The sequence below is a fragment of the Dermacentor variabilis genome, chromosome 8 (assembly GCF_050947875.1).
Source record: "Dermacentor variabilis isolate Ectoservices chromosome 8, ASM5094787v1, whole genome shotgun sequence".
Taxonomy (NCBI): domain Eukaryota; kingdom Metazoa; phylum Arthropoda; class Arachnida; order Ixodida; family Ixodidae; genus Dermacentor; species Dermacentor variabilis.
This window is the reverse complement of record NC_134575.1, coordinates 87,997,811-88,069,899: the sequence shown is the minus strand read 5'-3', so window position 1 is coordinate 88,069,899 and position 72,089 is coordinate 87,997,811. Positions and strand designations below refer to the sequence as shown.

At 45.5% G+C, this 72,089-nt stretch overlaps 1 protein-coding gene across 1 annotated transcript; it reads left to right on the top strand.

Moving 5' to 3' along the window:
* The first annotated feature begins 20,895 nt into the window (after window positions 1-20,895).
* Window positions 20,896-52,247, top strand: LOC142591474 (uncharacterized). The gene is made up of 4 exons (XM_075703802.1): window positions 20,896-21,182; window positions 38,147-38,369; window positions 49,374-49,536; window positions 52,131-52,247. Exons 1-4 carry the CDS (start codon window positions 20,936-20,938, stop codon window positions 52,245-52,247), a joined length of 750 nt encoding a protein of 249 aa, XP_075559917.1. The 5' UTR covers window positions 20,896-20,935.
* Window positions 52,248-72,089: the final 19,842 nt, after the last annotated feature.

The following is a 72,089-nucleotide window of genomic DNA, read 5'->3' as shown; positions in this document are numbered from 1 at the left end:
TCCCGCAAGAAGGTGCTGCTGCGCTTGTTTTTGCACGCATGTTGCTCCCAGCCCTTGCGTTCAAGGGCTATGGTGAGATTCTCATGCTACTGTTGCACACACAGTTGATGTATAATTGCTTTTTAATGTAACGTGTTGTAATCGCACCAATCACTAGTCACTGTGATTGTGTTAATACTTACCCATTTTGCGCCCATCACAGCGTTAACCTTTAGGCGTTTTTACAGTCACGTTACAACTGCCATTCACAAATAGATTTTTACATTGGCAACTCATCACCTTTTGCATAGTGCTATTTCCATATGTGGCCCCTTGCGCTAATATAATCCGTGAATCATCATCAATATTTTGTTGCCTGTAGCAGTGGATCTATACGAAGTAGCCTTCTTGCGCTGTTTCTGGCCGTTTATTGATAATTACTGGATATTATTGTTCACCATACTATGTCTCCTGCATAGAAAACAGAACCTTACCATATTCTCGAGTACATATAGTACCAGCCAATTCTGTTGATAGTAGTTACCTGTTCCAGCAAAATTGCACCGTATGACTTTTCAATGTGTTCGCACAGTAAGACTTACTTTAAGGTATCATGTTTATGTTAAAATATAAGTACCGGGTGGCATCAAATGTAGCCATTCTGAGACCTACTTTGCGAGAACGAAAATAAACAGGAGAATAAGCGCTTTTTGTGTTGAAGTGTTTCATGCTACCAAAAGTTATCAGTTATCTGTGCTTGGTCCAACAGATTTTGTCGCAGTCATGTCGCTTAAACACGCGGTAACGATTGTGGTATTATCATATGCATATTATTATGCCTATTAGCATAAATAAACAGGAAATAACCCGTATGTAAGTCTTTCTTGCGTATCAAGAAGAGTCGTTGTGTCGTGGCTTCAACCCAACATCTTCATAGGGCATACATCTATTGCGCGCTCATGTAATAGAGAGCCAATTATAAAACATATTATTCGGCGCCCACACGTTTAATACTCAACTCTCTTTCGAATTCTCGTTTTCAGAAATAAGGCAGAGGTAAGGATTTATGGGGCGAGTTCACACGGAATTTGCATATCAAGTGAAGTGAAATGTTCTCTTTTAAATGCGAAGCATTATTTTTCTCCTACGGCGAGCCAGAGTCAAACGCGCAGTCGCGCAAGGTCACATAGTGTGTCGCCAATGCGCGCTCTCCAATGTGCCCGCTCGCACGCCGTTACTGGTTTCGAGCGTCCTCTCCTTGGAACACGCGCCGGTGTGGGAGTGCCGTGCACACCAAATGGTTAAAAAAATACCGTTCCTCCCTCTTCACAACACCAACACACACACACACACACACACACACACACACACACACACACACACACACACACACACACACACACACACACACACACATATATATATATATATATATATATATATATATATATATGTGTGTGTATGTATATATGTATAGGCTGATGATGATATATATATATATATATATATATATATATATCATCATCAGCCTGGTTACGCCCACTGCAGGGCAAAGGCCTCTCCCATACTTCTCCAACAACCACGGTCATGTACTAATTGTGGCCATGCCGTCCCTGCAAAGTTTATATATATATATATATATATATATATATATATATATATATATATATATATATATATATATATATATGTATATATATAGCCAAACAGTTTCGTACTATGAGATCTGGAGGGAAATCTGGAGTCACCGTCTATGGGAGTTTCCTAATAGGCGCTGCACTGTCATGCGAATGATGGTATATGTGTCTACGAAGCTTCTGTGGGCAGGTGTTGCACAAGGCTTCGTGTAAAATGTGGATATGGAGCCCTATAACGTAAAACTATTCCAGTATGTTTTATTGCAATCTCCTGACGTCAAACTTGCGTAACCGCCGACGCAAGCATAGGGCGGTCTCCCGCAGGGTTCTCTGAACAGGCCAATAACACGCTGTGCTCATCCATAGTAGGTCACTTTTGTTTGCTTAAAAAATGAATAAGATTGCCTACGCTGAGCGGCTTGTCTTATGTAGTTGGCTGACAAGAGGTGAGCAGCACGCTAAAGTGGAGAGGGATTCCACGGGGCCGAGCCACTGCACTGAATATAGATAACCGGATGAAAATGGTGGTGCTGCCACCTTTGGTTGGTCCGCTTTCCCTTACTTATCTTGCGGTGGCTAGTCGAAAATCGCGGCGGTTTGCAACAGAAGCTTAAGGATTATGCTAAAACGGATTCTCAGCAATGGAGAGTTCGCAGAACGATGTCGTAAACGTGCCGAAAGTGCTCAAAAATGTTAAACGGCAGGTGTGAGTGGCCAGTGCCTCAGCAAACGGTGGCAGCCATCTTTTATTCCTTTCGGAACGGGGCAGCCTGCGGCTATTCACAAGAAAATTGAGTCTTGTTCGGCATATTAATGCATCTTTAATGCGTACACGTCACTTTGACGAGGGGAGTTTTGCGGTACAGACAGTTGAAGAGGGTGCAGCTCAAAAACATTTGACCAGTAGCCGAGGGCCAATGGCGCAAAGGCGTCGAATGAGAAGTAACTATTTTTCTTTTGTTTGGTCAAATCATGCATAATCTGTGTGTACAAGTCATATAAGATGGGGAGCTATCGCGGCTTTCGTGACGTCGCGTGACAGACTTGTGAAGTCGGGGTGGTCCAAAAAAGCTTCTGACCAGTAGCGGAGGGCTGATTGCAGAATTGGTGTACAGAAGTTTGGAATAGTTTTACGCTATAGCGGCCATGGCTGCCCAAATAACACGTTCATCAAGTAAAATCTTCACAAAAGGCTTTCATTGACGCATAATACGTCTTCCACTGGAGTAACCTACAATGCATAATCATGCGAAGAAAAGCAAGAACATACGAGAAACTGTTCAATGGCAAGCTCGAATCTCGTAGCCGCTCCTCCTATGTTAGCAGCGCGCTGATATTTTTTTACGTTTCATATAATTTTACATACAATGACAAGCTCTGGTAATTAACGAAAACATGTTTTTGTGTAACGATAAAGCTTAAACAGCTTTTCACGCGCTGTTTTAGTAGAAAATTAATCATTGTGATAGATAGAACAGTGCCAGCCAAGCGCATCTTCAAGGTGTGCTGGCTCGCCGAGAACAATCCGAAGTCACAGTATAACGGCAATCCCATGCATTTAACAGCGCAGCAGAGCCAGATTTCCCTCTAGGTAATATAGGTATAAACTCAATTGCCACAGCAATGGACCCTCGAAAGTATCAAGTGAAAGAGAAGCGGAGAAGGGAGCAGTCTCTCCGGAGACACGATGTTTGCGAAAACACTTTGTCTAACATAAATTTGGCGCAACGTATAGCCTCTGCGGCCGCCTGTGGTTCCGATCATAGGTCCGTCAGCATGTCGTGTCTCTAGCATGTGACGGTACTCAAGCGAGCATTTCGTCGGGAGGACTTGAGTTTGTCCGGGCTTTGTGCCACGTGGAAATAAAAAAAATGATTAACTCGCATAATCATTGAGGATGGTTTATGCAGTACATTATTAAGACGAAGTCCTTCTGTCGAGGTACAATCACTTTTAGTTATCGGATATTTTTCAAGTCGTTTACTTGGGCCGGTCCCGGGGATAGTACAGCCTAACTACGTTCGTCCATATTTGTTGCTGTTTGTGGGCTCCTGGGACCACTTGTTACCATGACGTCTCAGATATATATGTGTATGTAAATATACTTATAATAGGGCCATAAATAAACATAAAGAAAGTACCCACCGGCGGAATTGAAGCACAGTACTGCTTGCACAATATTGCACGGCCCTAACCGTTACGCCACAGAGTCGTGTCGCCTAATATAATACGTAGCCATTTCTCGCATAGAATGCAGTGCGTAGAGACGCTTGACGCTTTCATCAAATACCATAGTTCTCACCTCGTGCACTGTCGAAGTGCGATGAGTGCAATTTTACTCGCGCCACTGATAACGTCAGCGTTTCAAATTTATTTACATATTTCTTGCATATATGAAGAACGCATTTGTGACGGTACAGGAGGAGGTACCAGAACACAGGGCTTTACGGGGACCTTCTCTCATGTAGCTATACCAAAAATAAGTGAAACACAGAAATGTTCTTCACCAAGAAAAAGAACACGTTTCAAATAGTTATCACAGGAAATAACAAAACTAGAAACGTAACGCGAAGGCAGAAAATATAGTATAAAGCAGATCACCGATCGCATGGTGAAGTGCGAAGTATTAAATTTTGATCAGAAAAGATTGTAGTTATTTTTGTTATGAGACGTCTCGTAGCTGACAGGCCGCTCCTACTTCAATCCAGGAGGAGTCGCCTGAACAGTTGAGTCGCACCGAGATAAAGCACTCACACATACTTAGAACACCGTCTGAGGAGCCCGTGCACAATGCTCAACACTGCAATCTGTGTTATTGGTTCCTACTAATTTTAGCATTCAAGACCACAGAAATCATTCACAACTAAACAGGTCATCATACGGGAAAATGTGGGTCGATCCCTAAAATTGTGCAGTGTAATATTTAAAGTGATTCCAGACATAGCGCTCCTAAAATGTGCGAATCCTGAGGATAGTGGTGTCAAAAATTTAAGAGCCAAACGTCATCGTCCTCACGTAATAAGTTACGTGATAGGGTGCCTGTGCAATATGTCCGCCCCTAGCTTAAAGCCAATCTGCTCGGGAACACTGGGTTTTCACGGAGTTGAAGCGGACGTAGAATTAAATTACAACCTTTTTATTTATTACGTACAGCTACATTTCGCAAGAAAGGCTAAATGGTCAGTTAAAGAAAATACGTAAACTCAATATAGCATAGCACATCATTAATTGAACTTGTTAGGTTGAATTTATGTCGGAAAATTTGAAACATAGCGCTATATAAATAGTCATGGCTTGATATCGAGGTTTATGGTTGGCGTAAATCAATGAGTTATAGAATCATCAATCTATTGCATATGTTTATGCTAGCAGGTAAAGGAGAAGGGTGCGAAGGTTAAAAACAACACTGCATTCTTACCTCCTACAAAATGCTGCTATAGCATTCTTCCTCAATCTAGTCATTTTTGAGGCGTGTAACACCACATTTGAGGCCGCATGGACAATTTGCCTATGATTTGTATTCAAACGCCAGCAATTGGGCAACATAAATAAGAAAAAGAAAATTTGCCTCCTATAAACTTCCGTACGTCATCAGTGCTTCAAAGCGCTCGTAATATCGACGCAGCCCTCCAAGAGAAAAAACAATTTTTATTTAGTGTTGTTGTGGCTTTACTTCGACTGTCTGTCAAGTATTCTTACGTCTTGAAGACTTAAGATGTTGACGCACCTGTTCTGTACGTGTGTAAATAATTTTACTGGACCAGCAGGTGGGTTGATTCAGCTAATGGCTCATATTTTCATTGGTTTTTTGTATACCAGAAAAAAATATTCTTTTCATTTATTTATTATTGGCTTATTATTTATGCATTGATTCACTTAACGAAAATATTTCCTCTACAACCGACACTCACGACCAGCATTTTACCGATGACCTCTAAAAGAAAACTAGGCACCCAGTGCTTTCTACCAGTAATAAACCAATCGGTTCAAACTTCGATTACAAAGAACTTCCGTAATCAACGAAGTACCTCACCGCGAGCGATGTAGCTCAAGAATCATAAGAGCAACGCTATAGACAGTAATATGACGGTGTTGCTCGATAGGACTTTAACGAATGCTAGGGGCAAAGCAAATAACAAGTGGTGGACTTGATTGAGGCAATAGGCAGTAAGCGAAAAATGAACACCATAAACGACGGCGAAAGGTGTAACTCTGTAATGCGATGAGGAAACGCATCGGCTGCCGCACAGTATGTGTAAATGGAGGTAGTTGAAGTGGTCTTCTTTCTATAGTATATTCGAAACAGGAGTGTGATGAATCGAAATAAAAGAAGGAAGCAAAACGAGCCTAACAGGTTGTGCGTACTTCTAGAGCCAATATTCCAGCTTCGCGCGTAACTTTTTAACTTCGAAACAGAGGCAGTGTTTTCCTGCTGAGCACATGGACGAGTGTTTGACTCCTCAGCAGCGGCAGCCAGGGCTCAGTTTTGGGGCAAAAATAATGCTCGTTTGCCGTGGTGCGAACCCGTGCGAAGTAAACATGCGGCCTTAGCAAGTGTCCAGCGCTCCGCTACAATATTTCAAACACACTGTGTTAATTTGATGTTAAACGCCACAGATTATATAAAGAGGCAACAGCGCTACAGACTTCTCTTTAACGGGAGCATATGAAATAGTACTTAGCACTGGTTATAGACAAATACCTAAGTTCTTTAAATATAGGCACGTTCAAATGACATAGGCCACACTGTTGAGTATACAAAGGAGGTTTCACTTTCTTGTTCCGTAGTGCAAAGCCACCTCAGTCCGAAACTTGCCTAGTTTCTCAAATTTTACCCGAGACCTTCTTGCACAGCTGGAAAAAAGTCACTACGTTCTGCAAGCTCGAAAAATTTGTTCGAGAAAGTTCGCCTTGGTAGGTATGCGAGTAGTCCCCACGCGGGATTAAACTCATATGGTTTTTCATAGCTATGATACTGGACTGTGAGGCTGGCACTTGCACTGCGAGCATGAGCGCATAACGGAAGCTTAAGATGAGGTGACGAGTGGGGAATTTCAAGGCCTGACCTTAATTGTAGAGCTTAACTGTGTTTGAACAAGAAATGTCGCACGAGACAAAATTGCGACAAGGTGACTTGGCCTGACAACTGCCTTTATTGAAATATTTACACCAACGTCCTTTGCATCACGTCAAGCGTCCATCTCACTGAGATCTTCTATCTTGTTTATATTCTATATAGACTGGTTGAACTTTACGCTAAGGACATCAGGATATCGCAATAATGAGGGGGGGATCATATGAATCGTGACTCAAATACGCCAAGGAAACCTTGCTTTGTGGCCCTATGTTACCAACCAAGCCCATATTTAGCCGTACGAAATACCGCCTGCATCAGTCCTAGAGGCTTTACGTATCGCCTTAGCCGTAGCATCCTTCAGACTACCTGTTCATCTGACAACGTTCGAACTTCGCGTGGGGATTGATAGGGTACCTGGTCAGCTGGTGTGTTATGTCCCCTGCACAAGGGCGCACAGTATCCTCGACTGCCAAGGAAACTGCTAGCGCTTACCTGGAATATATAACATGATTGTAGCCACACGGTCAAGGTTGCCTGCTTTCATTTTCCCTTGTCTTGTGCTGAACAAATGTTTAAATCGTCATCACTGAATTTCATCTCACGCAGAGGGTGAAGTATTAGGAACTTTTCTTAGGTATTATTGAGATTACCACTTTACCTTCACGCTGCAAGGAGGTTACAGAGAGGACATGTACATGACCAGTGAAAGATATTTGCTGTTCATCCGTCAGATGGCGCCAAAACATTAACTTGCCGGATGCGCTTACGATGTTTTGCGTTCTGAAAGTCTATTCCACGCATCTAAGCCACGGGGACATTAATTTATTATTACGCCGTAGCGTGGTAAGGAATGAAGGTGCATCTCAATGTTGATCTCCGGTCATGTCTACCATGGTATCTCTGTGAACTTGCGCATGTGGCCCTAGCTTAACGTATAACGTATCGTGTAAAGCTAAACCGCTTTATTTGTGCATTCTTCCTCACAGTTATACCCGTTCTGATTTCTTGAACCACGTGAGAACTCGGACGGACGCTTTTATTAATCTTTTCATTTGTTCCCTCCAAGCAGCACGCCATGCTTTGGATTGTGTGTAGATCTACAAATGCTTGCGTTTTGAGCAAGGACACTCTTACCGTACTTTACCCACGTAGCTGCAAGCACGCGAGGTGTGCGATATTCTTTTTGGCATCAACGGCCTCCGCAACAGCAAAGTAACATATTTTTGAATGTAATAACAGCAATAAATGAACAAAGCGAAGCAGAAGCCCGTGTTCTGTGTCATACCTTTATAATTACTTTTTCGCTGGTACTGGCAGGGTAGAAAAAACAAAAATGTTATGGAATAGGCATTTCAGTCCAATCCGTAACCTAAATTCAAGTTCACAACATAGAAGCACGTCGCGCCGCATATAATAACTTATACTTGTATCGACTTTCCTCAGGTGCACCGAAAAAAGTTTTTGCAAGAAAATCGCCGTTAGGAAATGAATGACCGAGTTAATGTGTTAAAGTTGCGTGGACCTATTTATGCAGAACACCACATAGAAAACGTAGCGAGATGCTCTGCAGGGGAAGCCGCACCAGTGCTGGTGCATATGAAACCTTGTTTGGATTTGGTTTAGTGCTTCCCTTGCACGGGAACTTTCGTATTTCACAAATACTAACATAAAAAGAACATCCGGTTAGTGTCACATTTAATCTGCAATTCACAGAGCAAGAGCGTCAGCTGACAAGTCAGACGCATCGTAACTAGCCCTCATTCTCTTTTCTGATTGTAGATTAGATAAACGCAAAGTTGATCTATGTTTAATTACAATTATTTCACCAAAAATAACAAGGCAACTACTACCATGTTCAACTGCATTTTCCATTAGTGAAGCCACGCTTGAATTATCACAATGAATTGATTGTTTGCCCCAGTATATTTCTTTAACTTTTAAGTATGGCTAGCGAAAATGAAACGTTGGGCTAGATGATTCAACGGAATATGCAAGAGTAAACCTGCTACACCGAGAGCAACAGTAGCATTTACATATGTACACGAATGACCTGTCAGCTTAGTAGACGGGACCTGTTTTCAGAGAGAGTCGTATGATTGATAGCAATGGAAGCAGACGACTCTTTAACTCGCAATATTTGCACACAGCTTCACTATAATGTGCGCGTCTCTGATAATGTGGATCTTGCCAACGAAAAGATTAATTCATTTTTCAGTTCGGCAATATTTGATTCGTCGCGTGTGTGCACCGTTCGGTGCACTTGCTGTCCGTGCAGCATTGTTACGACATCGTCCTGTAGTGGTTTCGAGCATTCCAAAACAGCTTTCAGAAGGCTTGAAAATTTAGCTTGTCGGTACGGTTTCTAAATTGGGAACAGCGCCAAACGACGGGCGTTGAGAGAGATCGTGAGCATTCAGGCTAACCGTTTACGCATCTGTTTTACTTTTTCAGGCAAAGCTTCTTAGTTTGCGCCAAGCTGTTGCCTTTCTTGTCGCATGGTTTAGCGCTTTTGCTTGGTTAGCAACACTGTCAACAGTCGGGTCCTGCTTTCATGGTCGAAAAGGCCGTTCTTGCTCCATTAGGTCGGTCCGTGCCAATCGCACGACTGCTTATTCGAAACTCCAGACGCGCTCTCATTACCGTCGTTAGATCAGCTGAAAAATCTGATCGCGTGCCCGTCACCTGACGCCACCCGTTCTTTTGGCCGTGCTAGGGAAGGGAGGCTCTTGCTTCGTTTTCAGCGACGACGATTATCACCCAGTTGCTCTCTCATCCCTGCTTTATTTGAGAAATGAGCCCAGCTATTATGTCCCCGACGGTGGCGGTCTGGCCGAGTTATCGGATGATCCCTTAATATTTGGTTTGTTGACTATAACTTCTGTGAAAAGCAGCCGGCTGTAGGTGTGCCGGAAAATATATCCCAGTCTAAGGGTGAGTACTCACGGAATCAGCTTGATCGGATTCAGAAAATCACGACGACCACCCGAACATGACATTAGTGTATTTATGTCGAGGAAGTGGCAGGAAGATATCGCGGAACGTTGAAACGTCAGGTGAAATGCAGTCATTGGCACTTAATGGGAGGTGGCTGGAGCTGAGACTGGTGTTCAAGTCTTATGAAACCCGCAATGAGACGCAATGATGGCAATTTTCGAACTTTCGGCAGCCACCTTTGAAGTCTCAGGAATAGCCGCCGCAAAAGAGGCGCGTCGATTAATTAACCGAGGAATGATAAACACTCACCACTGGCCTTGCAAGGGGTCCGCGAGGGTTTAGCATAACCCAGAAAAAAAAATGCTGTACCCTGCATCCGGAGCCCCGGCTTCGTGCAATGTGATAACATCCGTTTTTCATTTCAAGCTGTGTACAAGACGTTTCAGTGGCGCAGCAGAAGCGCGCCATGTGGGAGTTTCCGAGATTGGAAAGGTGGTGACAGGAACTCACACCCAAATTCAGCTAATACAAATACCTGGATGCGTAGCTGAAGCAAGAAAAGAACCTACACAGACATGCACCAAAATCTTTTAAGCATGAAAGTAAAGCGCAGTAGTGCTGCAGTGAGGCATACAGCCCATTGGGGCTGCATTAATTATGGGTACGTGCAAGCAATCTTTTAACGTAATAATGCTGTCAAAGACAACGTTCGCAAAAGTCAGTCTGTGCCTAATATTACCTGTCTTGACAGGTTTTTAGGGTTAACAATTGTCGGTGGGCAGACTAACATTCGAAGCAGATGGTAAAACCACAATTCAGGTAGTGTGCATGGACTGACATACGTTGTGAGTCTTGTGAAAAAGAAAGTACACAGTAAATTTTGATTTGTAGAAATGCCCATGCGCATGAACTTCGGCGCCAAATGAAACAAGAGGGCTGTAAAGCTGGCAACGAAGCACCTCCTTATTGAAAGTAGTTGGAGAGGTACAAATATGGCAAGAAAGAAATCAGCAGAAATAAATCTGTACAATAACGCAAAATCCAGTCAGTACCAGCATATTTGAGGCCGAGCTGGCTGCCCAAGTACAGGAACATACCGAAACAAATATACGTAACAGGATTAGGCATGAGCCGGCTTAAGCAAATATCCGGGGATGACTCAGGGAATGCTGGAGAGATCCAAGATACTCGCCGAGCAAGAACTGTGGGGAACGCCCACTTTTCAGAAGTGCAGAAAAGCGTTTCTGGAAGCATTGTCTGGTCAGCGGTTGCGATAAGGGAGAGCCGTTTACAGTATGTTCGAAAAAAAGGGAATATCTCAATATATTTACATGCATCATCATCATCATCATCATCATCATCAGCAGCAGCAGCAGCAGCAGCAGCCCAGTTACGCCCACTGCAGGGCAAAGGCCTCTCCCATACTTCTCCAACTACCCCGGTCATGTACTAATTGTGGCCATGTTGTCCCTGCAAACGTCTTAAATGTCATCCGCCCACCTAACTTTCTGCCGCCCCCTGCTACGCATCCCTTCCCTTGGAATCCAGTCCGTAACCCTTAGTGACCATCGGTTATCTTCCCTCCTCATTACATGTCCGGCCCATGCCCATTTCTTTTTCTTGATTTCAACTAAGATGTCGTTTACCCGCGTTTGTTGCCTCACCCAATCTGCTCTTTTCTTATCCCTTAACGTTACACCCATCATTCTTCTTTCCATAGCTCGTTGCGTCGTCGTCAATTTCAGCAGAACCCTTTTCGTAAGCCTTCAGGTTTCTGCCCCATGTGTGAGTACTGGTAACACACAGCTGTTATACACTTTCCTTTTGAGGGATAGTGGCAACCTGCTGTTCATGATTTGAGAATGCCTGCCAAACACACCCCAGCCCATTCTTATTCTTCTGCTTATTTCAGCCTCATGATCCGGATCCGTGGTCACTACCTGCCCTAAGTAGATGTATTCCCTTACCCCTTCCAGTGCTTCGCTACCTATCGTAAACTGCTGTTCTCTTCCGAGCCTGTCAAACAATACTTTAGTTTTCTGCAGATTAATTTTCAGACCTACCCTTCTGCTTTGCCTCTCCAGGTCAGTGAGCATGCATTGCAATTGGTCTCCTGAGTTACTAAGCAAGGCAATATCATCAGCGAATCGCAAGTTGCTAAGGTATTCTCCATCAACTTTTATCCCCAATTCTTCCCACTCCAGGCCTCTGAATACCTCCTGTAAACATGCTGTGAATAGCATTGGAGATATCGTATCTCCCTGTCTGACGCCTTTCTTTATAGGGATTTTGTTGCTTTCTTTGTGGAGGACTACGGTGGCTGTGGAGCCGCTATAGATATCTTCCAGTATCTTTACATATGGCTCATCTACACCCTGATTCCGTAATGCCTCCATGACTGCTGAGGTTTCGACTGAATCAAACGCTTTCTCGTAATCAATGAAAGCTATATATAAGGGTTGGTTATATTCTGCACATTTCTCTATCACTTGATTGATAGTGTGAATATGGTCTATTGTTGAGTAGCCGTTACGGAATCCTGCCTGGTCCTTTGGTTGACAGAAGTCTAAGGTGTTCCTGATTCTATTTGCGATTACCTTAGTAAATACTTTGTAGGCAACGGACAGTAAGCTGATCGGTCTATAATTTTTCAAGTCTTTGGCGTCCCCTTTCTTATGGATTAGGATTATGTTAGCGTTCTTCCAAGATTCCGGTACGCTCGAGGTTATGAGGCATTGCGTATACAGGGCGGCCAGTTTCTCTAGAACAATCTGACCACCATCCTTCAACAAATCTGCTGTTACCTGATCCTCCCCAGCTGCCTTCCCCCTTTGCATAGCTCCTAAGGCTTTCTTTACTTCTTCTGGCGTTACCTGTGCGATTTCGAATTCCTCTAGGCTATTCTCTCTTCCACTATCGTCGTGGGTGCCACTGGTACTGTATAAATCTCTATAGAACTCCTCAGCCACTTGAACTATCTCATCCATATTAGTAACGATATTGCCGGCTTTGTTTCTTAATGCACACATCTGATTCTTGCCTATTCCTAGTTTCTTCTTCACTGTTTTTAGGCTTCCTCCGTTCCTGAGAGCCTGTTCAATTCTATCCATATTATAGTTCCTGATGTCCGCTGTCTTACGCTCGTTGATTAACTTAGAAAGTTCTGCCAGTTCTATTCTAGCTGTAGGGTTAGAGGCTTTCATACATTGGCGTTTCTTGATCAGATCTTTCGTCTCCTGCGATAGCTTACTGGTTTCCTGTCTAACGGCGTTACCACCGACTTCTATTGCGCACTCCTTAATGGTGCCCATGAGATAGTCGTTCATTGCTTCAACACTAAGGTCCTCTTCCTGAGTTAAAGCCGAATACCTGTTCTGTAGCTTGATCCGGAATTCCTCTAGTTTCCCTCTTACCGCTAACTTATTGATTGGCTTCTTGTGTAGCAGTTTCTTCCGTTCCCTCCTCAAGTCTAGGCTAATTCGAGTTCTTACCATCCTATGGTCACTGCAGCGTACCTTGCCGAGCACGTCTACATCTTGTATGATGCCAGGGTTCGCGCAGAGTATGAAGTCGATTTCATTTCTAGTCTCACCATTCGGGCTTCTCCACGTCCACTTTCGACTAACCCGCTTGCGGAAAAAGGTGTTCATTATCCGCATATTATTCTGTTCTGCAAACTCTACTAATAATTCTCCTGTGCTATTCCTAGAGCCTATGACATATTCCCCCACTGACTTGTCTCCAGCCTGCTTCTTGCCTACCCTGGCATTGAAGTCGCCCATCAGTATAGTGTATTTTGTTTTGACTTTACCCATCGCCGATTCCACGTCTTCATAAAAGCTTTCGACTTCCTGGTCATCATGACTGCATGTAGGGGCATAGACTTGTACCGCCTTCAATTTCTACCTCTTATTAAGTTTCACAACAAGACCTGCCACCCTCTCGTTAATGCTATAGAATTCCTGTATGTTACCAGCTATTTCCTTATTAATCAGGAATCCGACTCCTAGTTCTCGTCTCTCCGCTAAGCCCCGGTAACACAGTACATGCCCGCTTTTTAGCACTGTATATGCTTCTTTTGTCCTCCTAACCTCACTGAGCCCTATTATATCCCATTTACTACTCTCTAATTCCTCCAATAAACCTGCTAGACTCGCCTCACTAGATAGCGTTCTAACGTTAAACGTTGCCAGGTTCAGATTCCAATGGCGGCCTGTCCGGCCTCTGCTTGCATAGGTATGTCTAAAATAAAGAGAAGTAGGCTTTAGAGAAAAGAGAAGTCTAGCTAAGCCAATGTAAATGTCTAAATGCTACTCAAGCATAAAATATGCGTTTATTGGGCAATACAGGATTTTTTATAAAAATGTAATGAGTTCCGCAAACATGATGTTTTAGGCGTACGAGTTTCTAGGTTAGGTGGACATACTTTTCCGTAAACCACTTGAGCTTCACGAGAATAATTAGCAAATATTGATTGACTTTATTATTAGTGCCTGGGACGCTGTTGTATAAGTGGAAATTTCGGAGGCAGTCATACTTTACCGCACAACCATTTTTTAGGAATCTTTAATATCGCACGTAATTAGATTCAGCCAACAAATTCAAAATGTTGATCTGGGCAGTATTGATACCGAGCGCGACCCGCTGCTTGTCAGACGGCGATGCCTCGTAAGGAAGTGTGGAGTAAAATTTGAATGATGGCTTGCCACAACAAATCCTGACTGGGCAAACGTTCGCCAGGTAAAGCGTGCCGTATCCGTAGCTGCCCCGACTGGCCGAGGTTTTCCGTTTCCAACTTCCTCGCGCTTGTCGTTACGTGGCGTTTCGTTCTGATATATTAGCGGGGCTCCCTCTTCTGAACGGCAATGTCTGTTGCATAAACTTCAAGGAGGTTCGCAGGAAATAAATGAGGTCTTGAAGAGTTCGTTGATGGCAGTTCCTGCCTCCGGAACTGTGGTCCCTAGTTTTCCTCTCGGATTTTCCTCTCGCAGCGGATAAGCGGCGACAGAGAACGCCGACGGAGGGGGGGGGGGGAGACCGACGGGTATTGAAGGTTCGGCAAGCAGGAGACGAGGCTTCGAAGGGCTGAGCGGCAGTAGCGGAACGGGACGCAGAGTCGAAACCTTTGCTTTCCGCCTTAGGAGAATTCGAAGGATACCATCCGCACCAGCGGCAAAGCCGTGCTACATGCACAGGTAGGCCGCACGAAGAACAGATAGGCCGGTTGAAATGGGTGCGCCATGGATTGAGAGCAGCGGGTGGAGGGTGATACAAATATTGGCGAGTTGGGCGCACGGGCTGTTGTGGCGGACAGTAGCTGCTTGTGGGTGCATATGTTGCGGCCGCTTGCGAAGGTGAGGGAAAGGCGCTGTTAAGTCTGGATTGAATAGCTGCAGACGGAGGCCTTGGATTCGCGACAAGGGCAGCGTACGTAAGTGGAACAGGCGTAGGAGGCGGTTGATGAGCAAGTGGTACGGCGTTCTTCTATCACCTGACGGAGATCGGGTAACGAGGGCGACTCTGACGCAGGACTGACTGCCAGAAGAGAGAGTTGGCGTGCCACTTCTTGTCGTACAAATTGCTTGATTTGGCCGAAGATTGCTGAACTGCAAGGAGTGGCACTGACACCATCACTCAGACCTGAAAGCACGACGTACGGAGTGAGAGAAAGCATTATGAGGACGTTGACCGTCTGACGATTATTTGCCAAGAGCATTTGGAAGGCGTCATCTTCTGTGCCGTTCAAGATGTTTTAGACGTTGTGATCTTCGGTCATATCTGGGTTCATACGCCGGCAAATGTCAACTACATCTTGAATGTAGCTCGTGAAGGTTTCGACCTTTTGTCAGGCACGACAGCGAAGCTGTTCAGCCCAAAGTTTGCGCACATCAGGGTGACCGAAGACTTCCTGAAGTGTCGTTCGGAATGCTGTCCAGGTGTAAAAGTCAGCCTCATGGATTCGAAACCAAACATGGGTGACCCCGGAAAGGTAGAATGGTACGTAACCAAGCTTGTCACCTTCAGTCCATTTGTTGGGGGTACTCACTCGGTTGTACGGTGACAGCCAGTCCTCTACGTCATGATCGTCATTGTCATTGAATAAGGAAGGATTTCGTTGGCGTGGCGCACCAGGACAGACGACCGGAGGCGATGCCTGAGGTGAATCGATATGACTAGTTTCCTCAGGCATGGATATTTGTGGCAGGGATCGTCCGGCTACGGAGTTGCACGTTTGCAAAAGGTCCTGCACCTTCCACCAAATGTCGCGAAGCACTTTGGGCAGTAAACGTTCGCGACTAGAACGATATAGCAGCGAGAGGTAGTACAGCCGATCGAGCACCGAAACAAGGTTGTTATCTCTTGTCGTCGTTCTCTCTCTCTTAGCCACAGCCGCACTGCTCCTTATTCTACAGTACTATATATATATATATATACATATATATATATATATATATATATATATATATATATATATATATATATATATATATATATATATTGTGTGTGTGTGTGTGTGTGTGTGTGTGTGTGTGTGTGTGTGTGTGTGTGTGTGTGTGTGTGTGTGTGTGCGTATTCTGTCCCTCCATTTAGTTATGTTTTATTTTATTCGTATATCCTTGTATCATAATGCACGCGCAATGAGAATACGCAACCTAGCTGACTACAACGCCGTAGACTCTCTTCAGATCTGTCTGCAGCTACGCGTACGCGTTCGGCGACTCCATTCGCCTCCGTGGAGGGCCTGCAAACGGTGCATGACGACATGACGTTCCTGGCGTTGACGTACGAATTACGAGTTTGCACGAGACGGGTGTTGCGAGCTTCCGCCGCCTTCTTGGCGTCGTTGGCGCGTGGCTCGACGAGACTAGCTTCACGCACGTCGGCGCTCTCAACGGCCCATCTAGCACCCGCCGCCTCGGTGTGCTTGCGTTTCCTGCAACACGGCAGCATGATGCTGCTATGAACCTCTCACACACTGTGAGTTACCGCGCTGCCGATAGAGATGCGTCAAGGCCCGCGCGCTCATGTACGGCGGCCCACGCGCATGCCCAGACGAGCTTCTCCCACTAAGCTCTCCTCAGCCCCAGCTGAGTAGGCGTCAATGCGCTTGACCTTTTTTTCCACCATGTGGGGTGGCGCGCACGCATTGCACACCCGGCCGATGATGACGATGATGATTTATTGACATGCTCTTGAAACGGGGCGATGACAAATAGTCACCTACATGTTTGAGTTACTCATACATGCTCTACATGCTTTCCATTGTAGCATTTTTGAGTACATATCTTTAATATTTTATTCTACTTTGCAAAACTTCTTCATCTGTCTTTTACCGGTACCTATGCTTGCAGCGGATTCGGCTGTATCAATCTCCTCCCTACTTTTCTTTCCCACCAATAACCTGAATCCTTAACCCGAAGCTTGTCCTGACTGCTGAATGGTTAGTTATTCCGTACAAATAAAATCCAAGTGCTTCTGGGAGGTGTGCGTCACCTACGGGTGTCACTGACTGGATCCCTTTGCACTCCAATAGGATGTGCTGAGTCACCTCCAGATTTTTGTTATAGCATACAGCTGCCTCATTGAGCTGCGCATATTTGCTCCAGTATGTTGTTTCTGCAGGCAACCAGCTCCAGCCTCAGATGAGAACTCAGCTATTCGGCATAATCTCGCGGAGGGTGCGGCAGTTGAGTTAAATAGCATTTGACGGTGGCCCAGTAAAGGGCGACGTGAATACATACTCACATTCGACCTTATTTAAGCCAAAGATAGTAGTTTTCTTATCATATTCATTTTAACTGATTCTTTCTCCGTCTTGCAAGGCCGACGAGGCATCATTTATTAAGAACTTCATGTTCATACGGGATCTGCAAGTGATTACGAGATACCCGGATTTCTTGATGCACTACATCACTCTGAAGTTCCCTAAAATACCTTGTCTTTCATTTCTAATATTTCTCCCGTCCTCAGTGCAATTTCACCCGCAGCTTGTGCAGACGTTGCGCCGCTTGAAAGTGCAGTGTGGGCAGCGGGAACAGTCAAATAGGAGCACCACTGCATAGATTACTAGTCCAGCTGGCCGCGGCGCCGCCAAGACTTAAGGTCTGGTCGCGGCCAGATAAAGGGTGACTCGGGTGGGGCTAGTTTTCCGGTCACCCACCTCCCTTGTCCCCAGCAAGGGTTTTCAATAAAGTGTTCTGCGTTTCTCTCTCTCTCTCTCTTTTTCTCAGTGTGTGACAAGTGAGGGAACGATTCTCAGGGTTCTCAGGAATCGGTGCGCCACGCTTCTGGTCTTGGAGGGTACGCGTGGACTTCTCGGTAGCGCTACTAGATGCCGCAACATACCCATAAAGAAGCGTGAGACCGGAGACCGGGTGTCCAAAGATGCACTGCTTAGTTTTTTCCGCCCACCAGCGGGCCACGAATGTCAGAGGCCGTGCACAGGCGTCGCAGTCGCCATTTGCACCGATTTTTCGTAGGGCAATGCGAAGTACGAGTCCCGCCGCAGTAAACGCCTCATACATAGGCGTTTTTAACAGTGCTGTACGTTGCGCTGCTCTATTATTTTAAATCTAACGCGTTACCGTCGACATTCATCGTCATATGTGTTCTGCCGCAATTTTTGCTTTAGAAAGTGTTAAATTCAGAGACAGGCTAGACAAACCTCATGGTGAAGATGCGTAAGTTAGTTTGTAAATTATTGAAATGGTAAGATCCTATCAAGGGGACAGATCTGGTGCCAAGTGAACAACAGGCGACATCCTTTAGATGTCGCTGACGGGCACCTTACCTCACTGCCATGTAAACAATATTTGGTCCTCACCAGTGCATGCCCTTTAAACTCCATACAGTAAGGCAAATCTATGCATAATTTCAATAGAAGGCTTTGTGAATGCGAATATCTGAGTGCATTCGTGAATCACGATTGAGTGACTCAATTTGTACTGGATGTTCATACTTTTCCTTTTATGCAGGCGACAGCGAGCTAGATGACGACGGAGACCATACTGATGAGACAGGAACTTACAGCCGTGTTGTAGGTTCGGGAGGGTCGAGCAGCGGTGGAGCGACCAAGAGCATTACACGAGTGCCGGTGAGTTTGTTCATAAAGCCGTACACCTAAATCCCGACAGCTTTTGAACACATCAATAAGAACTCAAATACCTGGTTGGTGTCATTGTGCACTGCTCCATTTGGTGAAAGAAGAAAAAAAGACGGCTCAATAGGTATTTCGCTTTAAATGCAGAGTAGAAGTACACAGCTGAAGTTGTGCTATGCTAAACTATAAGGTTCGCCACGAATCCCACGCCTACGTCTCGCTAGGAGGACGTGTAATCAGATTAGCCGCCCACAAGGGCCGCATGTTTTCTGTTCGAGATATGTAATGAGAAATATGACAGGTAAAATTAAATAACTCGTCTACTATAGACACACACAAATATCGGAAATGGGTAAAACTTGCTAAGACTGAGCATTGATTCAATTCTTCGCACTGTAGAATACATATATAAATAGCAAGGAAATACTGTGATTGAATGAAGAGAAAGCCTCACAACCATCAGAAAGTCTCAGGACTGCAAATTATATATTCATTAAAATTTCGCTTTCCTATCTCAGAAATGGTGTTTATAACCCAATTGAAGAGAAGTTATGTCGGTTTCAAACACGGCGCATTGAGGGTTATTCACCGTATGTGATCTAATAAGATATTTGCTAAGTGTGGAAGTGTTCACATAGCATGTAAAATTTTTTACTTCATTATCTATGACTTCCGCAACATTGTCGTAGTGTTGTTGATAGTAGGCGGTCAATGTAGATATGAAATTCCTCCATTGTTTCCGTCACTTTGCGAGCATTCATATTTAAGCCTGAGACAGAACGCTGCATATTATTGCTATGTATATATCCGTATTATAAACGTTTCCATATTTTCTGCGAGTCGTACTAAGTCACAATCTATGTCAAAAATTGAATGACAATAATTTTTCATCGTTAAGGGATAGGCAAACAGCGGTGTATATTAGGGAGACACGCGGGACTTATATTAAGGAAAAGCTAGATTAACAAAGGGCATGTAAAGAGGACAAGTATTAGGTGGTAGGTTAGAATGACATATTGTGTTGCAACAGTAGACAAGCGAAGCCGCGGACGTACGTGATCTGGATGCCGTGGTTGAATTAGATTATTTACAGGCAGTAAAGATACGATGTGAGCTGGTGCATGACCAAAGTACGATGCGTACGGGAGAGTACTTCGTCCTTCGGTGCCATAAGTAAACTGATTATAAACCTACCTTTCGTTCTCATGATGATGATTTACAATTTCTTCTAAAAATCGGCCTCCTCTGCAGAGACCAACTGCTGTGAGATCTGCCCCAAGACAGCCGCCTGCGGGCCGGCGAGATTCAGAGACCAACCATCGTCGGTCGCCGACCGTACCTCCGGCCCTACGCATACCGGGTGTGCACCCGTCCCCAAGTCTACGAACGCCGAAGACCACACCAGTTCCCCAGCCGCAACTACCTGCCACACCAATGGTTACACGACCACCACCACTGAAACCATCGAAGCCAAAGGCCACCCGACGAGCGCCTACGCCGCAGACCACGAAACCGAAGATTGCCCCACCGACACCACTGAAACCATCGACGCCAAAGGCCACCCGACGAGCGCCTACGCCGCAGACCACGAAACCGAAGATTGCCCCACCGACACCACTGAAACCATCGACGCCAAAGGCCACCCGACGAGCGCCTACGCCGCAGACAACGAAACCGAAGATTGCCCCACCGACACCACAGAAACCATCGACGCCAAAGGCCACCCGACGAGCGCCTACGCCGCAAACCACGAAACCGAAGACTACCCCACCACCACTGAAACCATCGACGCCAAAGGCCACCCGACGAGCGCCTACGCCGCAAACCACGAAACCGAAGGTTACCCCACAGCCACCACTGAAACCATCGACGCCAAAGGCCACCCGACGAGCGCCTACGCCGCAAACCACGAAAACAAAGATTGCCCCACCGCCACCACTGCAACCATTGACGCCAAAGGCCACCCGACGAGCGCCTACGCCGCAAACCACGAAACCTAAGACTACCCCACGGCCACTGAAACCATCGACGCCGAAGGCCACCCGAGGCACACCAACGCCGCAAACCACGAAACTGAAGGTTGCCCCACCGCCGCCACTGAAACCATCGACGCCAAAGGCCACACGAGCAGCGCCAACGCCTCAGACCACAAAACCGAAGATTGCCCCACCACCACCATCGACACCAAAAGTCACCCAAGGAGCACCAATGTCGCAAGCCACGAAACCGAAGATTGCCCCACCGCCACCACAGAAAGCATCGACACCGAAGGCCACCCGAAAAGCACCAACGCCACAAACCACGAAAGCGAAGGTTACCCGACCGCCACCATCACCACCATCGACGCAAACGGCCACCACAACAGCACCAACGCCACAAACCAGGAAACCGACAATTACCACAACTCCACCGCTGCCGCCACCGACGCCAACGCCAACAACTACAACGTTGCCGCGTACGTACCATAGTGCCGTCTGTTCGTGCTATATATATATATATATATATATATATATATATATATATATATATATATATATATATATATATATATATATATATATATATATATATATATATATATATATATATAGGTAGATATATATGGCCACGTAGTAGCGACAGTGATGAAAGCCGCAAAACTATGCATGACGAAACTTGCATTGTATTAGGCGATCCTGTGCCCTCAAAAACAGGCTACACTCAAAGAAAAACGATAGCTGATGAGCTAGCTGGTCAGCTGGTCAGGCTGGTCAAGCGCGTCGGATTTTTTACATGAGTCATCGAAGTGAAGAGTAATCGCTGCTGCCCGCGTGTCTTTCACAAATTACCCCGCAGTTAGCGTCACGCAGACATGCACTCAGGTTACATAAGGTTCGGTGGCAAAAGGCAATGGACAGAACCATCTATGTCATTCGAGAAACTTCTTATACCTGCAGGCGCGTCCAAGCGCTGAGCGATAACATTTGTTAGATGGTGAATGATCTCGCCCGACAAACAAGTACACGTGTCAATACCCCCCTCTTAAAAATTAATACAAACACGAAAGCCCAAACAAAACTGCACGTAATAAAAAAAAAACACGAGAGCGCTCGTTCCACTCGGACGTGTTTTTCCGTAGCTCCGTATTTTCGCCCCGTTTGCTGGTTTTTTTTTTTCGCTACTGGGACTCTGTTGTTTATAGACCACTTTGGCGGTTCGTAATTACTACTGGCGCCTATCTACAAGGTCCGTCGTCATCTACACCCTCCTGCTGCGTCGTCCAACTCGAGTTCTTGCGCGGCTTTGCGAGTGCGAGTGCCTCCACGGCACTCGCCGCGTCGGCGCGGAGCATCCAAGCTGCTGTCCGCTGCGGCGAAAGATCGGAACATTACTGATGCAACTGCTATCCAAGTCAGCAGTGTCTTCTTCGTGGGGACAAGTGCAACGTGCGTAGGCGGTACCCTGAGCATGGATACCACTAACATGGAGCAGAACAACGCTGCAGTCGTGGCGCACACCTCGGCCAAGAAAACGAAGGAAGCTACTGGCCTTCAATCGAATGAAAATGTAGCTCCAGTAGCCCCGAAAAGACCTCGCTCATCACAAGGCCTGCCCGCACGACCGACACGCACGTCTCCGGAGTCGCCAACGACATCGTGGTACAACGTGGTTATCAAGCCTCGTGCTGGAGATGACAGGTCCACTCTGCGCAACCGTATCATTCAAGCGGCCCTGGATCGCTGCCTCGAGACTTCCCGATTTCAAGGTTTTGCTCTACACAAACCCACTAATACGGTCTCAGTATGGGTGTCTGTTATGGCACTACATTATAAACTCGAAGAACTGCAACAAATACAAGTCTCGGAAGAATGTGTCCTTCCAGTCCAGGCGTACTTCGCCAGTGGTACCGATTTAAGACGCTACGTGGTTAATGGCGTTGACCTTGACCAAGAACCCGAGAGGCTGCTACAGGAACTATCGTGTCCCACACACAAGGTCGTGGCTGCTCGCTACCTAGGCAGCGATCGTACGCGCCTAATCACGCTTTCAGGTCCTAATTCCCCACCTGAACGTATCCTCTATTACGGTTGCGTACTGAGCCCGCGTCCATTCAAGCCTTCCGTTGTGTACTGCTACTCTTGCTTTAGACAGGGGCACATGAAATCATCCGGCCCCTACCCACCCAAGGACGACACCATGGAGCCTGAAACGTCCGCATCGTTTAGATGCTTCCTATGCCAAATAAACGATCATGACATCACTTCCACGACGTGTCCTGTGAAGTTGAAGGCCACTAAGAAGGTTCGACAACGCCATTCTCGACAGCCAGCAAGGACCCCTCGAGATCCATCAATGAAACAAGTCCCTGTGTACAACCGTTACGCCGTTCTGGCCTCGCTGGAAGAGGATGCTAGCCAGGTGTCAATAGCAAGTACAGCGACAAGTGGTGCTGCCACTCGTTCCTATAGCGCAGCTGTTAGGTCGTCCACTTCACGGCCGCAACGGGCGTCACATTCTATAGATGAAACGCCGCTTTCTTTGGCAGACGAAGAGTTCGAGATCCACGCTCGCCTGGCCAGCCTTGAAAAGGAAATTCAACATCTCAAGCAACGCCGTACAATGCTCCGGCATCCTCATGATGGAGCGCGGCCGTCGCATTCGCCGTCGACGTCTAGTCCTCATATGGCTAACCCGGCATTTGTGTCGAAACCACTTTCACCCCAAGAACTCTTGCGCTTCGTTGCGCAACAGCTCCAGCATCTCACCTCGGTTCTACTGGCCAATCTTAATCTATGATGGCTGCTACGTCTTCAAGTGTGTCAGAAGGCATCTTACAGTGGAACTGTCGCGGCTAACGGGGAAGGTTGGAGAGCTGCGTCAGCGTCTCAGATATGGGAAGCTGCGTGTTTGGGCTCTACTGCTTCAAGAATCCAACAGCCTGCCACCCATGCCAGGATTTCTGGCATACTCATAGCCTTCAATGTTGGATCTTAGGAGTGCTACGCCCGATGCCCATCCAGGAGAGGCTGCACCGTATCTAAGATGCACTCTTCACCAGACTCGAGTTGATCTTTCGCAGTGGTGTACTCTATGGCAAGAAGTCGTGGCCGTATTGGTTCGTCTCCAATGCACGGACGATATCATCGTTTCGTACTATGCTCGCCCCTACAGCGGTCCTGCGGCTCGGTTGTGTCTCGGCTGGCGGGCGCACCGACGACAGAAACATCCTGGTTGCTCCGTTATGGTCGCGGGAGATTTTAACGCGCCCCACATCACACGGGGATACGCCATTTCCAGTGCGCGTGGTACATGTGTGCTGGACACATTTATGGATGCCCAATTCACCCTGCTTTATAATGTGTCAGTGCATACTCGTCGGCGTGACCACCCTCGCGCGCCGCCACTCTCACCGGACTTATCTTGGTGGCTAGGAAGGACGACCGTCTCGTGGTCATGTGAACCCGACTGCTGGGGTAGCGACCATCATCCTATGCACCTTGGCTTATCTTCCAGCGGAACAGGCCACCTCCGCCGACTATGTCGAGTGGCGGACTGGGATCGATACAGGGCGGTATCAGAAAGCAATGTATCCAACTTCATACTGGACCCGTCCCATCGTCTTAAGGCGGCATTAATTGAGGCGACACGTACGTCGTGGGTTGCCTCAATGAGCGAATCGCGAACCGCTCCTGATTTGCAACTTCTGCGTCCCTGGACGTCGCGCCGCCAAGCAGAACTTGCATCAGAACGTGACCCTGCATCAAATACCCTTCGCTTAGAGGCCCAACGCTTTACTGCAGAAGCTCGGCGCCATGAACACCGCTTATAACGTGGCCGCTGGATAGACTGGTGCTCTTCTCTCGGACCTCCGTCGTCCAATGCCTCCATGTGGTGCACCTACCGAGTAATGTAACGTGGTCGGCGCCCTCCAGAGCCCGCAGCCTGCGCCCTGTTAGCATCGAGCCAGACATCAGCAATATTCGCAGAAACTGTCGCCTACACCTGTTTTCTGCTTTGGACAAAGCACCGCCTCCCTTCGTTGTTCAAAACTGCCTTCCCGCGGACGCACGCACGCCGCCTACGTTCTGCGACATCGAGGGTACACAAGCTGTCTTCACTATGGCGGAATTTTTAGCGACAATAGACCTGTCGAAGCCATGCAAGGCACCCGGACCTGATGGCCTACCGTAGAACTTTATAAAAACACGGAAGGCAAGGTTCTCGAAGTGCTGTTGGGGGCCTTTAGCGAAGCTTGCGCTACAGGAGTCATTCGCGATTCTTGGTGGCATGCAGAAATGGTGCCTATTCCCAGACCCGGAAAGCCCCAAGATAATAGCACCCATATGCGCCCAATAGCACTAACCTCAACGTTAGGCAAGCTGATGGAGCGTATGCTCGCGACACGCATTACATGGTGGCTCGAGCGGTACTCATGGTATCATCCTGGGCAAATCGGGTTCCGTGCTCATCTAGGAGCAGAGGATGGCCTTGCGTACCTATCTTCTATGGTGCTCATCGGAGGCCCCTCCCAAATAATTCGCACGATTCTGGCAATGGATATTCGTAAAACGTACGACCATGTGAGTCACGAAGCAATTGTCGGAATTCTCGATTGGCTTCAGTTCCCTAGCCGTGTCTGCACACTCGTCGAAGCCTTCCTGTGCGCTCGCACCTTCTCCATTCGCCTGGCTGGCCAAGCAGCAGGTCAGCTCGTTGCACATCGGGGTGTCCGACAAGGATCTGTGTTCGCACCAGTCCTCTCCAATATCGCTATCCTTCCACTAGCTTGGAAGCTAGCCACGATACATAACGCACAGTACATAATGTACGCAGATGACGTCACTGTCTGGCCAGTTGATCCTGAAATCTGCCACCAAGAACAACTGCTCCAAGAGGCCCTAAACATGACGCGCAACTGGTGTGCTCAGATAGGGCTTGATATTTCCAAGGACAAGGTGATGTACATGTCAGTAGCGAACAAGAATGGGCGCCGTCCTCTGGCACTCCGGCCTCTTCAGTTAACTCTGGATCAGCAACAATTACACGAGGCTTCAACTCTTCGTGTACTCGGCCTTGAAATGGATTCCTCCGGATCTGCGGGACCATGGGTCAAGAATGCAAAGGAACATGCCGCAGAAACGGTACAGTTGATACGTCGGATTACGAAGAAATCTGGCAGAGCGAGCACCAACATGGCTCGCCTTCTTGTCCGTTTTGTATTGCAACCACGACTCCTCTACAGAGCCCCGTTTCACCATCTCACGCAGGCACAATGGGCTCGCCTTGATGCCTTTAATAACGAAGCCATGCGGGCCATAACGGGACTACCACGTCTCACTCCATTGCCAACCCTACAGGCCGAGTCCCAACTCAACACTATTGACGAGCTCGTACACCAACGTCGATGCGTGTGCGCCCTAAAGCCATCGTATTTCTGCTCGGCTGCTTCACTGGCCCAGTACATGGGACACCAAATAAACAATTCAGCATCTACGAGACCCGATGTAGCTGCGTGGAAAAGGGTATAATTAAGTGACAATAAGCCTCTTGGTCGTCTGTATAGCCCAGTTCCTCGTCAGGCGAATGCCCATGTTTCCCGCCTTCATCGCGCCGATGACAATCAAGACGATGCCACTCTTTTCGCATACACTGATGCCAGTGTTAATGGCACCATGATTCGCACAGCTCTCGTGTGTCCATTGATACCAGAGGCAGGCCAGACGTGCTCGTGTGTTGCCGATCCTGCACCACCGGCCTACCTTGCCGAGCTTGCTGCCATACGAGACGGCTCGGCTGCGTTGCTACCTACTGTTCAAGATGCTCGATACTCTCAATTCATCATTCGCACAGACCCTACTCAAGCCATCCACGACATACATAAGGTATCTCGGTCCACTCTATTCTCAGACAGCATTTACCATCTTGCTGCCGCTACGAATATCCTCATACGCGTCAAGTGGGTGCTTCGAGCAGCCCTGCCGGGTCTCCTTGAAGCAGATATGGCAACCCACCCACAGATTACAACATACCCACTTCCACATTTTCCTGAAGACGCCTGTGGACGACTGATCCGGGAAAAGGAAAACCTCCGACGTACCACACGAGCTCTCATACCTCCGTGTGGGTTAGACCTCCCTGGTGGGTTAACCCGCCGAGAGGAGGTTACGTTAAAGAGGCTACGTGACGGGGTCGTGCTCACCCCGTCTGTGACCGCTCTCTGGCCACAACAGTACCATGGTCCTTACAGCTCATCGTGCCCATTTTGCAACGCAGAAATCCAAAATCTGACAGTGACACACGTATTATGGACGTGCCCAGGACTTCATCTAAGCCGTCTCCGCCACCTCCGGGCAACAGGCCTTCGGCCTGGCCGCCCACCCGACCTTGAAAGTTGGATTCATGGACCACATCATCGTTCACTCCTAGATTGTTTGCACGAGTCGAATCTGTTCGTGTATTTTTAACATTTCTTGTATTATGCCTAAGGGCATGTTTTTAATTTAAAAAAACAAGAAAATAAGAAAAGAAGTAAGTCTCCAAATTCATCAGCGGGCGTAGGAAGGCTGAAGACGCTCCACTTTGACGATTTCAGGTCATGCTCGGCGCCGCTGTGATGGCGAAATGCGGCATAGCATGAGCTCATAGTCAAGCGCGCCGATACGTCGGGTTATCTTGCAAAGCACGGACTAGCCTCGTAACGGCTTCTCGCTACGTCCTCCTCATCGAATCGCAGTCCAAACCGAAGCACGGTCGCCGGGCTTGTATTACACGTCGCGTCGTCGAGGATTGTAGTGCGGGCTGTCGGCATTCTGGTTTTTCATGTGCAGGCGGGCAAGCTGCCGGGCTTCTTTGGCGCGGTCACACGCGGCGACATCGATATTACGTTTGTCAGGGATGCCCAGCAGCATGGCGTCGAGCTGTGCGGTTTCTGCCGTAAACCATCTTGCGCAGCATGACATGTGTTGTATGTTGCACCCCCGCGTTGTAAGGGACAGTTACGTACGGCAGGACTGCATCCCACGTCTTGTGCTGGACGTCCACGTACATCAGAAGAATGCCGGTGAGGGTCTTGTTCATCCGCCCCATAAGATCGTTCATCTAGGGGTTGTAGGCAGTTGTTCTCCTGTGGTTTGTCTGGTTGAATTGAAAAATGGTTTGGGTCAACTCTGCAGTGCAGGTCGTTCCTCTGTCAATGATGAGAGTTTCTCGAGCACCATGTTGCAGCAGGACGTTCTCAAGGAAGAATTTCGCCACTTCGGCTGCATTACCTTTATGCAGAGCTTTTGTTTTGGCTTAGAGGGTAAGGTAGTTGGCCGCCACCACAATCCACTTCTTTCCAGATGTTGACGTCGGAAAGGGCCCCAACAAATCCATCCCTATCTGCTAAAATGATTTGAAGGAGGCTCGATCGGCTGTAGAAATTTCATCGGCCTTGTTGGTTGTGTCTTATGTCGCTGGCAGTCACGACATCACTTCACATAACAAGCGACCTCGGCAGTCATACACGGCCAAAAGTGCTTGTCTTATGTTCTTGCGAGCTTTCGGGAAAACCTGAGGTGCCCAGCTGTGTTAGTGTGGAAAGCGTGCAGGACATCTAACCGTAGGGCTGCGGGAAGACCGAGATGGTAGTTTGCGTGGGCTGGCGAATAGTTGTTCTTTAGCAGGACGTTGTTAAAAAAAACATGATGACAATCCGCACATAAATACCCTCAGGATAAAGTCGGATTTGCTTTGCACAAGTACTCGGCAAGGTTTCAGAGCTCAGAGTCCGCTCGCTGCTGCTCGGCAAACTCACCGGCTCTTTTGTATCTAAACATGCGTCCTCGACTTGGTCATCTTGGGGTGGTGGGTCCACGCGAGTGCGAGACACGCGGACGTCATCAGAGTGCTTTCGTCCGGACTTGCAGGTTAAAATGATATATTCTAGTAGCCTGAGGCTCCACCATGCCAGGCGTCCTGACCAGTCCTTTCACTTCGCTAGCCAACACAACGCGTGAAAGCAGCTGACGACTTTCAACAGCCTGATCGGGCTTTTCCATAACTGGATGAGGTCGTCGCACAGTATTTCTTCGACTTGTTGCCTTACGGCTTCACATTCCAACGTTTAAACTTGGTAAGGGCTCTTGCGGAGTTGTCGAGCGCACTCTTCAGATATTTTGCGATGCTTTGCAAGTGGTGTTTGTAGAATCCTCGATGCCGTCGAAAATCAGTCTTAGTATCGTCGAGGAAGATTTCTGAGCATTTGCTGCTTAGTCAGAGAGAGACTTGGATTTATATCGGTGTCTGGTTCAGGAACTATTGTCGTCGGGGTAGGCGTAGCAGAATCCGAGAGGATGAACGCATTGCTGGTTTCCAAAATTTCCTAGATGTATGACATCGTCATGCTCTCGTTGATGCGCTTTAAATCGTCGCTGAAATTTGTCAGCATCACTTTCGCTTTTAATCCGTGCAGTCGAGCGATCTCTCTTGCGACGCAAATTTCACGGTGGAGCAGCAGAAGCTGGTCGTCCTCGGCGACGCCTTCTACATCTGCAGGTGTTTCGCTGCCGACCAAAAAGACGATGGTGGAGTGAGTTGGGATGCTGACTTGGTGCTCAAGTGTACTTAAGGCACGCTCAGTGGAAGCCCTCTCTGTCGGTATCGCTTGGCCTGTGGACGGCGTTATCGACTTCGACCTCAGGTGGATGATTGCGCCGTGTTGGTTGAGGAAGTACATGACTGTAATTCTTCCCGTGCGATTTCAGTCAGCGTGAAGAGGTATGGTACAGCTGTCCGAATTTGAGGACGATGCCATGTAGGACTGACTTCCACCTTGGCGGCGAATAATCCCCTGATGACGTAGTAGTCGGCTCCAGTGTCTACAAGCGCACTGACTTCGTGGCCGTCGAGAAGCACGTCGAGATTCTTTGTCTTCCTTTGCGGTTAGGTCTTGGCGTCAGATCACGGCTCCGTCGCGTTGACCCGAGGCTGGTCAGGTCGTCTTTTGTCGGCGTATCCTTGGGTTCCAGGCTTTCTCTGGATGAAGGCGTGTCGTTGCTGCGTCGTCGAAATAGATTTCGAAGCCTCATCGTCGGTGGCAGCGGATCTTCTTCATTTCGACGTACAGCAACCGCACCTCCATCGGTTGGTGCTTTTTGTTTTTCGGATAGTGGCTCACGGTCTGGTCTCGGGCTGGACAAGTATATGGTCGGTGCTGTGGCGACAAGTACCGTCCTGGAGATTGCGAACGCGAAGGTCATCGGGGTTTCCACTGCGTTCCGGCAATGTAGTCGGCGACGTCACGTGGCCGCTCGGCAAGCTGTGGAAGTGGCGCTCTGAAGGCGAACCCTCGTAGACCCCTGTCGCAGTGTGGGCATCGATGGTATACGTGGTCCGCTTGTCCACAGTGGTAACATCGAACAGGGGTCAGGGGCGCGCCAAATGTAAGTCTTCTTGGCCGGCGCGGCGCGGTGACAAGTTAGCATGCAGGCGGCAGCATTGGCGGACGGCAGAACTGCGATGTTACTTGGCCTTGGAGCGGCCTCGGAGAGGAAGCAGGGTGGCCGTCTACGGCGGCGTACGTCATCGCTTCTAGCTGATGCTGCGACGATTGAGGGACTCCGAGTGACCGTTGTATGTCCTCGCCTGCCACGTCGGCATTCGAAGCCACTTGGGGCTTCGATGAAGGGAACAACTTCTTAAGCTCTTCCCGCACGACCACTCTGATAGTGACGCGGTGCCCAGTGATTGAATTCCGACGTAGCTTCTTGAGTTCGTGTGGCGGACGAACTGTCGGTTCTGGATTTCCAGTGTTTTCTTGACGCTGGTGGCCTGGCAAAGAAATTCCCCGATGGGCTTCGGTCGGCTTCGTATCAATACGGCGAAAAGTTCTTGCTTTACATCACGCATGCGTAGGTGGACTTTCTTCTGCTCCGATATTTCCGGATTGGCGTGGTGTAATAGACGACTCATTTCTTTCGTAAAGATTGCAATGGTGCCGTTAGGTAGCTTCACTTAGGCTTCCAATAGAGCTTCGGTCCTTTCTTTCCGAACGATGCCCCCGAATGTCCTAGGGAAGCTACTGCGGAACAGGTCTTACGTTGTAAGGGTGTATACTCCATTCCTAAAGCAATGTCCTCGCGGCATCTTCAAGAAGAAGTACACGTGGCGTAGCTTATCCTCAGAGGTCCAGTTGAAGGGTGAGATTCTTTGATAGTCTTCAGCCAGGTTTCCGGACCGCACAACGAAGCTCGATGAAAGGTATGTGGCTCTCTGTATTGTTGAGCGATGGCGGACGCTGATTCCGCCACCATCTTCCTAGTCATAATAAGCAATAGTCCGTGCTTCGGGTTTAGCCTTTGCAGCCTGCGGTTACCTCGGTGGTCCTTCGCGACGTTGGTATTGTCTTCAGAGGCGTGGATGACAGCTTGTTGGGGGCGTCCGGTGCATGAACGCAATGCACCTCCGCTAGATGTCACTTAGTATTGACGGTGAAGAAAGCAGCAAAGCTGCTGCTTCACTGCTTATTCGAGACCCTCATAATATATTGAACGAGATGAAAGAGAAGCGAGGGGCCTGACTGTTATTATTCATACGTCAATTGTATCGTCCCAATAATCAACGCTCAATGGAACATAGTAATTGAGGGCCTCGAATCCAGCAACATTGATGCCTTCAGGTAGCATGTGTGGGTTTACTTACCTGTTGCTATCCCCCAAGTATATCATGTACTCGCGACGCCTGCGCCAGAAAGGGCGTTACCCATCGGCTGCCAAGGTTTGTGAGTGTTGGCGCTGGCTAACATTCTAGCAGTAAAACATAAATACCCCTGAAAGTTGATTGGAGAACGTCGCCGCTGTAGTTCAAGGGGAAATAGCATGGCACGCGGAATGCAAAGGCGCGAGTTCGTATCCCGCCGATGGGCAGTTCCTTTCTCATACACTTTCATTTCGATGAATTTATCATTTCTATAATTCATTTAGTACACGTAGTATCACCTGTGTTGTCCTTGGTGTGTTCGTTTTTTTGGTTTCTTAAATGTGAGTAATAAAATTGGGGCACCCTTGGTTCCCTCTCTCTCTTTCTCTCTCTCTCTCTCTCTCTCTCTCTATATATATATATATATATATATATATATATATATATATATATGGGGGGGGCGGGGAGAGTGGGAAACTGAAACCAACAAAGAAACCAAGAAATGCACAGGGTATATAGGTGATGAAATTCGCGTTCTTTGTCTACTTCAGGCATTTTCTGCTTGTCTATGAATTCATCTATCCAGCCTCTTACGCCGACTCAGTGACCCAAGTAGTTTCCCAGTTTTGTTTACGCTCATGTTCACGACTCCGTCGTAGTCCTTCCATCGTCGCCATCTCAGCTTCTGGCTGCCATCATGCCAGCGTTTTGACGTATCGTCGTCACACCATTGTCGTCTTACAGTGGTCATGAATTCCTTGTCAACCATCATGGCGATATTATTGAGGTCAATAAGTCATTGCTACTCTAGCTTGGTCGTGTAACTGCCGTGATGCTCTCGTCAGGACGCATTTTACTCCGGTCAAATGGACCAAGTTCCCTAATGGCGTGAGCCACTAGTGATTAGCTAGTGGCTAAATTATTAGACTTCTTAGTGGAATCACGATTCATCGCCGTTATTCCACCTTCATAATTCGTTGTGCGTCATGCCATCGTCGTCACAATATGTCATACTGTCGTCGTGCCATCGTCGCTGTGCTTTATGTTCGTAGTGTCAGTGATGCAGCCATGGTTGTTCCTTCATCATCGTCCTCACTTCATCATCTGACTCTTGGTAACTTCGTCTTCACGTCGATGTCATCTACAGTCGTCACCTTATCGTTTTTGTAATGACGAGATGATCACGCTACGTTGTCATACCCACTTCGTGATACCGTTATCGTCACGCCATCATCGCCATACGCTCGATGCGCTAGAAGACACGCGGGTCCCAGCGATTACTCTAGAACATTCAACGACTGATTTATAAAAGCCGACACGCTTGACCCACTGATCAGATTTTCGACGATCGCTTACTGTGTTCGTCGCTTTCGTTGAGCTTTGAGTGTAACCTGGTTTTTGTGGGCACAGGTTCGCCCAATAAATTTAGTTTCGCCATTCAGCTTTGTTGCTGTGTCGTCGGCCGTCACTACGATGTGACAATGTATTTAAGGCCTTTATAGAAATTTGCAATTCGCAAAACATATCCACTTGGAACGAACACTGAGGATAAAACCAGTGTCATGGTATTCATTCAATAACTGTGCGACAAAATACATTCGAGTTCCACTTATTCGGTTATTTATCCACTACAATGCGAGTAACTGGATCTAAAAGTATTTTTTACCCGTCCGCTTATCATCACAAAAAGCGGTCATCAGAATTTTGGAGCTATATTTAAGATTTCTTCCAAATGTATATGTCCCGAGAACTTACTGACTTTAATTTGCGCCCTAAATTTACACGCCAAAATTTTGATTAGGAACACTAAGTAGATACGTAATTCTGAACGTTTGCCTCTTGTACAAGTTCCAGTGGAATGTCCAGTAATCCAGATCAACGATAATTTTTGTGCTATTAATCAATCTTTGTTTTCATTCTGTCAATGATACACAAAGAAAGACTCATAACAAGCTGTTAGTCAGAACAGCTTGACTAGGTCACAGCCCCATAGAAAAATTTGTGAGCGGTAAGAGCACTACAGTAAAATAATTCAAAAATTGAAACAACAGAGAGTGTAGTACTATAGGGCACACACTAAGTAATGAAAATGTAAAATTAATACAGAAAAGTTAGAACAGCTTTTACAGTAGTCAAAAAATAAATACACAACAGTTTCTTAGAAAAAAATGAATATATCAAATGCTATCAAATTAAAAATATCCAGAATAAGTGCACTGAATGTAAAGAAAATAACAATACAGAAATCAACTTGTTACAAACAGTTACATACAACCAGATGAAACAATTCGATACGGTTGTGTATTTGATAAATTAGACATGGTTTGCAGTAAAACAAGTGTTATGTTGTAGAAATCTCAGAGCTATACATCACGGTATATTACTTACGGATATCCTGATATGAACAATCAAATAAGTCAAAATTGTTAAGATCTTAGTGATTCAGAAGGGAGGGAAGGGTGTAAGACAAGCGCTCTTTTCCGTAGTTTAATAGTACTGTGTCTATTTCCTAATTTTTTTCCATGATGCGTGGGATAATTTAAATGCCGAATTCCTAATTTGGCCAGAACGCGCAAATTAGTTATGTTCTTACGAGTTTCTAATTTGAATTTTCTGCTTAAGATATAATTGTATGTCAGGCGTACTTCAACTATTCCTCAACAGCAGAATAAATCATTAGTACATGCCGCAAGAGCGCCTTGAGAATATGCCTAATGCATTTTTTTCTGAACCAAGTATACTTGATTTAGGTTAGTGACCGTCGTTGTACCCCATACTAGTTGACAATAATTTAAACGAGAGCGAATGAGCGAGTGATTGAGCAGAAGCTTTATTCCTTTTGGAAGTAAGTATCGAAGCCGACCAATTACACCTGTCACTTGAGCTAATTTTTGCAGGACACATCTTACGTAGTAATCCCAGCTCATATTCGCAGAAAAAATATGTCCAGACATTTAAAATGGTCAGCTATTTCAATAGTGTGAGTACTCTGTACTATGTCTTGCTGAGGTGGAACAATTTAATTTTTTGGTCAAAATATAACAGCTTCTGTTTTATTTTCGTTAATACGCATAGCATTTGCTCCTGGCCATCACACCAGCGTTTTCATTGTGTGATTACAAGTACTTATAGGTTCGTTAATATGATGCCCTTAAAAAGCATGCTGGTATCATCAGCATATGTTATGTATTTGGCCTCGCAAATAATATTTAGAATGTCATTAAGATAGATATTAAATAATAGTGGGCCTAGAATACTGCCTGTGGCACTACACACAGACAAGGTTTCACTCCTGAAATTGAGTCGCTTATCGGAACGACCTGCTGCCTGTTGGATGAATAACAGTCAGTAAGCGTTAAGGCTTGTCCACGAATACCATAGCAATGTAATTTGTTTAACAGTATTTTATGGTTTATAAATCAAATGCCATTGGAAAATCAACGAAAGTACCAAGAACGAGCGCCTTATTTTCAAATTGTTTAAGAATATACTCTTTTTGCAACAGCAGCGCCAGTTGAACTGATTTATTTTTCCGAAAACCACATTGATTAGCTGTAAATAAATTATATTTATCAATGAAACTTGAAAATCGAGTGTGCGTAATTTTTTTCGAAGGCCTTTGAGAACACAGGCAAGATAGACACCGGCCCGCAATTGCCAAAGTTATTTCGGTCACCTTTTTTATAAAGCACGGTTACTTTTGCTATTTGCATATTTAAGGGAAGACTGAGTTAGTTAAACAGATGTTAAAGATATCTGCTAAAGGCGGCGAGATAACATCAGACACGTCTGATAGGACGTACTTGAATTCGGTGTATATTACAACTAGCAATATTATTTATAATTTTTATTGTTGATAAGACTTCGTGGTCCGTGACAGGACGCAACTACAATGATTGAGCGTTGTGAACACTTACGCATTCGCACGCATCAGCCGGGGTCCCGGTCTTTATCATGTCAGTGAAAAAATTACTAAATGCGTTAGCCAAATGTGATCCATCCCTATCTCTACCGTTTACTTCTAGTTTTGAAAAGGGGCGGTAAAGTGGCCGCGACTAATGAGTGGATATAATGTCGACCACAGTACGTCAGAACGATTAACAGAAACTTCAAGATATGCGGATTGATAATGAGTTCTTGCGGATCGCAAGCGTTTTATAAGTTTGTTTCGATAACACTTGATGGCCAGCCAGTCCTCCGGTAAACGAGTAGGTAGGAATGTTATTAAGGTTTATGTGTTGATTTCATTTGATGACGCATCTCAGGCGTTATCCATGGTTCCCGCATTTAATCTGCGCTCTTTTAGCGGAAAGTTCGAATGATATAATCGCTTGAAAATTGCAATAAATTTATCGTAAGCATTGTTTACATCTAGAGATTTTCTTATACGACTCCAACACCACAAACAAGTTTCATTTTTTTTTACATTAAAGAAGCACTTCTTGTAAAAATTAAACGACGGTGAATTGCTATACGGCACTGTGGACAAACATGCTGTTCTGCACGAAACAAAAAACGACTTTCAGAGAGGACGGGACGTTGTGGTGTTTGTCGCGTACACTTCTGGCGCGATAGCGCTAAAGGCCCAGTTACGCATAAAATCCGGTGTCGGTGTCGGTGGTTTGCGTGAGTTAAACTGCCGTACATATTTAATATATGTGTATGCCATAACTTCTTATTCGCATGAAGTACGTGCAGCTTATATTGCCACGCCACTCTGCCCCTAAAGTTGCCTATATCTTTTCGTCCATTCTTGACGAAGTTATTTTTCAGTATCGTGGGCATGATGGGCCACAAACATATGCAATGGAAGAAAGCACCGACAGCGCATGCCTTTTGTGTAAAATTTTTTCAGAAGTATTTATTGAAAGTGCGAAACTACAACAGTAACCTGCGAAGTATGTAGTTAATTGGCGTGGCTGTGCACAACCTCCGGGATCGGCCAACGCAAGAGGTCGTGTTGCTACCAAAAAGCTCTCCTTTGTGCAAAGCGTTCGCCACAAGCGTTTCCCGGTAAACATTACGGTTACACAAGCTGGAGCTGCCGGGAAGTGTTAAAAGCAGTCAGGGATACTTTAACGGTATCGCATTGCACAGTTACAAAGGATCCTTAAGCGTGTTCCATATTTAGATGTCTTTCTTGGTTTAATACATAGCAGCCTACTTATTGTAATAAAAAAAGCACATATGAGGTCGCAACAAGTTAAGCGCATTTAGAGAGAGCCTGTTAACTACTTGCAATTTCATCAAGTTTCACTCTGGGGCTAAAGGCCTCAAATATAACGTAAAATAAGCTGCGTGAGTTTCGGAAACTGCAAAATATTTGCTGAATTTATTAAGTTCTCGTTCGCATTAACGGGCTTCGCATTTTTGGAGCATTTGTGACATGTATACACATGTTCTATTAACGTGAACGGTCTGCAAATTACCCAGGTGCAAGTGTAGCCATGCTACCTGCTTTTGGAACCAAATTTAGTTTCACTTGCAGCTACTTGCAAAGCATACAGACAAGTTTATTTGTTAGCCGTATGTACGCACGAAACTAGAATGCCTATTTGTGGTATTGCTCTAGAAAATTGGACTTGCCTTTTATTTTCGGATTTATGTCAACCACTCGCAACTGCTGGACGTAAGCGCTCAGAGTGAACTCTCGCTGGTCGGCAGCTCAAGGGACCGGCTGAATGAGTTCCTTAAATCTGGATTGAGAATTACCGAAAGATGGAGCTCAAGGGTGCACAAAATGCTCTTATGAAAGAGGCAGGTACTTCATTGTCCACAAAAAACTGTAGGTTTAGGGGATCTGTACTACATTTTCATCACGAAGCCACTGCCTAGTTATAGTAGTAGAAAACCTAGTTACAAAACCAAAGCAGGCGTTATGTAGTGAGAAAATGTTGCCATTTTAATAAACAAACCTCTCTCGAAGCCATCAATAACGTTGGTCTTCGTCTCCAGTGTGATCTCATTGCGCGGGCGTTCATTTGCTACCGTTGCTAACGCTAAGCAAACTCTTAGCTCCTCCACACTACGAACACGAAGAAACCACAGCAACGCGCGACCGATGTAAAGTCTGTCAAAGCCCCCACCTTGGCAATAAAAAACGTAGACAATTCGCAAGAAAATCCGAAATGGAAAAGCGCAATCATACACATCTTTCGCGATGCCACTGACATTGTCTGCGCAATTCATTTGCGGCAATATATTTTGGGTTTGTTTGTGCGGAGTAGGAAAGAATGTGATTACGTTCAACAAACAATTTTTTTTTGCCATAGCCAGAATGCAAAATCAGCGAACCATAAACCTGGCTCATTTAGGCGACAATTCCATTCAGGTGATTTCAGTTTACTGAGGTTCTGCTGCAGTCTGAAAAATAAGGGGGTAGAGGACCGTACCTGTAATAAAAGAAGTAGTGAACTAGTCTTTTCTTTATTACTTCGTGACTTCGCTAATATAAATGCTTTGGGCCGGTACTTAGCGACTTTGTCCAACAATAAATAAAAGATCACCTACACTAACCTACAGTTTGTACACACAAATTCAGTAGTCCAGATGCTTTTCTGTGTATGTATGTATGTATATATATATTATTCCTCCTTAGTCACGGCGGGAAGAGTTTCTTTTTAAACGTGAGTCACTTTACTGGAGCATTGGGTGATGCTCCTGGCGTGAGAGTTCAACGGCACTGCGTGCTGGCTAGCGAGGTCAGACGTATGAGTTCGGCGCGTGATAATTTTTTCATGAGCCATGCACCGCTGTGCGCAGCCCTCGATGAACGAGCACCGACAATCGAATCTGTGATCTGCACGGTGGATGGCGAACACTGGCTGGCCGTGCCACCGGACGGGGTCTGCCAGTTCATATTCTTCAGCTCCCTGAAGGCGCCCTTCGAGAACCTGGATCTATCGACCCCGGCAGAGTTTGCGAATTTTAAGAGGTTTGCGGCCATGGGAAACCAGACGCAGTTTGGCGTCTCAATATATGCCTTGTAAGTACACTGACTTGAGGTGCGACAGAGCAATGGGGCGAAACAAACACGAGACACGGACGCCGAAGACGAGACGCAAATGTCTTAACTTTAAACGAATACTTCGAACAGGAGAAGAGTATTCGCAGTATCTATTCTTATCGCTAAGAGACTTTTTTTCAGTATTAGCCATTTTTAGTACAATTCTAATTCTTGTGCTAGAATGCTTTCAATGGCTGGATATATTTGCACAAGAAATTAAATTGGATATTTGACTATTTATGAAAGTGTCGTTAATGAACACTTCAGGTAAAGAATTTACCGCCCACATTTTGATTTAAGAAGTGTAAAAGTGTAACCGGGGACTTCGACATGCGTATCTACTGAGCTCGGCGACGGCAGCGGCAGGCTGCTCGAACGCTTCACCCAACGTAAAGTGTTACTTTCCGTATTCGCAGGTTGGTATACTCTTCTTTACTACTGCGTAAAACACCATTCAGACAGCATTGGTGCTGCCTCTGCCGTCGCAAGAGTGACGTTTGTATACATGTTCAAATGGCGGGCTCACAAGTTTCGGTGATGCGTAATGATGTTGGTGACACTTGTGTCAAACATTTTTAGACAATCAGCAATCATTGGCGTGCACCGAGTGTGAGGCATGTTTCCATGTAGGAAAGTGTCCGGGAGTGACAGCAAAGGCGCTTATGCAGATGAATGCGCAGATGCAAAATGACGGGCAATGCAGTTCCTGCAACGGGGAATGCCACGCGCTTCTTTGAATCTCTTCATCATGTTCTTGCACATCTGTCAACTTTTACGAAACACATTATAGTCATTAGTGACACAAATATTAAATATTGTCAAACAGCCCCGCAGAAAAAAGTTTTCATATCTTAGGTCTAGATATTTTTGCAAAAATCTCGTAAAATTTGCTACGCGAATAACTGTTGCCAACGAGGCAATGCTAGATATTTGTTATACAAATAGTGTAGAAAATTATATAGTCTCTGGGGCACTATCTATCGATATTTGAGATCATTGGCCTGTCTTTTCTATCTTAGGAAAAACAGGAAGGAAGATAAATTATGATAAATTCAGAAGAATAGATATTCTAAAATAGACGTTTTCAAGAAGATCGTGCTTGATGCAGACTGGTCCGAAGTCCTGATCAAAAACCGGCCTTCGGTCTGTTTTTTTAAGATTTTACGAAAAGATACTGGACTTATACCACCAGGCTTTCTCAGTAGTTGTATGGAAAAAAAAGAAGGCTAGGAAACCATGGATGACACCTTCAATTTATAAACAAATACAAGAGAGGAACAAGCTGTTTCAAGAGTTTTTGAGACTGAAAGATAGCGATAAATTTGATGAATATAAAAGGTATCGCAATAAACTAAACAAGGAAATTAGAAAAGCAAAACACAATTTTACGGTAATAAATTTGATGGCGTTGATGTTTCCAGTAAGCTATGGAATATATATAATGAAATATGTCATTCAAAGCCCATTCGATCTATCAGTGATGAAATTAAATTTGCCGGCAAAGCCATTACAGGTCGAGACCTTTTTAACAAGTTTGATGAGCATTTTCTAACTTGCGGCAGGAAATGAAATAATACGACAAAAGTTGACCCAAGCAGCTATATAAACAAAAATTGTTTTGATACTTATACCTGGTGCCCGCTAGCGAATTGGAAATAATTAGCATAATACATCTATTATTAGTAAAACTGCAGCTGGTCTCGACGAGGTTAAGACTGATCCAATCAACGCTGTAGCGTCAACAATTTCAGCTCCACTGGCACACATTTGCAACTGCATTCTAAAGGATGGACACTTTCCCGATGAATTATGTTAAATATTATGCTCCGAAAAAGAAGTCAAGAAGCCGAAGTTAGAAACGAACGTGGAACCGAGTGCGCGTCTGCATTTTTTAGTTTTTTTTTTACAAGCGTCGAATAAAGAAGACGTTCACCACTTCGGCTCCACTTCCTGGTTTTCAACATATGGTGCCATGACCAGGATATCAGAACTGCAGTTGAAGACCCCTGATGATGAAGCGAGCTACCTGAACTGAAGACGACCTCCCAAGCGAAGAAGCCCTAATTCGTTGTGATATGGCCTGAACCGCTGGAGTACAATGTCAATTCTGTTGACATCCGGTCCAAATACTTTATCTTTTGTTCGACGTATCCAATAAATTTCAGCCTTTTGTACTTCAGTTGCGTCTAAACGTCCCTTATTCCTGGTGCTTGTGTACCTGCAATTTCTAGCAAATCGTTGTGTCCACGCAGTTATAAGCATCCGTCGGTTATAAGAGCTGTAGTCGTTGATGTTTACAATTGTAAGCACAATGGTCGAGCAGCTGCTTTCAAATACGTAATTTTCTCTTCTAGGCCGACTGTATCCTGAATTGCTGCTGCGGTACAGGTAGTTTCTTCCATTTCGACTGTATCCTCGGGTGTAGCAGGGCTCGTCGATTGTCGTCTCAGTGTAGAGGAAGTTTGGTCCTTTCCACCAAGTTGAACTTTCCAAGAGTTGCTCTGCAGTGGATCCTCTTGACAGCAAATCGGCTGGATTTTGATCACTCGGACAATGTCTCCGCATGTTCAAATCAGTTAGGGAGAGTACCTCTGTAACTCGGTTTGCTACGAACTGTTCCCGACGTTTCGCTGAACCACGTAGCCAATGAATCACGATCATAGAATCTGTCCAAATAACTGTTTCAATGTACTCTAGATTTAGAGCATGTTTCACTGTGGCAGCTAGTCGAGCTGCAACTAGGGCTCCGATCAGTTCTAATTGTGGCACAGTTATCTTTTGTATAGGTGCGACTGTCGACTTGCCTAGTAGTAGCTGAACTGTTGTGGCTCCCTTGAAGTCTCGTATCTGAATGTAAAGCACGGCGCCGTACGCAACTGGGCTAGCGTCACTAAGAGCGTGTATTGTAACCTGCACAATCTGGCCCAGGAGGGTTTGTCTTCTCGCTGATCCACAGTTCTCAGGCCTTTAGTCCACGCTGTCCACTCTATAAGAAGAGACTCAGGAAGTGGCGCATCCCAGGTGTATTTCTCTAGCCACAGTCATTGTATAACTAACTTGACTACCAGCACGAACGGCGCTAAGAATCCAAAGGGATCGTACATGCGTGAGGCGAAGCTTAAGATCTGTCTCTTCGTAACCCTTTGTTCGTTCAATGATTCAAGCATCTTCGTTAGTGATCCCTTTAAAATGTCTTTGTCGGTACCCCAAAAGATACTAAGAATCTTCTTTTCCTTTTCTCCATCGAACTATACGTTTAAGTTTCTACCATTATAAAAGTTTCGTAAGTGTCGATCATTTGTCGTCCACTTTTTTAGATGCATTCCTGCCTCTTTCACGATACCGAAACAATCGATAACGACTTGCTTCGCTGCTTCTTTGTCCTGTGCCCCGATAACCAAGTCATCTACGTAGAAATGATCTTTCAATAGTTTGGCAGTAGAAGGGTATTTGTCTTCTACCAGTTGGAAGCGGTGTCGCAGAGTTGCCGCAAGGAGAAAGGGATTGCTGCAAGCGCCAAAATGAACCCTTGTCATGCGCAATTCTTCAATATTGGAAGACCCTTCTTAAACCAGAAGTAGCGAAACGCGTCTCGGTCTTGTTCAGCCAGCGATATTTGAAGAAACGCTTTTTCGATGTCGGCGGCAATTCCAATCTTGAAGCTGCTAAACTTCAGCAGTAAGTCGAGGATGTTGGGGTTCAAACTTGGCCCTGTCCACAAGACGTCGTTAAGTGAAAGGGAGTCCGAAGCATCAGAAGAGGCGTCGAATACCACCCGTACTTTAGTCGTAGTTCTTTTGCGTCGCACTACTGCTCGGTGTGGCATATAGTACGTGATATTTCCACTCGTACTGTCTATTGTGACCTTCTCAGCGAAGTCTTTGTTATAGTAGCTCCTAATGGCAGTGTCATATTCCTTCTGAAACTCTGGTTCTCGATGTAGCGTTCTCTGCAAAGACTCCAGCCTCTTTAACGCGACATCCCAGTTATTTTTAAGCTGGGAACAATTGCTGCTCCACGGCAGTTCAACTTGAACGCGACCATTGTCTCTAACAGTTGTTTCCACGAAGTTCTTCAGGACGTGTTCGTCATCTGTCGAAAGTCTGTCCTTGTTAGTCAGTCCCAGATATTCTACTTCCCAGAAAGACCTCAGTTGCTGGGGAACGTTGGCTTCCATTCGGCATATAATAAATTTCCTTATGGTTTCTGGCTTGTAGAACTTAGGTGGGCTTCTCGTATCTCCATGAAGTATCCATACTATGATAGTTTCGATGGCGGTCAAGCAGTCGTCCAGTCGATGAATTCTACCGCTGACGAGCTGCCAGTAATAGTCTGCACCTATAAGGACGCTTATTCCATGCTCAGGCGAGACTTCAACTGCGTTGACTTCAGCCAAACGTAAGTTCTTGCTTTTCAACTTTGCAAGTACATTTGTCTCTGTTAATGCTGACAAGTCATTGCATATTTCGGGAACTTGTATAGCCTCTACTTCAAGTGAGTTTGAGTCGTACTGGCTATGCAGCGTGACTCGTACTCTCTGGTAATATTTCCGCGGTGCTGAAACGTTTCTAAATCACGAGATGGTGAGCTGCTCTTCGGCTAACACAGTGGCTTTCAGCTTCCTAGACAATTCTTCCGTGACAAATCTTCCGTGGTGGCAGTCAGCTTCGCTGACTGCCACCATCAATCAATATTCTTGCGAAACATTTGCTTCCAGATCCCAGAGCCCAAGCTTGGGTGGTCGGCACAAGAACTCTGTACTTTAGCGAGTCTGTTAACGAGCTGGAAACAGTTGCCTGCGTTTCCATATTCTGCGGCTTCCATTTTCGGTCACACTTCGTGGTGATAGTCGCCCCTTGCGTTTCGCACAGCTTAGTCTCTTCCAGTTTCGGCATTCATTAGATCTGTGAAATTGTCTAGCGCAGTGGAAACAACATTCTAATTTGCGTAGTTTCTCTTTCTTCTCGTGTAATGTTAGTTCCGTTGGGGAGACATCCACCGAGTGATCTTTGTGTCCACGTAATATACAACTCTGAAGTCAGTTTCATGGTTAACATAGATCAGTACCTTGGAAATGCTCATTGGATTGTCGTTTTGCGGGTGAAACTTGTTCTCTCTTGTCAGGAGTCATCATTATAGTCTCTTCCCAGCTTCTTCAAGGCTCAAGAGGTCTAGTACAGACATTTCATTTAGCTTGTCACTAGTAACGCCTGTATTTGTCGAAGACAAGATGCGCTGAGTATAACGGAGTACCATTTCTTGCGGAAGATTTTGTATTATAGGAGTTTTCAGAAGCACTGCGTATTCTTTTTCTTCGACGCCAAGGTTATGTAGGGATCTCACGTGCGTCTGCACTTCTTCATGCAACCTTTGAAGCCCTTCGAAATCTTCGCAAGAACGAACTTTACGTAGGTTTTGAAGACGACGCATGTGGTCGTTAACAATCAGAGACTTCTGACCGAATCTTTCTTTGAGAAGTTCTATAGCTGTGCTACAGCTGTGCTATTGCTTTTGTTTGTTGTCGACAGGCCACTGATGACACCTTCCGCTTTACCCATCAAGTAGCTCCGAAGATATTTCAATTTGTCTACGTCTGTGATATATCGGTTCTGTTGAACAGTAGACTCAAACTGATCCCAAAATTCTGGCCGTTTAAGAGGGTCACCATGAAACTTCGGCACATCGACCTTAGGTAGCTTAACATGTGCGCGTGCTTGATGAAAGTCATTGAGAGATGCGTGCGTAGTCGATGATTGCAAAGCGGATAAAATGCTTTCACCGTGGGATTTCGCGAGGACGATAGATTCTTGATACTGTCCGATGCTTCGAAGCTGATCCTCAAGGTTGTCCTCAGTAACATGCTCTTCTACTTGGTTATCAAGGTCCATAAGCATAGTTTCCTTCACCTTCAATAGGTTAAGAAGGTCGGTCAGCTCACCAGATGGTGTTGGTTCCATCTGCATAAGAGTTGTCGTTGATGATCCTGGTGACCATTGCTCGAACGGTAGCACGCTTCAGTCGTAGTCTGTCCATGTCACGTCGGGAATCGGTGGCTTCGTGATGACGTGGATCGTTATTTGATTCTGTCCCAGCGCCGTCGCGTTGACCGCGTCGGTCGGTCGCCCTCATCAGGCAGCTCGCTTCATCGTTAGGGTGGTTCATCTGGAGCTTGTCACGAGTCTAACGACAAATTCTTGCTACCATCTAAACGATTTGTGGCACGACGAGGAATTTGTAGGATTGTATATTCCGACAACGCCAAGACATTTAAAAAGGCCTCAAGGGAGATCCAGCGACTTTATGATATAATGAAATCACAGGAAGTACAATCGTATTTCGGAAGTAGCAGGATTGTTTGGAAATTTATCACCGAACAAAGTCCTTGGTAGGGAGGATTTTGGGAACGACTTATTAGATCTGTCAAGTCTACATTGAAGAAAACACTGGGAAACAGTTTCTTTACCTATCAAGAACTTTCGACCACGCTCTATCAAGTAGAAGCGATGATAATTTTCACGACCGATAACATTTGTGTATGCAAAAGCCTCTGAACCAATGCCGCTTATGTCAAGTCATTTCCTCATAGGCTAAAGGTTGACTATGCTTCCTCCAGACTTGTCAAGCACAGCATCAAAAAAGACACCGTCGTCACGCGAATTCAGCGAAGATGGAAACACAGAGAACACGTGTTAAACAATCTCTGGAATCGGTGGCGTCGAGAGTACCTCCGAGAACTTCGTTCAGCTCACATTAATGAAAGTAGACACTCAGAATCAGTGAAGCTTGGAGACATAGTACTGATAAAAGAATTAAACTCGCCAAAACAATTGTGGAAGATAGGACAAGTGACTGAATTATTTCCGGCCAGCGACGGCAAAGTTGGCTCATGCAAAGTACGCACTTCCAATGGCAACACGTTGCGGAGACCGGTACAGATGCTGTACCACCTAGAATCTGCTGCTGGACAAGCTCCGTCTTTGAAAGGAACAAGCACACGCAAATTCTTCGGCCGGGAGCTGTTAAATATTATGCTACGAAAAAGAAGTGAAGAAGCCGAAGTTAGAAACGAACGTGAAGCCGAGCGTGCGCCTGCATTTTTTTAGTTGTTTTTTTTACAAGCGTCGAATAAAGAAGCATTCTCCACTTCGGATCTGCTTCCTGGTTTTCAACAAATTAAAAGTAGCACGCGTAACTCCTGTACACGAAGGTGGAAAAAAAGATGACATAGGAAACTATCGTCCTGTCTCCGTTCTGTACGTATTCTCGAAAGTAATTGAACACGTTATATTTAGAAGAACTGACTTTCTAAGAAAACACAAATGCATAGTACGCCGGCACTTCGGATTAAAAAAAAGAACAAGTCCACTGAGCTAGCGCTACTAGACATTAAAAAAATTTTTTTGAGAATATTGAAAAGAAACAGTTTACGGTGGGAATATTTTTGGATATCAAGAGAGCGTTTGACTCAGTTGCTCAGTTTGTATTATTAAATAAGGTACCCTGTTATGACTTAAGGGGCCAGGCTTATCAGTTAATCAAAAGTTATTTAGAAAATCACAAACAGTACGTGATAATAAACAGCTGTTCTTCTGATCACAACATAATCACAACGGGACTACCACAAGGCTCTATATAAGGTCCCCTTTTTAAACAGATTAAGACCGGTTATATATCGTGCACTAACTCAGTCCCATCTACAATACTGCTTACGGATATAGGGCTCTACAACGACCACAAATTTAAATAAACTTGAGGTTTTACAAAAGAGAGCTGTTCGTGCTCTTGAACGCGTCCGCTTCAATGATACCACATGTGCATACGAAATGAGGTATAAATTAGCACCACCAAATCTTTTTTATACAGAGAAGCTCTCACTTTATATCATCGAGCAAATGGGAAAAAAAAACTAGGCAAATTTTGAGCCTATCTATCTTGAAACGACCACAGAAGGCAACTCCCGTGTGATTAACTAGAAACTACCTAAGGTTACAAATAATTATGGGATGCAGAGCTTGAGGAATAAAATTCCGAAGCTCCTAAATGAAAACAAGGAAATGGTAAACCTAATAAAGCAATGGCCATCGATAAAATTGTGCAAGAAATATCTACCCGAACATAGCTCGTTGGTGTCATGTGCGATTTTCGTTTGAACTCTGTGTGTTTTAATGAAGCGAGTTTTATATGCTTATTCATGCCAGTTTGAGCCCAATGAATACTGTAGCGTTTTTATATGTAAGGCAAAGTAAAGTGCTAGGTCTGTATTTGTTTCCTCATTCCTATATTTGGTAGCGAATGCGTACTGCTGCAAATCTTGACGTTAAGAACTGAAGTAGTAGTATTACAAATATGGTTGTTTTCGCTTTTTTATTGTTCGCCCAAACTATGTTGTTCATGCTGTTTTTTGGTTGCACATCGTGTGCTTGCTTTTATTAGCTTGCAGTGTATAATTTTTTCCTCGATCTTGCCTCATGAATTCCTTGTTCAAGCCTCCCCCCCCACCTCTTCTTTTTTTCCATTTCTACTCATTCTTACGCTGTCCCGACTACTTTGTTGGAGTGCAGATTGTAGAGGGGTCAGGGCCTCAGTCAGGCGCATTAGTCCTTTAATCCTTTAGTCCTGACCCTTCTGGTTTTCTATAAGCAAACTGTAAAACTTGTGAATACTTGGAGAACAATCTAAGGATGACACCGGCATTGATGTATGTGTTCCCTAACTTTGCAACCAAATGTATTGGTGTTCCTGTAGTATGTGAGCTCAGGTGTATAATAAGGGCATTTCGTTAAAGAAAGTAAGTTGAATAACAGCGCATTTTTTCGGAAGTTTGAAGCCAAGTATTCGTCAATGGGGCTGTTTCGAAATTCGTTCCATTATTATCTGCCTAGCTAAATGACTGGCTTCAATTAGTTTACTTCAAACGCACAGTAGTGGTGTAGTCGATTGGGCGTTGCGTGGCTAAGCTTGAGGACTTGATGTCAAAACCCAGCCGCGACTGCCACATTTCTATGGGAGCAAAGTGAAAAAACACCCGTGTTATGTGCACTGGATGCATCTCAATGAAGCCCGAGTTGTCTGAATTAACTCGGAGTCCACAACTTTGCCGTGTGACTTAATCATATTGTTGTTTCGGTATGTAAAACCCTAAAATTCAAATAGTAGACCATATCTGTCCGCGAAAGTTAATAAGTCAGAAGTTGATATGCGCTATCTCGATAATTGGTGAATTATGCGTTTTAATGTTTCAGTGTAACACACTTCTGCCTCTTCGAGTATTCTAGATAAATGAGTGGATATTCTATATGAGATCTCTATATGCATGGATTATTTTTTAACATTCTGTCAACCTAAGATGAACACCCATATACGCAGAATTTTGCGCTGAGCGCACGAGTCACATATGCGTGCCTTTATAAGCTGCGTGAAATTTCCGCGAGTGAAGGCAAATTTTCTTCCCGTTAGTCACAGATGGGGTGAGTCACAGCTGTCACAGCTGTGACTGACAGCAGTCACAGCAGTCACAGCTGACGTGAGAGGTGCCCAGCATGTCAATTAATTCCCCTTCGATTTGCTTCTTCTACTCGTTTTTCTTTATTCTTGCATAGTACGTCAGCTTCTTGAAAATGTGACTGACGTCCGCACATGCTAATAAAAAGCAGGAAGCCCAACCTTCCGCTTGTGTACGTCACTGCTGTGCTTCATTAAGGTTTCATTGAAATATCTCTCGGTTTGCCTGATGTGGAATTTCTCACGGCTCAGCGAAGCCCTGTCTGCCTACTTGACCCACTTTCTGGTAGAGGGACCCACAAAAATTGCCCGTGAGTGCATCGAGGTTCTGCTTGTTGAAACAGTAAATCAAGACAAAGGACTTGTACGTAGTATGTCGGTTCATTGGTATCCCTTAAGCGCACAGAACACTTAGTGGTATAACATAATCTTTACGATGGCTTCGAGTTTATTAGGTTTGCCATGTTATGGGGTACACCATGTATGAGCCCTTTCTGCGCCCATTCGTGGTCAATGTTGCGCAACAGCTATGTACCACTACGGTAGAATGGGTATGCAGCACTTAAAATCTATTGATGAACGTCTATTACCTATCGGAGCCATGCATCTCTCATCACCATTCTTCGCTTAACACGCATGATACATTGCCTTCGTCCTCGTGACATCACTGCGTCGACGTCTCACACTGCGCCTCCTGTTGAACTGCTCTTTCCGTTTCGTCACAGCTTGTGAACAGTGTAGTACATTACTATAAATCTTGACTGAAATCAGGGCTGTTTAGATGCGGCACATAAGCATAAACTTTCCTGGCAGTGAGACGCTGCACAAGAGGAAAATATACGAAATTGTAGGCTTTACATTTTGATGTATCGCACTTATCTAAGCGCTATGCGAAATATTCGCATCACATGAAGCTCGTCAGATGGATCTGGGTAGGCTTCGTTCATTGCACAGAGGCTGCGCCTATTGACACGTGTTCTAGTAGAACAGTCATTGTCATCGGCAAGTTAAAAGGCTAATGTGTGTACCGATACACACACTTCAGGACTTCAGTCGTCAAAATATTGGGAAAACTAGAATGAGTGGTTTAAATAAGCCATAGGAGCCTTGCGTTCACGAATCCTTTATTGTGCTTGCAGAAAATCTTACTCTCCGGACGTTCAAAAGCTGTCGGTATATTGAGCAATGTAGTGTCGCTCCCTCCCCCTCAGAGCTGGAATATACTCTAGCTACAATCACAGTCCGTATTTCCAGAAATTGGAGCCGCCAGATTTTATTGAATAGGACAAGGCGGGGGGATGCTATAAAGGACAGCGTGTTGACTAAGTTTTATTTTGTTCGTTTTTTGCAAAGAACGGTCATTTTAGGAAGGCCTACGGCTACATTGCTTGAACTAAATTGCAACTGCTTCATCTCATAACCTTGTATTCTTTACTTGTATGGAAAACAATGCAAATAATTTTATTTCTCGTTTGCTTTCAGGCAGACCGACGACTTTCTGGCCCACATTAACAAGCCGACCGCAAAAGAGTGGGCAAAGAAACAACTATGGGACTTCAATATCTACCACTGGGGCGTAATGAATATGCACAAAGTGATTACTGGTTTACCAGACTATTTCGAAAACGCCCTTCTTTCTTTGAAGGTCCATAGCATCTTCTTTCTTCCTCGCTCTTACGGCGATAGGCTACTTATCTTAAGCAGGGATCCTGCTTACGTGGGTTTAATAAAGCGCGGTAACGGGACAATCACGTTACTAAAGACTATTAGTCGGCGAGTACGAACACTACGGAATGACATTGTTATGATTAGTAGCGCGCCGTAGGACGTGGCAATTGTCAGAAATAGAAAAAAAATGCATCAATTGGCTGCTATAAAAACTCAATTCTAAGCCAAGCGAAATCTTGTACTGCAGTTTTATTCAACAACTGAGTCATATTTCCGCACACGGCAATGTGACCGAAAATTTGAGGCAGATGCACTGATATTGGGAAAACTAAAACGGTAAGGGCAGTAAATGACTCTGGCTGCGAAGAACCTGACTGTGATCATTTTGGATCGCTTCTCTGCGTTCTCTCGCAAAAAGTGCTAAAGCTGAATATTGCCATGGAAAACTTTCGGCTAATAGAACAACTTGCCCTTCCAGTTGCATAACTGGTCTTCTTCTAGATTGAATATTTCCTTCTCAATGTTCAAACTCTTTCATAAAATTGAGTAACGCTTTTATTAGTGTTGTCTTCTTCAGTATGTTAGATCTGTGGGAGGCGTTATTGTTCATTGGTAATCGGGCACAAATAACACGATACAAATTGAAATGGCACAGATACAAATAACAAAGATGCAAATAACACAAGTTCTTCTATTAGAATGCGAAACAATATCCAAAAGAAAGAGCTTTTACACGAGCATCCTGATCGATATCGTGGGGGTGAATTTTACGCCGGTTCCTGCATATTTGGTTGTTTCGCTGCTTATGTATATATATGTGCAGAGTGCACCATGAATGCGAAAGGCTGAGTTCTTATGAGATCTAAGTTGGTGACTATAAATCCTACATCCCTAACTAATTATTGCATGAATTGTTGTGGGCCTTGTCGATTGTGTTTGATGTTTACGACGAAGCTACGCTCCAAGTTTATCTTCTAGTCATAAAATATCCGATTGCCATATCTGATTAAATATGGAGCTATGGAAGTATAAGCGCCTTCAAATTTTTAAGGCTAGTCATTTAGCAACGTCTGGGTATGTAATTTACGTAGCAGGGGCGTCTTATAGGGGATGTCTAATCCTAATGCTCAAAGTCCTGATTGATAGAATCTGAACGACTTGAGTAATTTTAGATCAGAGTTCTTTGTATGGCATCGCTTATCATGATAAGCTAAAAGTAATAGTTACATTGCCAGATTTAATGTTTGTGATAGCTTGCGATACACCACTCCTCCCGTATTTCATATTGAGATCTTGTAGCACTTTTTGATATTTCAGCGCAAAATTAGGATATCATCAAATGATACTAAGACTTCTTGAGGACATAATTTAAGTATCTTGGCGTGTAGTGAGCCACCTAGCGACAGATTATTTCGGCTTGTCTAGCTACTAAATTCATTAAAATTGCAAAGTATTCCCTACTCCGCCTGCGGCTGTTTTCAGAAAGTCATTCAGTTCATTGTAAGATTACAGAACAGTTAACACGCACTTCACCTCAGCTGCCAGGACACACAAAGGACTGGGCGATGCACTCTTCAAAATAAAAGGTGTGATCTCATAATAGTACAAGTCAAGGATCTTGAGAAAAAAATGCGCATATACTATAACATTAGTAAATGTTTTAACAATATTCAGTGTGGTTAATATATTCCGTTTCATTACTAAAGTTGCGCTTACAAAAGTGACAGCAGTTGAGCTGTGTGGACCCTGACCGGACACAATGGCGATCGTTTCTAGACAGCGTATCGAAGACAAAAGAAAAAAAAGCACCGAGAGAACACCTGCACTAGCAGAGACTGCTACTGGAGGAATAAAAAAATTGTAGTGAAACCACAGATGAAAGGGTTGCAAATCTATCATGCCAATTATAATTAAACGTTGTAACCGTGGTTCGCTTGCTCTCAGATATTGCTACGGCGCATAACGTCGCACGATCGATTCTTGGTCGCAGCTACAGCCTATACATTGTCCTGAAATCTAAAACTTCACTCTTATTCTAAGAATAGTGCCACACTTATGAACTCCAACTCGTCGAAAATATTTCGGAGCCTCCCATACTACGATGCCTCTCATTGCGTGCATCTTGACGGGGGTGGCAAAGCACAAAATTTCAATAGATAGCAATAAGTATACACGCAAAAGTGATGCAATTCGTTTTTTTATTCAAGTCACAAGTTTTAAAGAACATTTTCTAAAATTTCAGTGCCAAGTATTACAAGTTCACGCGGTAGTCCTTGAGCGGTCAGTCACAACAAATTTCTTTTTACCTGCAACGATTTCTCCGTTTAAATGATCGTCACCCTTTTTTTTGCGTAGACTGAATGCTGAGCAAAATATTTGGATAGAAGCTATGTGACACGATTGATTTTTTTTCACAAGTTCTCGAGGGTGTTACGTTGGTAATGAGCGCGTGTCTGAAAACAAGATAGCCATGTTTAAAAGCAGGTGTTGCTGCAGGTGCAGCAGCGCTGTTTAAAACGGTTTGTGATTGCGGCGATGTTTACGTAATGACCTCTTGCTTCCTTTCCACAGAGAGCAGCTCACATATCCAAGCTGACTGCTAAGAAGGAAGTGGCGTCATACACCTTCATCGGCTTCTACGGGGAAAAGCAAGTTGCCTGCGAGAAGGCGGCACAGCACTTCAAGTAAGCAACATTTAATCGTACAGGGTCTGCAAGAAAGTTGTATTCAGAAAATGAAAATGCTTGCGCAACATACAATAGCGCTGTAGAAGTCGTCGCCATGGTAACACAAGCCGCATGTTTTTTTTTTCAATTGTCGTAGCGAAAATGACAAAGGCAGGATAAAAATAGCGACACGCCTTAATACAAATTAAACGTAAAATTTAAAATCACGGCTCATTCACATTGGCGACTCGCAAACCGCGCGACTAATCTGCTTCTCGTAAATAGTCAAACATTGACACTTTGGTATGAAAGTGACCGTCCAGTTTCGGTCGCTCGATGCTCCATTTAATGCGACTATAAGGTACGGCAGGTACTTTGCGGCGTAGACAGTTTATGTAGGTATGTATATAACAGCTTTCCTGCCTACGTGCGTCCCTTCATAGCCCAAGGTCGAATGGGTAGCGCATCTGGCTGCTGGTGAGGGAACAGGTCAATGTAGAAACGGTTAAACGTATACAGAAACGGTAAAACTCTCTACTGTCTTCATTGCGCGTGCTCAGCGGGAATGCTGCGTCTCAGTGCCTAAAAAATGGCACCAGTGAGAAGAGCGCGCCGCGTGGTCGGGGGTCAACAGCCCCCGTCACGGCCGCACAGAGCGCGGAAACGGTGCGGTGCTGTTTGAATTTTGAATTCACTTGACGCAGTCTGCCGTGGCACGTACGAATGGCATAGTTGCTTCAGAGCACGCACTGCCAGGTACATAGGGCTGCTCTACTCACCGTCGTGGCCTTGCCTAGTGCGATGCAATACCTTTCTGTTGACTTTGTCCGATGAAAGGATGGACGCGAGCATAGCCTTTGCTGTGAGATGTGTGAGTGCGTTGCCGTACCAGGAACACCTTAGCCAATTGGGTGACTTGGTGCAATTCCATCTTCACGTGCCGCGCGGACGGCAAAGTTAGAGACTAAGCAAGGACGTCAGAATATAATTGCTAATTAACGTTTGAAATCTTATTATTATTTGCCCTCATAAAAACAAAAAACTTGACGAGTTCGCAAAATCGGATAACTATAGCGCCAACCCCTCATCCCTCTCCTTAAAAAAATAAGATGAAAGCCCTCCGGTGACCGATTTGCAAGAATAAACCAACACATGCAACGCCAAAATTTATTTCTAAGGAACTTGTAACTTTACGTTTTGCCACGTGTTTGGTTTCGATATGAGGCAGGCATTTTGATCTTCGTTCCTCCATACCACGCTCTTCAGCTAAAGGCTTAGTATTGCGTTAAGAAATGTGCGTGACAGGTGTCCTTCAATAGGGAAGAGTGTGCTTGGAATTTTCCATCGATGCATAGACCCCTTTGACTCATGTAGCAGGGTTAACATGGCAGCAGAATTTTGCAGATAGCATTGTTACGACACGCCCCAAACCTTCACATACGCTTGGTCTTGCCCGTCCTGTGCGCAAGACATCTTGATGCCTGAGCGCGTGAACGCACCGCTTACAAAGACTGCCCACTTTCTTCGTTTGCGGAAAAAAAAGAAGCTGACTTAGCCCCGCACTGCTTCGCCATATTTATTGGAGCATGTGCCCGATCATGTGCATGAGGAAGCACTGCATGCCTTTCCCGACCATTATTGCCAATGTAGAGAAACTGGCCAAGCGGGCTCAAGGGGGCGCTGAGGAACGTCATGCGCCCCGTAACGGCGGTAGGCCGTACTGTTGCGCCTGAACGCGCCGATAAAAGCCGGTCCTCTCGTAGTCCTGCTCCACCTGTGATCGGGCAGTACCCTCATAATAATAATAATAATAATAATAATAATAATAATAATAATAATAATAATAATAATAATAATAATAATGACATGCGAGTAAAAGCCTTCTCCGACTGGCAGTGCATATACAGGACCAACGATGTGTTTGCATCCTGCTGCGCCAGGTAGCGCTACAGGTATTGGGAGAGCGCCGTTTCCGTGCCCCAGATAGCGGTGACCGTGCCCGTAGTCCAGACTACGCTATTGGACTCGAGCTCCGCCACTGGAAAAGCTGGCGCCACCGTCGGCGTGACGTCCTATTAGGGATCGCGTGGACATAGCGGCCGCGTCGGCTGCTTCGGGAGCGCCGAAGCAAGCTGAAAACGAGAGTTTAAATTCCCTCGTACGCTGCGGTTCTCATTTAGTGGCGAGATTTTCCCGCTTCGAGTGTGTCCTTTACAACGCTTGAAAGCACTACAATAAGTAGGGGCTGCCTTTGAAGGCGCGCAACATGGTAGACTACTGCTCGGTGCCGCAGTGCCGGACGTACGCAACGGAGCCCGGTGTCAGCCTTATTCACACGTAGCCGCAGCACAAGCTGCGTGAAGCTTGACTCGCGAAACATAAAACCGACAAACAGTCGTCGGCTACAATTCGGATATGCAGCAAGCACAGACGCTAGGAAGATTTCTGCTACGGCGCCGGGTCTGCGAGGTTCGGAAAACGCGCACTGAGACGCTCGCTCGAGTCTGCTGCCCGACTAATTTCATGACGGTTTGGTCTATGAACTTTTTGATGCTATAGATACTGACAAGTTCACTGAAGTGGAAAGGGAGCCGTAAGGAGCACATTTAAAGAAAAGCATGAGCTATGGTCATGTTTGTGTTACGAACTAATGCACTGGATTACAAAAAATCAGCAGCGCGAAATCGCACGCTGAGAACACCGATAAACATAGAGTGCGAGGCAACTCGAGAAATAATATTTAAACGTCGAAGAATTTAGAAGAAAAAAAGAAGATTGAATCGTCGCAAAGGCACATCACAGTCCCCGTAGGCGTCGAAGTCTCTACAATGAAATTATTTTTGAACAGCTCTAATAGCGCCCACGCAACAATGGTTGCTTGTATACTATTTAGACAGTAAAAAACTTCTCTCGTTTCCAAAGTACGTACAGAAATTTCTGGAAGAGCTCGTGCGTGGTGTTTTCAGTGAGCGCTGACAGCAAAACCTATAAGGAGCACGCCCCTTGATCCTTCATACTACGCCAGCGAGGCGCTTCCGATAGATGGCGACTCCGTAACTCCTCGCCGCCAATACAAGTTGCGAATAGATAACGGTATCTCTATACGGCCCGACCGGCACGCATGTGTGAAGGTGTTCAAATGCGTGCAGCAAACCATGCATCTGTAATTAAAACAGCTTAGACGCCTCGGACAATAAACGTCGGGTCTTAGGAAGAGGTAGGTAGGCGCCCTTGAAATAGCGAAGCGGCGAAAACGTGCCACGCTTCGAATTTGGGAAGCACCGCGTGTCAAAAGTTATCCCAGTATTCAGAAGTACGTGCTAATTTCAAGCCCATGCTTGACGTGCTATAAATAAGGCATGTCGCTAACACGCCGAAGAAAACGTAATTAGCGCCCTGGGCGTGTTTACGTGAGGCGTCATTTAGATCAAGTCCATCATGGCCTTCAATTTCAGATGTATTTCTAAATACCGGGATCAGGCACGTAAAAACTAGGCGGATGGATTCGTGCCACGTTTTCTTTGGTGTGCTGCACTTAAAAAGAAAATACCTATACCTTACATATGTACAGGGCGTTGACAGATAGGGTAGTTGAGAAGGGGGCACGCACAATGATTTGAGTTCATTGCAGTTAATAACAAGCATCCCCTTGCTATGGAACATTACTAACAAGTTGAAAACGCTTTTCCTCTTTCAGAAAAATCTACAGACCTCATGTTGTGGTGTTCCTGGGGCACATATCTTTTAAAGAAGAAGAGATCACATCTGAAGTGCCCAATTTCGTATGCATAATACTGCCGCCGACTATCTACAAAATTCCACCAAAAATCAAGCAAAAGTTGGTCTATGGGCACACTTATGTGAGTTTGAAGTTCACTTATATTCCACGTGTGGCCCCGTGCGTAGTACTCTAATGAATTTTAAACGTAGAAATATGCGACATAGAGAACAGATCACAATACACTTCTATTTTGCAATCTGCATAGGCTTCAAATAACAATATAAGTGCCACGTACGCTTATGTACAGGGTGTTCATGAGGTGATCTAGTCGAAGCGGAGGAAACTAGTTGCAAAAAAAATTGAAGTGCACAATCGACTAATAACAAAAATTAACTAATGAACTTTTGAACTACCTAGCTTATTACGCATGCTTTAATTTAGAAATTATAGCCGTGGAGTTCGCGAGGAGGGCTACACTTGGAACGAATAGCACCATTTTCGAGATCTCCGTCACGTCGTTCTTTTTTTCATATTTTGCGGGCTTTCTTCCAAACCCGGAAAAAAGGACTACGTGAGATGTATCGTACACGAAACAACTTGGTAGCTGGTTTCTGAAGCTAGTGCTCTACAAATCTGCGTATCACACTCGGTGTCCCATGTCAATAATTAAAGAAGTTGGATGGTTAAGCCTACTTAATGAGTTATTTATGGGGTAAACGACAAATTGCCTTAATTACTATAGCCTACTGCCATGCTATGCATGCTATGAACGCGTGAGTTCGCTTCAATACATATATATATATATATATATATATATATATATATATATATATATATATATATATATATGTATAGTCCTACTTCTTGGCGCATGAGCTGGGGGGTGGCCTTTCTTGGAATAAACAGCGCTGGACAACTTGATCGGTCTCGGTATTATAAAGTGGTGGAGGAGCGTCAAGACCCCGACGTCCTCTTGCGTTCCCGTCCTCCCTGGAGCTCCGTTCCGGTCGCCGCCTGCGCCCAGCTACCCCTACAACGATGGACACTTCCTACCCCGGCCCTTCCGGTGCCTCTAACCCTACCACACAGAAAACCCCGCCTGCGGTGTCCTCTTGGACTGTGACGAGCCCTCAGCGCGATCCCCCTGTCTTTGTGGGACTCCGCGGTGAGGACGTCGACGATTGGATCGACCACTACGACCGCGTGAGTTCTTGCAACAAGTGGAACGACACCCACAAATTGAGGCACGTCGCATTCTACTTGACCGGTGTTGCCAAGACGTGGTATTTCAACCACGAATCCGACATCGCGGATTGGTCCACGTTTGCGTCCAAGCTGCGGCAAATCTTCGCTTCCTTGTCTGGCCGTGCAGAAGTCGCCAAACAGATGCTGGGAACGCGCCTCCAACTTCCACAAGAGTCTTACACCTCATACATAGAGGATGTCTAGGCTCTGTGCCGCCGTGCGAATCCTAGCATGACGGAAGCCGAACGCGTTCGCCACAGCATAAAAGGCATTGGGTCTGTCGCGTTCAACGCCTTAATCGTGCAAAATCCGGCTTCTGTCCAAGACATCACTTCCACGTGTCAACACCTAGACGAGCTGCAGTCTATTCGTCTTTCACATGACAGCAGCGGTCCATAGGTTATCCATTCTCCAGATCTACGTGTTCTTATCAGCACCATCATCCGCGAAGAGCTTCAACTACAAGACCTAAGGCGTCCACCTGCTGCCTGCACCACAACCCCCACCTTCGACTTGCACGATGTCGTAAAGCAAGAGTTGACAGCAATGACTACACCCACGACGCATCTCGCTCCGGTAGTGCGCCCCACACCTACCTACGCGGATGTTGCTTCGCTACCCACCCCTACCATGACCTCCGTGCCTACTGACGTCTATGCCTATGACCATTTGGCTTCGATGGGAACCAGAGCACTTCCGGCGCCATCCTACCCTCAGTGGCGTCCACCTCGTCCTGTTTGTTTTTACTGTGGTATATGCCGCCATATATTTCGCTTCTGCCGCCGTCGCCAGCAGGGTGAAAGACGAGGCTATGCAGAGCACGAGAGAGACCGCACTCGCCGACCAGACGCCTACTATCTCGCATCGTACTCGTTCCCTTAACACCGTTTTCCGTCTCCTCCAGCTGCTCCCAATCTGCCTCGTAGTTCCCGTTCGGCCAGACGTCGTTCTCCATCGCCTTACCGGCGCTCTACATCACCGCTTCGCCCCACTTCCGAACTTGTCGACCAGCACTCGGAAAACTAACTGTTGCAGTTTTTGGAGGGGAAACTGCTTCTTATCGGTCTTCAAAAATTCGTCCTGTTCTTCCGGCTAACATGCTTTCTGTAACTGTCGAAGGTGTGCCCGCGTCAGCTCTCATCCATATCGGTGCCGCCGTTTCTGTTCTTCGTATTGATCTGTGTTCCCGGATCCGGAAGTAAAAACGCCTTATTTTGGACCTATTTTGCGTGGTGCTAATAATGCATTCATTCACCCCGACGGACAGTGTACTGCTCATGTTCTCATCGACGGCATACGCCACCACATTGAATTTATCATCCTTCCAACGTGTATCCTCGAACTTATACTGGGTTGGGAATTTCTACATTCTGCTTCAGCCATCATTTCATGTAGAGTGGAAGTTGTCCATATCACGGATACAGCGATTGCACTTGTTACGGAGTCTTCCCTTTCATGCGTGAACTTGGCCATCGCTGCAGAGTACGTCCGGCGTCCTGGTCACGAAGACGTTGTAGCCGTAACGTCCAGTCAGATCACCGACGGAGACGCCCTAGTCGCCCCTTCTTCCCGCGGAATTCTCATTGCCACCTGTCTCGTCCGGTTTTCACGTGGCCGCACCCTCCTGTCTGCTTGCAACACGACCCCAGATCCTGTGATGCTGCCCAAAGGGATGACTGTGGCAACCCTCGCCGACACTCAACCTATCTTTATAGTCACGATTTGCCCTCTTTCATCGCCAGCACCAACTTCAGGTTTGGATGATTCTTTCTTTCTTCCAACCGTTCTTGGTTCTGACCTAACAGCCACGCAGTCCGAAGCCTTAATGGTGGTCTTGGCAAAGCACAAATCGTGTTTCGATAGCTTTTCCCCTGTGTTGAGCCAAACTCCTGTGGCTACACGCTGCATCCAAACCGATGGTTCCGCTATAATACGACGACGCCCCTATCGTGTATCGCCGTGCGAACGAAAGGTCATTGAAGAACAGGTTGCTGACATGCTTGCGCGGAAGATAATACGACCTTCATCTAGCCCATGGGCTTCTCCCGTGGTCCTGGTAAAGAAAAAAGATGGCTTCGTTCGCTTTTGAGTCGATTATCGAGCGCTCAATAAGATCCCGCACAAGGACGTATATCCAATACCTCGAATTGACGACGCTTTGGACACACTACAAGGGGCGGAGTATTTCTGCAGCTTGGATCTTCGATCAGGATATTGGCATATTCCGATGAACGAGACTGACAAAGAAAAGACCGCATTCGCTACACCAGACGGACTTTATGAATTTAAGGTGATGCCTCTTGGCCTTTGTACCACTCCCGCCACATTTGAGCGCATGATAGACAATGTACTTCGTGGTCTAAAATGGAGGACCTGCCTCTGTTATCTGGACGATATTGTCATCTTTTCGTCTGACTTCAACCAACGTCATCATCGATTAGACGAAGTTCTCAAGTGCCTTGCAAATGCTGGTCTCCAGATCAATAGAAAAAAATGCAAATTTGCAAGCAAGACTGTAAAAGTATTGGGTCACGTCGTCTCAAAGGAAGGCATCCAGCCAGACCCCGAAAAGATTAGTGCTGTTCTCCAGTTTCCTCTCTCCCAGCAACAGAAAGATCTACGTAGTTTCCTCGGTATGACGTCATATTTTCGTCGATTTATACGCAACTTCGCTGCAATAGCAGCTCTTCCACACAAGCTATTGGTAACCGGTGCCTCTTTCACATGGACTAGCGACTGCGAGTCGGCTTTTCAAGCTCTTACGCGGCATCTTACTTCCGCACCAGTGCTTCGCCACTTCGATAATCGAGCCCCCACCATACTCCATACTGACGCAAGCGCACAAGGTAATGGCGCAGTACTTCTGCAACGTAATGCAGCTTCTAAAGAGCAAGTCATAGCATATGCCAGCCGAACACTTTCTCAAGCTGAGCGGAACACTGCCATTACAGAGCAAGCCTGCCTGGCTATCATTTGGTCGATTCAGAAATTTCGCCCATACCTTTACGGCCGCCACTTCACCATCGTCACCGACCGTCATGCTCTGTGTTGGCTGTCATGAATGAAAAACATGTCAGGACGCCTAGGACGCTGGATACTCCGCTACCAGGAATATGACTTTACTATTACGTACAAGTCTGGAAAAAGCCGTCATGATACAGACCCAATGTCTCGCTGCCCACTCTCACTCTCTCCCGGTAACGCGCCGTCGTCTTCCCCACCACGTCGTTCTGATGCTACGCCTGCCTCACACCAACTCTCGATAACGACCCTGGACCAAGTTACGCTTTCATCACGCTCTCATTTCATGTCGCTTCAGCGGGACGACTCCAATTGTCGAGCTCTCATGGATCGCCTTAGTGGGTTCGCCGAACCACCCAACAGCCGCTTGCGACGCCAACTTCGACAATTCCGCCCTCAAGGTGGCATGCTACACCGCTACGTTTACCACCCAACAGGTCACCGATGGGTCCCAGTTCTACCTCGATGCCTTCGCCTGCGAGTATTAGAGGCGCTTCACGACGACGCATCGGCTGGCCACTTAGGCTTCCACAAGACTTACGACCGCATAAAGACCCGCTGCTTTTGGCCTGGCCTATCCACAACGGTGGCCAAATACATTGCCTCTTGCGCGTCATGTCAGCACCGCAAACGCTCGACATCCCCTCCTGCCGGTTTGCTCCAACCTCTCCCTTGCCCGGATGCTCCTTTTGAATTTGATAGTGTTGATTTATATGGTCCTTTGCCGTTGACACCCTCTGGTCCCCGTTGGATTGTCACTTCGGTCGACCATTTAACAAGATATGCCGAGACTGCCCCTCTGCGATCCTGCAACGCTTCTGAGGTCGCCGACTTTTTCTTGCGCTCCATCGTCTTGCGCCATGGGGCTCCTCGCGTTCTACTCAGTGACCATGGCAAGGCGTTCATTTCACAAGTTCTCGAGGAAGTTACCGTCCACAAATCTACTTCTAGATATCATCCGCAAACCACTGGCCTTGCTGAGCGCTTCCACCGTACGATGTCTGACATGATTTCCATGTACATCGGTCCTGGTCACACTGACTGGGATAAAATTCGTCCTTTTGTGACATTCGTATATAATACTGCTATTCAATGGACTACCGGCTACAGCCCTTTCTTCCTTGTGTATGGACGATCTCCTTCCACAATATTCGACTGCGAACTCTTTTTAGCACCTTCTTTGCCTAACGCGTCGCTTCCAGTAGATTTTGCTGCCCGAGTTGCACATTGCCGTTAAATCGCCCGGCAAAGCACAGAAGCTACCCAAGCTGAGCGCAAGCGTCACTGCTACAACAAACGCCGTGACCTACGTTTTCACCTTGGAGACCAAGTCGCGCTTTGGACTCCAGTCCGCACCCAAGGCCTCTGTGAGAAGTTCCTTGAACGCTACATTGGCCCATACACCGTTGTGCAGCAAACATCTGCAGTGAATTCTCTCGTCCACCCCGTACACTCCGTCACTGACCGGCACCGCCGGAATGCCGAAATCGTTCACGTCTCGCGGATGAAGCCCTTCACTCCCCGTTTAGATAACCTCTAATCTGCGGCCAGGCTGGCCGCTTCCATGACGGGGGAAAGTTGGTGTAAGCCCTAATAACTTACTTCGTCGTTTTCATTTGTACATAGCCATCATCATCTTCCCTGTTCTTCTACTTCATCGCGCATGAACTGGGGCGTTGCCTTTCTTGGAATAAACAGCGCTGGACAACTTGATCAGTCTCGGTATTATAATATATATATTTTGTGATGCAAACAAAGGACAGTACACGAGAGAAGCAGGAAGCGTTGGCAGCGTCTGAACCACTGCAGACCAGGCACGAGGGAGTCTTGAAGAAGGGGACAATGGGGTTTGTCTTCACCACGTCAAGATTTTTGTTACCATTGGTCGACGGTTGTGGCGAAGCGGGTGAGCTGACGGCGTTCTTTGGCGCGTAAGGCAGTTTCAGAGGTGGGCGTACATTCGGATGAGTCGGGTTTGCACGAAAGAACGGTGTCGAGTGTGGTCGAAGGTTTGCCACCATACAACAAGAAGAATTGGGCAAAGCCTGTGGTCGCCCGAACTGCATTGTTCTAGGCGTATGTAATACATGGCAAAATGAATTCGCGAATAAAGGGGCGACATTTTGGGAGAGCATGTCGCCAAAAATGCGGTTAAATCAATGCGTCAAACGATTGGTTTGAGCACGGTAGGCGGTGGTGGTGTCATGAACGATGCGACAGCAAGGAGTGCGTTTACTAGTTCAGAGAGGAGCACAAGTCCTCTATGGCTCAGAAGTTGATGAGCTGCAGCGTAACGGCGATGAAGTTTTGCAGGAGGAAGGATGCTATATTACTGGCCGTGGCAGCAGGCAGAATGGCTGTTTATGCGTATCGTGTCACGTCATCGATTGTGAGGTGAATTACGCAGGTAAATCAGGCGTTAAGCACTCGGGATACGTGGGCCGCTCTTGAAGTTAGCGCAGTGTCGTGCCGACCCGCGGCGGAGGCGAAACATTATTTCAACCAGCACATCTCGTCGATGCATTGCCTTGTGTCAAGGGAGGACTGTGGTGAACGCGGGAGCCACTGGTGACCTGCTTGTATGATGTCCCCACATCGCTCCATATCATATCAGGGCCGGACGGGGATCATCGCCGTCGTGTTTTTGTTGCGACCAACGCCGTGTGCACTGATCCGCACTTTGGCAGCAGCAGCGGATCTGTGAATAACCTACCTACTGAACCATTGTTTACTATTCTTTAGATCAGTGCTGTTACTGTTCGTTTTTTTCCTCAGCCTTTTTTTCCCCTTTCTGCTGCTGCTGCCGAGCTGTTTGGTTATGTCACCAGCCGAAATGGAAAAAAAAGATATCAAAGAGTTAAAATAAGAATTTTCGCGAGGTGATCAGAGGACTGCCCACGAGAGAGCTTCGCAAAGAAATACGTCACGTGAAACCAAGTCGTGGCTTTTTTAATAAGAAGTTTGAAGAAATGTCGGTGCAGTGCTGGCAGCTTGGAAAAGAAAATAGTGAGCTAAAGTCTGAACATGGCGTTATCAAAACTGAATGCTATCAATTGAAGAAAGCTCGTTCTCAACAATGAGCGTAGAACTACCGCCCTAGAGCAGTATTCGCGAAATGAAAATATTGATGTGAAAAACGTCCTTGTCGTGGAAAGGGAACAGTTGAATAAGGTCATTCGGAAAATTGGTGAAGCTGTCGGCGAATCCGCGAGGGAAGATGACATTGAAATTTGCCAGCACGTGACTACTAGAGATGACCCTTGCCCCCATATTATTGTGCAGTTCAACCGTCGGTCAAAGCGCGACTAAGTATTAGAGAAGGCGCATAACATACGTTTAACGACAGCCGATATTGGTTGCCCAGGAAAGACCTTTATCTTCGTAAATAAACAACTATGACCGCAGTTAAAAAAGCAGCTTGGACAAACTGTTGCGCGCAAGAAGCGAGCCGAACGGAGATTTGCCTGGCCAATGGGCGGCAAAATTTTTGAGCGAAAGGATGAGATGTTGCGGGTGCTTCAGATAACAAATCAAAGCGTTCTAGAAAAGGTCGCCTGAACTCGTAAAGCTCCAACTTAAAAAGAAAAGCATCAGGACGGCTGCACATTTCCGAATGCCACACCCGTTAAGTCTATGGCTATCGGGAATAAAACGCCACATTTTTTTTCCTCGTGTAGAAGTACAGTCAGCCCGAAACAAGGCAGAACAGATAGCGATACGGTTTCAATTGTTTGAACTCTCTTTCAACGTCACGATGGTTTCTGAAACCTGGTATAGCCGCCAGTCTTAACTTCTTTGTATTCCTAGTTATGCTACCTATTCCTTGAACCGGAGTGATAAGATGGGTGACGTGGTTAGGCTTTTAGTAACGAATGTGTTTCATCATCATCATCAGCCTGGTTACGCCCACTGCAGGGCAAAGGCCTCTCCCATATTTTTCCAACAGCCCCGGTCATGTACTAATTGTGGCCATGCCGTCCCTGCAAACTTCTTAATCTCATCCGCCCACCTAACTTTCTGCCGCCCCCTGCTATGCTTCGCTTCCCTTGGAATCCAGTCCGTAACCCTTAATGACCATCGGTTATCTCCCTCCTCATTACATGTCCTGCCCATGCCCATTTCTTTTTCTTGATTTCAACTAAGATGTCATTAACTCGCGTTTGTTCCCTCAACCAATCTGCTCTTTTCTTATCCCTTAACGTTACACCTATCATTCTTCTTTCCATAGCTCGTTGCGTCGTCCTCAATTTGAGTAGAACCCTTTTCGTAAGCCTCCAGGTTTCTGCCCCCTGGGTGAGTACTGGTAAGACACAGCTATTATACACTTTTCTCTTGAGGGATAATGGCAACCTGCTGTTCATGATCTGAGAATGCCTGCCAAACGCAACCCAGCCCATTCTTATTCTTCTGATTATTTCCGTCTCATGATCCGGGTCCGCAGTTACTACCTGCCCTAAGTAGATGAGTAGTAGTAGACGAATGTGTTCGAGTGTGAATAAAAATGCGGTTGGATCACATACGGCAGACATTGTCAGCTCCTGACTGGAAACTTACCATTAATCTTGAAAAGGAAGGTGTACAATCGGTGAATTTTACCAGTGCGGACATATGGGGTAGAGACTTGGAGACTGACAAATAAGCTTGAGAACAAATTAAGGACAGCGCAAAGAGCGATGGAACGAAGATTGCTAGGCATAACGTTAAGAGGCAGAAAGAGAGCGCTTTGGATCAGAAAGCAAACGGGTACAGACGATATTCTAAATGTCATCAAGAGAAAAAAAATGGAGCTGGGCAAGTCATGTAATGTGCCGGTTAGATAACCGGTGGACCATCAGGGTTGCAAAATGGGTACGAAGAGAAGGGAAGCACAGCCGAGGACGGCAGAAGACAAGGTGGAGCGATGAAATTAGGAAATGCGCGGTCGCTAGTTGGAATCAGTTGGCGCAGGACATGGGTAATTGGAGATCGCAGGGAGAGGCCTTCGTCCTGCAGTGGACATAAAATAGGCTGGTGATGATGAGTGTGAAATAGTTGAAGCGTTTTTTATGATTACTGGTGATCATCAGATAATGACTGTGAAATGTTGTTTGTGATTTTTTTCTCTGATATACCACCCACCGAAATGCAACGTGTCCACCTTTATTAAGTTTTCGAACACTTTCCTGTCGTGGGCCAATGAAAATGAGAACAACCTTACTATAGGCGGTGATCTAAATATTGACATGCTGACTTCCAGCCGCCAACATCTTCAACTTTGCGATATCTGGGAATCTAACTCATTTACAAATGTTATATAAGAACCTACTCGATTCCATTCTCATTCCTGCCCAGTTATTGACATCATTATAACAATTAGCACAAATGTATCCTATTTGGTCTGGTGTCATTAAAACAGATCTTATTGACCATCCACGTGCATACGCAGTTTTAAGCGATAAGAAATTTTAATTTATGGATGCGAAGCCATAATTCCGTTACATATGCTTCAAGCATGGCTATCATACTTACTTCATGTATATCTAAGATTAAATGGAACGGCGTTTTCTGTGAAACCCACACAGACACAGGGTATATTCTCTTTATTGAAACTTTTCTAGAAGCCTATACCAAGTGTTTTCCATTCAAAACAATGAAGCGGCTGCGCAAGGCAAGGAAGCCTTGGATTACTTCAGAGTACGTTAAAGCTACAAAATAAAAGAAAATGTACTTTACGAGCGCTTTTTAAAATCTGGGAACGAAGAAGGCGTTAAGACCCCCCAATTTAGAAAATACAATACTACTACAAATAATCTTTTAGGAAGAAACAAACCCGAGTTGTTCAGTATCCTCTTTGATCCCGAAAAGAAAACCCCGAAATATCTGAAGCCGTCTGGACAAGGTTGAACATGTTGCCATGCTCAGACGGCAGCACATACCCGAATAAACTTACCGCGGGCAATCAGATCCTCACTAGTGATGACCTTGCCGTAGCCTTTGATAAATTCTTTACCTCCATTGGAGAGAGTTCACATGAGAACCATTTCAAGTGGTTCATGACCACGCAAGTAATCGAGTGCGAATTTCTGTTTCCAGTAACTACACAGGAGGTTACCGCTCATTTCTTGGCCCTAAAGAACAGTAGGTGTTGTGACGCTGACCGCCTGGCAATTCGTCTAATTTATCATGTTATACATATTCTATCCCCTGTCTTAGAATATATCAAGAATTTTATGTTTTCAATAGGAACTTTTCCTAAGCGTCTTCAGATAGCAAAATTTCTATTATTTGCAAGGGTGGTAACAAAACAAACATCAAATTTAAGACCCATTTCCATCCTGCCATTTTTTTCTAGAGTAACTGAAAAACTAATACATAAACTAATAGTTTCATTCATAACCAAGCACCACATTACGACGCTTTTCAGTTTGGTTTCACAGAGCAGTGTTCAACTGAAACGGCGCTACTAACGCAAAAAGAAATCATACTGTGTGCATACAAAAAGGAAACATATACACTCGGAATTTACGCTGACTTCACAAAAGCCTTCGATAGAATTAGCCACATTACGATAATTAAGAAAACTCGACCACTATGCTTTCAAGGGTAACCTTCTAAATGTAATAAAATCATATATTGGATACCGACAGCTAAAATTTGAAATTATTGGCTATGCGTCTAATTTTAAAGAATTATCGAAGGGCGTTTCCCAAGGTGGTATTCTGGGTCCGCTACTCATCAATGTCTACGTAGATGACTTGGTAAACATCGATTAAAGTACAAGCTTTATAATTTATGCAGGTGATACAAGCTTATTTTTTAAAGACTGCTATTTGCATAAACTTCTGTACAAAGCAAACAGTGTCTTGGAAGTACTGAACACCTGGATCATAAGCGATTCATTAATTATACACACCTCCAAAACAAAACCACACTTTCGTCCCAAAGATAAGCCCGTAAACTGCGGTTTGACCCTAACGATTGGCCCAGAAGCAATTAAAATTGAACTCATATAGTGAGAACCATAGAAATGATTTTTGATGAAGATATGCTAGGGAACAGTCAGGCTGAGCTTGATCGCTCGTATCGTTGGTGTCCTATCGCGACTGCGTTTTCGTTTGCCGCAACCAATTAAACTCCTACTGTAAAATTTCTCTATTTTTCTATTTTTATCTGCACTATAGAATTGCTATGGTATGATTCACGAAAACGGAAAGGAACTTAGAATATTCAGACTGCAAATAAAAGCTGTACGTGTAATTGCACGTGCTCCACGCGATTCGCACTCTAAACCCATTTTCGAAGCCCTAAATTTACAACCAATGCCGAAAATTTATAATTCAGTTTTATTTAGGCGATATACTACTTGCCCAAAAAAACCTAATTCTTCTCTAATAGACTTAGCACGTTTAACACCATACGCTAGCTCGTATAGCACGAGAACCACTGATGCTTGAAAAATACCTTGCACAAGTACCAACTATGGTCCCTAAATGAACTATTTGCTGCCACTAACACTAAACAGGTTTCGACAAGCAAACGAATGATGCGTTCTTTTTCTACAAACATCCCTTTTTATGACCGTGTAGAATTCAATCGATATAATATTCAAAGACATGTTTGCCACTCTACAAATATTGATGCTTTAATGTTCCTGTTTGCTATGTGTTAAATGGTGTGAAAAACTTCGTCAAGCATTGATGGCTTTTTGCTTTCGCCCTACAGCATCACTGTTGTGATTGTTATATTGCCTCCTATGGTGTTGAACTAAACTGATTTGAGTAGGTTTGATTTGACGGTTTCTCATTACTGACGGAGAAACAGCTGTCACAGCTTTGCTTACTCAAGCAATCCTGCAGTATAGCCAAACAAGCCAAATAGCCACTGCCTACAACCCTCAGACGAATGAAGTAACGGAACGACTGAACAAGCCGCCCGCCGACTTGTTAGCGATGTACGTCGACGTCGAGCACAAGATGTGGGTGGCCATTCTCCCGTTTGTAACTTTTGCATGTATCACGGCTGTGCAAGAAACAACACAGTTCACGCCGTTCAAACTAGTTTACAGAAGCAATCCTACGGCGACTCTCTACGCCATGCTGCCACACATCACCGACGAAGAAAATGTGGAAGCCGCCGCCGGCATCCAATGCGCCGAAGAAGCCGGACAACTCGCCCGCGTGCTCATCAAGAACCAGCAGAGGGCCGAGAGCCGACACTACAATCTTCGACGATGCTACGTGGAACACCAGCCCGGCGACCACGTTCGGGTTTAGACATGGATACACTGACGACAACTAAGTGAGGAGCAATTGCGACGCTTTTTCACAAGCTTACGAGATTATCTGACGCATTGGCGCACTGGACTATGATGTTGTGCCAGACGGTATTTCGTAATCACAGCGGCGCCGCAGGCGACGTGGAATATTCCATGTTGTGCGCCTTAAGACGTTCTACGAGCGCTTCGAACCTCGGGACTTTGTTTCTTCGTTGCTTGGCTAATTTTTGCTGCCGACTGTACTTTTGTGTTTCGCTTTCTTGTTTGCAGCATCGGAATTTTGCTTTCTAAGAGGAGGGTACTTACACGTGTACTTGTTCGTCTTTATCGGCTGACCGCGTTTCAGCGTCTAACAAATGTTATCGCTCAGCGCAGGATGCACCTGTATGTATCGGTGATTTCTCGAATGTCATCGATGGGAGTATCCGTTGTCTGTTGTCGCCGAACCTTGCATAACCTTATTCCATGTACGCGCGACGCGCATTGTGTTGTACTTCCTGGAAGACACGCGGGCACCAGCGAATACTCTGGCTGAAGTGCTCTGGCTCTTGTATGGCTCATGTATAAAAGTGCTTGACCCTCTGATCAGATTTTCCACGATCACCGACTGTGCGCGCCACCACCGTCGTTCTTTGAGTGCAGTCTGTTTTTGACGGCACATGTGCGCCCCAATAAAACGTTAGTTTCGTCATTCACAGAGTTGCTGCTGTCTTCACCGTCACCACTACCTGACTATCATTAATTCCAGTGTAATGCAACACTTATTCAGCTGAGTTCGCAAATACATTTATTGCATTGAGACCCCACCTCAATGCCTTACACTTCTCAAGGTCGATGCCGTAGGGCTGTGCTTCACTGCATGGCGCCATGTCCACTTGTTACCGCGACGCACGTTTATATTGTTCGATCAACCGCAATAATTTTGACTTTTGCACGAAATGTGTCAACAGCCGAATCATGTACGTGACTGAATTGAAGTCGAGTGGTCAGGTAGAAAATGATTCCCAGTCAATCTAATGTGCTTCCGGTAGTGTATTATAAGGAACAAGAGCCCACTGGAGAGGACAGTATCCGTCGCCATCATTAGTTCGCTGAAACCACACGTTTCCGCTTTTTGCGACAATGTGCCTTGAGCTACAAGTGTGCTAATTGGACGGCGTATCAAGAAAGCCTCGAATAGAAGCAGTCAAATTTTGTCTTATAGGTGAAAGCACACTTGGAAAGTTTTTCAAAAGAGAACAATGCTCCACGATACCCTATAACTTCTAATACGCACGTTTATCGGCCTCGATGAGCTGCCTGTAATCGAGCTCCGTGAAACTATTGCGCAATTCTTTTCATGGTCGTGCATTCTTGTGCTATTGGTTAACGATGGTGGGTGAGTAACAAAAATAGCAATTCTTAGGTCTAATATATCATTATTCTCAGGAAAGACTACTTACAGATGTGAAAAGTATCGTGTGCTTGCACTGTTGCTGCAGGAGGAGGCCGCCAAAATGGTGACCTGCATCAGCCAAAAAGGAATCAACCCTCCACCCGTCTACGCCGTTTCAGTCACCTTGCAAGCCCGCTCATACACGCCCAAGGTGGACGATACGAATGAACATAAAATCGGCGCCTACGCTGTGTTTGAGGAGTGCGACCGCTTCAGCGAATACGCGACTCCTCACGGGGTGAGCACCATGATGCAGGACCAGCGATGTACCGTACACCAAAAATGAGGAAACTGGTAAACTTGAACTAGGTCTTCACATGCCGAAAGATGCAATTGATCAGGGGCTGGGTCGTCCAACGAGCTGAAATGTGTGGTAATCAGGAAGAGATACCATCTGAGCCATTAAACGGCATAAAAGGTAAACGGCGTAAGAAAACAAAGGAAAGTATGTACAGTCATAAGAAAAGCCTGCCCGCAAATACAAGCGAGAATCTCAGAACGAGCAAAGTTGCTTAGCACATGAAGCCGCCGAGAGGACCACGTGACCCACGTAAAAATCAAATTTTTTAGAACAATCTCCAAGTATAATTTGCGAGAGTGCGCTCGACAAAAAACGTGTTTCTTTTTACAAGTATCAGGTTTGCAGAACTTGTGTCTGCTGCGCAACAGAACCAGCAACTGGGGCCAAACGCGATATTCGCTGTGTCTAGAAATCGCCCCCTTACATGCAATGTGCATAAACAAAGAGAACTTGGGCGACACACAGCAAATCTCTCCTTCATACCATTATATAATATTAAGCAGAATTAATATCATATTTTCCGTATCGTTACTCGAAGTGACCCTCATTACATGCGCAGCAAATAGAATTGCTTAAATGCGTAAATGTATATGTTTGATCGTCACCTTCATGCCTAATGTTCACTTCACGTTTTGCAATTCAGGAATTAAGTTGCTTTTTATGTGTTCAGAAGGCATATTATTTGGAAAGAATTCTGACACTGTCAAAAGCTTCAAGACGTATATAAAAGAATTGTAGCACCAAATCCACGAGTGCTTCATTTAAATGTTTTGAACTGATTAAAGAGCACTTTGTTAAAACTAGGCGGTCACAAAATATATTTTAACGCAAGTTTACCAGCGCTTTGCAAAGTGTGGAATAATTGCAAACTTTATTGCATGTGTGCATGCTGTGAAAGGTTAACATCTTCAAAGAATAAATCCCAAATAGGGCCGGTGCACGTGGATTGCTAACATAGACACTTGAAGATTATAGCCCGTGTTTTACTTCCTTTATGCCACTTAAGTCCTTATTTCGTCGTTGCGCTAATATACAAAGCTTAGTCTTCAATAAGATATTAAAAATAAGTTCTATAGTTTTACATAAAAAATCCACGATATGCTTGTGAGATACTCACGATTATTTTGGACCACCTGCAGCTTATTTAACCTGAAGGAAAGGCGCCGTACACAAGAGTGTTGTGTTTCGCCTTACTCGAAGTGTGGCAACCGCTGTCAGAATCGCACCCACGACCTCGAGCTTAGTAATACAGCGAAGGGCCACTAGGATACCACGGCGTGTTGTCTGTCTGGGCGATATCAAGAAAAAAAAATTAATTTGCGAGCTGCCGAAACCAATATTTATTATTGGATGCCTGAGCAAGATTCAGCACATAAGTCTGCGGCTTACTTATAGCCAAGCGAACAGTGCACAGGCACGTTTTACCCGCATGACGACGAGAGTGCTTTTCCCTCAAACTTTTATAAAAGAAATAACTCTACTGACGTCATTCTGTCGCACTTTTAAAACTCCCTTTTATTGAACTCACCGCACAATCAACCTGCAGAGAATTAGCGTCAAATTGCCTGAAATGAAAGGTAAGTCATTTTTGCGAGGCGGCATTGTAAAAATAGTGTTACGTTAAATACGTTAAATATTCCGCCGATTCCGATAGATTCCAACCTCCCGCGAGAAGTGACGCCATTAAATACGGTGCGCAATAACTCCGTCCCTATCTCAACCCCAACTCACGCACGCAAAATTCAACTGTAGGTTGAAGGGCATTGTAATGTTTGTTTGTCACCAATTCGAATTGCCAAATTGGAACCCAGTCCTACTGAAGTCCTTTTTCACAAGCAAAATTGCTGAGATAAGCATCGCTTTCCACATATGTGTCCGAAAATTTCT

Excerpts from the sequence above, each read along its gene's own strand:
- LOC142591474 (XM_075703802.1), top strand. The coding sequence starts at position 20,936 with ATGTCGCAAGCCACGAAACCGAAGATTGCCCCACCGCCACCACAGAAA. Across the intron at positions 38,370-49,373 it reads GGCGTCTCAATATATGCCTT|GCAGACCGACGACTTTCTGG; the intron begins GTAAGTACACTG and ends GTTTGCTTTCAG. Across the intron at positions 49,537-52,130 it reads ACGCCCTTCTTTCTTTGAAG|AGAGCAGCTCACATATCCAA; the intron begins GTCCATAGCATC and ends TCCTTTCCACAG.